Here is a 72,089-nt window from a genome sequence, read left to right on the forward strand (position 1 = left end):
TTTCCACCTAGATTGCAAGCTCTTGGACCCATATCATATCTTCATCTTTTTATCTCCCAGTAGGTCTTTCACCTTCATATAACCTGTGAGAGATGTTATTGTCTGATATTGACACAAGGATTTAAGAAAACCTTATTATCTACTCACTGGCTGAGATTTTCATGAGTCAAATGAGAATCAGAATTGAATTATTTTATATTGACTTATGACTGCAATGATCTAGGCATTTTAACATATTTTTATATGTGGAGAGTGAGATGTATCACCTCAGGACATCACATACAGAGGAGTCACACTGAGATACAATTTTGCTACTATTTGTCTCAGGTATTATATTTAAATAATATTGCTGCAGAATGTCTAATGTATATATAGAATATATATATATGTATATTCTTTACTGGTATCTTATTTTTTAGCACCCTGAAGTTTTGCATTTAAGGTATTTAAATGAATCACGTAAATAAAGGAAAACGCTAACACTAAGGAAATTATGAGAAATAAAATTTGCACATGTAAAGGTAATATGTAATATTTCTTAGTGTTGTTAGAATGGAATAAAATACATTTGACTTAATGATGCCAGAATATATTGCTGTAGGAGATATAAGGCATACTGACTTAAACTGTGTCAGCAATAAACATCCTGTTTGGAAATAACCATGGCCACCCATGCATGCCTTTACATATGTCAAATGGCAAAGACTAGGGTTGAAATATAGCAGGGATATTTATGGTTGCTTTAATTGCATTTTCCTATCTTATTTCAGGGCTGTCATGTGTGGAATTGTGAAACCACAATGGCTTTAAAAAGTAATGATATATTCTGTCTAGGTATAGGGTAAAATTTTTAAATGTTCTTTGCTGAAAATTGAAAGACACGATCTCTTTCTTAGTAATAATTTGGGAATTTTTATTTTTTTCACTTACTTTTTAGACTTTTAAGGAATTTTTTTAAACAAAATGATATTTAATACTCACATCAATTCAACCTCGCTGTTAGAAATAATTACACTTAATAGTTTGCAATGTGTTCTACCAACATTTTCAGTACATCTCAATAGACATATACATGCACACACACAAGTAATTTGGGAATGTATATTTTTTTACATAAATTGAGTTATAGTATATGTAATATATGTGATTTGAAATCTTGAGTTAAAATATATCATGAAGAAGTTTCTATTTTATTACTAATATTTTATTTAAACATGTAATTTTCTATATATATAAAGAAATATATTGTGATTTATGTTAAGTATCACCTATCAATGGACATGACGTTGACGACAAATTATTTAACTCATTTTAAACAATGTTTTACTATATATATTTATATTAATATTTATTCTTACAGATAGACTTACATTTGGTCAGAGAGATGCTCTGAATTGTAGTTATTAATTGAAGCATATGTGTATTTTACAATTCGATAGAAAACAGCAAGTTGCCCTTTATAGTGATCCTAATCAAATCTTATAGCCACCAAAAGAGTAAGAATAGTGTTCCCATACCTTTTCTACCCAACTTAGGCTGATGTAATATTGACAACATTGTTAATTTTGTTATTTTTGCAGGGAGATTGAAATCTCTAAATTACATTTTAATTTCCATTTTTCTTAAGCATTTTCATTTTTGTCTGAACAACTTTTTTTGTGGCTTGATTACTAATTTCTTTACTCGTTTTATAGTAGTTTTTTTTTTTTGCTTTTTGTTACTGAGACTATCATGGATATTAATCCTTAAGGGAATCTGTGGTTTGTCAAGTAAAGTTTTACATAGTTCCTTTCCATTAAAGAATACACTGTGGTTTATATTTCAGTACTTAATAGTAACATGATAAGTATAAAATCAGATATTCTAACTGAACATATATTTTAAAATAATTAGAATATTTTATTAATTCATTCATACAACAAATGCCTTTTTATGCAACAGACACATTTCTGTACACTGCAAATAAAGAATGAAAAAGGCATGGACATTAACTTCAAAGAGATGTCAGTTTTGTGAGGAACAACAGAATTAAGCCAAAAATTAACACACAGCTATTGGGTGGAGGCTTGATGGACTTTAATGAGACTGTAGAGAAGAGACACATAACACAGAAGGATGGAATGGGGAAAATATGAAGATTCAGAAAGACATTGTGAAGGAGATATTTTAGCAGAAATACACTGAACATACACAGTATGATATTTTACCAATTCTGAGACCAGTTTGATACCTTGTAATTCCTCTAATAAATAATGACTATATTTTACAATTATGTATAAAATAAATGTTTATTATCAAAGTGCTAAACTGTTTTTCAGAAAAATAAGAAGTTGTATGAAACGATTGCATTCAAATTATAACAAAATTTCTATAAGTGAGTTTTTCAATTCAACTATTTTTAAGTGACCCTCAAATTTCAGCAACATTACCTCAATTTAAAAGTCACACATTTGTTTTTATTTTTTTCTTAAATCATTGGGAAGTTTCTAAATGGTGAAGTAAAAGATGTGTACAACTAATTGGAAGAAGAAATTTATAGCATGCATAAGTGAGATAAAGGGAAATGTGTAATATTTGATAACTTTACCTCATTTCACATTTATTTTTTGATACTAATACTTTAAAGAGGTAATATTAGAACAAATAACTTTTACTTGAACAAAGAACTTTGCTAGAATAAAAAAGCCTTTTTATTCAGTCTTAACATCCAAGGTTATTTCACCAGGCTCTTGTTAGTATTAACAGTTATATATGTTATCTGTGGATTATTATCACTTGTAGTGGTTTAACACTTCTAGGGAATAGGAGATGGACACATCATATTATGTAAATTAACTGAATGTGTGCATTCTTTTGTTTGTGAATATATTTAAATGAATCTGCAACCTTTCAAATTTGTAACAGTTAATTATGTGAGGAGCAGAAAGTGATCTATGTTTACTATTTGATATAGAGCTATGATATTATTTGGTATTCTACTTATGCCAAGTTTTAATAGGAAATTGAATTCAGAAAGATGCTATTGTACATTTATAGTCTTGATGAAATGATTTTCTACCAAAGAAGAAAATAATTTTACCTTTAGTTTGTTTAAAAACTAAGCACCATCCAAATAATAAGTCCAGAAAATTATTTTATTCCCTAAGAAGTTAACATCCATAGCAACATGTGTAATACTAATAAAACAGAATTACAGGAATAGCTCATGAAATGGGGCAGGGACGTCAATCAAATCAGGAAATTCAGACACCATGTGCATTACCCTTGTTCCCATATTTCCTTATTCTTATTTATACTTTTTAGGCCAGTGATAAATTTTTATTTTTATTTTTTTCTTTCCAACTTTTGTTTTAGGTTCAAGTGGTACATGTGTAGGTTTATTACATCGGTAAATTGTATGTAGTGGGGGTTTGGTGTACAGAAAATTTTGTCACCCAAGTAACCAGCAAAATGCCCAATAGGCAGTTTTTCAGGCCTCATCTTCCTCCCACCTTCACCCACAAAGAGGCACAGTGTCTATTATTCCCATCTTTGTGTTCATGTGTACTTAATAATTAGCTTTCACTATTGAGAATATGTGGTATTTGGTTTTACGTTCCTGAATTAATTTGCCTAGAATTATGGTCCAGCTCCTTCCACGTTGCTGCAAAGGTCATGATCTCACTTATATCTGTGTAGTCTTTCACGGTGTGGATGTACCACATTTTCATTATCCAGTCCACCACTGATGGGCCTCTAGGTTGATTTCATGTCTTTGCTATTATGAATAGTGCTGCAATGAACATATGAATGCAAGAGCCTTTGTGGTAAACAATTTATATTCTTTTGAGGACATACTTAGTAATGGGATTGCTGGGTCTAATGGTAGCTCTATTTTAAATCTTTTGAGAAATCTCCAGATTGCTTTCCACAGTTGTTGAACTAATTTACATTCCCACCAGCAGTGTATAAGCATTCCCTTTTCTCTGCAACCTCGCCAGCATCTGTTATATTTTTTACTTTTTCATACTAGTCATTCTGGCTGGTGTGAGATGGTATCTCATTGTGGTCTTGATTTGTATTTCCCTAATGATTAGTGGTATTGAATGTTTTCTCACATGCTTGTTAGGTGTTTGCTTGTCTCCTTTTGAGAAGTGTCTATTTAAATCTTTTGCACATTTTTTTTAATGGATCTGTTTGTTTTTTCCTTGTTGATTTGTTTGGATTTCTTGATATTAGACCTAAAATGGCCATACTGCCCAAAGCAATTTACAGATTTAAGGCTATTCTTATCAAACTACCAATAACATTCTTCACAGAATTAGAAAAACAAAAATTCTAAAATTCATTTAGAACCACAAAAGAGCCTGAGTGGCCAAAACAATCCTAAACAAAGTGAACAAAGCTGGAGGCATCATGTTATCTGATTCACACTATACTACAATGCTACAATAACCAAAACATCATGGTACTGATATAAACCAGATACATAGACCAATGGAACACGTCCAAGAACTCAGAAATAAAGCTACACATCTACGACCATCTGATCTTTAACAAAGCTGAGAAAAACAAGCAATAAGGAAAAGGCTCCTTATTCAATCAATGATGCTGGGATAACTGGCTAGCCATATGCAGCAGATTGAAACTGGACCCCTACCTCTCACGATATACAAAAATCAACTTAAGATGTGTTAAAGACTTAAACGTAAAACCTTAAACTAAAATCCCTAGAAGAAAATCTAGGACATACTATTATGAACATCAGCTTGGGCAAAGACTTCATGACGAAAACACAAAAAGCAATTGCAACAAAAACAAAAATTGACAAGTGCGATCGAATTAAACTAAAGATCATCTGCACAGCAAAATAAACTGTCAGCAAACTAAACAGCCAACAGAATTGAATAAAATATTTATAAACTATGCATTCAACAGAGCTATAATATCCATCTTTCTTTTATTCTTTCTTTTTTTTTCACATTTTTTTTAGGGATGTGGTCTTACCGTGTTGCCCAGACTGGAATGCAGTGGTCTGATGAGAACTCACTGCAGCCTTGAACTCCTGGGCTCAAGTCATCCTCCAGTCTCACCCTCCAGAGTAGCTGGGACTACAGGAACAGGCTGCCACACCTGCCTAATTAAAAAAAAAAAAAAGAAAAAGAAAAAAAAAACCTAGAGATAAGGTCTTGTTATGTTGCCTAGGCTGGTCTTGAACTCCTGACCTCAAGTGATCATCTCACCTTAACGTATTTCTTTTTCTGAACAAATATGACCTGTTGGCAACGTAGATCAATCTGTTTGTTTCTTGTAGTCTTATATTAAATTGAACAATAAATGATTTAATAGTATATCTGTTTATTAGAATGTAAAAGATTAAATTAATTCAGGCAATTTATTAAGTAGGAGGTTATAATTTTCAAAGAAGGAATACATTTGAATTAGAGATAAACTCTGATAAACTCACTCCACCTCAAAAAGCAAACTTTTAGAAATAAGCATTTGAAATCTTTGAGGAATTGTAACTTACGTAACAATCAAAAAATTTTGACTTGTGTCACTCTTAAAATGTTTTTTTTTGAAGATAGAGACCTGAATTAATTAAGTAAAAGTAATAACATTTGAATCAGCTCCTATGTCTTTTTCAAAAGTTTGATTTCATAATTATTTTCCCTATGTTTGAAAGATGAATCATGTTTAATATTTCCTGGCAAATTAGTCATCACACTTCCGTTGGATTTGGGTTTTATTTTCATCTTTTAGGTGCATAAATCACACAGCTTATTAGTTGGAGAACCTTTCATGTCTTTAATCAACTCTGAGTTTGAAAACTCTGAAAATGAATCAGATTAGCAGATTTACTTTTAAAGATTTTAAAAATATTCTCCTGTAAGGAGGATAAGTGGAAAATATGGTCATTTAACAATGATGCAGTCAGAGAACTACGCCTTGTTGAAAAATGTGTGCCTTGGTACTTTGGAATGTGTGTGATAAACAGCCGGACTTCCTCAAAGTTGTACCTATGCCTGATGTTTTACCTGAATTAGAAAACAGAAGATTAGTGGCATTGCCAAGCATTTATCATCATTAGAGTATTAACATATTTCTTAGAGTGCCCTTAAATGACAAGTGAAATCTACCTAACTTGCATACGCACATAAAAAAACTGATGGCCACTCCTTGTGATCTTTAAATTATTCGGAAAAATATTTGTGTCAAACAAATTGAAATAAGTGTAAGAGATATAGTTTGCCTTAATTCATTTTAAATTTAAGATTAGAATATTATATGTCTTTCACATGTTCTCTAATCATTTATTTCGTTTTAACGTAGATTGAAATCATGGAAGTTTTAAATTTAGAAAATATCCATGGTAGTCTAGCAGGATTTCTGAACAAGCTCTGTAGATCCCTGCGGGTTAAGTCCTGTAGGGGGTAAAGTGTGGGTACGGTAAAGAAAACAAGATAGAATTCTGCCTGGGTTTAACCAAAGAAATGCCTCTTTCTAATTAAGGTATTATCATAGCAAATATCAAAAAAAAAAAAAAAAAGAAAAAAGAAAAGAAAAAACTGAAGAAACAAACAAAGCTTGAAAACTTGCATAGATCAGACTCAGTAGTTCTCGATCTGGCTGTGCATTGGAATCATCCAGGAAAGTCTCACTTATACGTGGGAGCTAAATGATAAGAACTTAACGAAGACAAAGAAGGATACGAGACACTGAGGTCTACTTGGTGGCGAGGGTGGTAGGAGTGAGAGGAGCAGAAAAGATAACTATTGGGTTCTGGGCTGAATACCCGGGTGATAAAATAATATGTATGACAAACCTCCGTGATACGTGTTTACTTATGCAACAAAGCTTTGCATGCACCCCTAAGCCTAAAATAAAAGTTAAAAACAAATAATAAGACTCTTATCCAGTTTCCCGCCCATAGACATTCAAATTTGACTGGCTTTGCTTGTGGCACAGACATTACTATATTTAAAAAAATTAAAATATATTTGTAATATGCAGCCAGGATTAAGAACTAATCTCGCCTAAGCTTTTTACTTTTTTAGTAAGACCAGAGAGATTTAAATAGGTAATAAAAATGGCACATATATAATACAAACAACACAAACTTTACATACACACAAACACATACATGTACGTACAAACATACTAATTGAAATAAAATTAGTTTAGAAAATTTTTTAAACTGTATTAAAAAATGTAAAGAGCGGGGCTGGGTGCGGTGGCTCAAGCCTGTAATCCCAGCACTTTGGGAGGCCGAGACGGGCGGATCACGAGGTCAGGAGATCGAGACCATCCTGGCTAACATGGTGAAACCCCGTCTCTACTAAAAAATACAAAAAAATGAGCCGGGCGTGGTGGCGGCGCCTGTAGTCCCAGCTACTCGGGAGGCTGAGGCAGGAGAATGGCGTGAAGCTGGGAGGCGGAGCTTGCAGTGAGCTGAGATCCGGCCACTGCACTCCAGCCTGGGCGACAGAGCGAGACTCCGTCTCAAAAAAAAAAAAAAAAAAAAAATGTAAAGAGCTATGCCAGTTAGAAGGTGGAAAAAATATACCAGCCAACCACTTGAGATAATTCCACAAATTGTAATTAAGGACAATCTCCTTTCTATTAAGTTTATTGTATTATCTCTTTATCATTTCCCCATCTTCACTCCTGGAACATAGGGCTTCTGGCAATGTTTTAATAATTATTTCAGCTCTATCTTTAGCATAAGGAAAGGTGGGGTGTGTTAGAATGAAGAGGCCAACCCGTTTTGCCCTCTCAGATTGAATGTCTTTCTCAAGAAAATAGGGAAAATTCTCGGGGGCCTCCCAGAAGTATTGTTGCTGTTCACATAATAGAACTAAATCCATTTACCATCCACTCTGTGAAAGGAACCCCAAAACTCACTAAGCAAAAAGGAAAAGTCAAGCTGGAAAATAGGGAACAGAAACCTGCCTCTTTTTCCCATAAATTTTTTTCATAAATACCTCCCTTACGTTTTGCTTCCAAGGAAATTCTTTGTGGGCTCCGAGATCTTTACACTAAAGTGCCTCTGTTGAATTTTACCACGACAATGTACATTAACAGCTTATCTTCACAGGTACGGGACAAAGGACGTAACTAAAAGTCATCGTCTGTCCAGCTGAGACACATGCATATCTGACTGCTTCTTATAATCTATGATTATTTTATCTTATGTAAAAATGCAGATTCACTGAGCGCCACTCGAATGCATAATTGATTATGCCTGTCAGCTCATTTCATGTGAAAAATGCGGATTCAGTGAAGCTAATCTAAAGACTCAAAAGAATGCAACCACTTGCATCTTTTATCTGCTCTTCTTTTTTTCCTTTTCCTCTTTCCCTTACTGTTCATTCTTTTCCCTTTAAATATTGAGGCCCCCAGGTCCTCTTTGGGAAAAGCATGGACCAGAAATGTTCCCTGTGTTCATGTGTCCTTTTTTCCAAGGTGTGTTCGTCACTCTGTCAAAATAAAGTTCTAAAAATGATTGAGACTTGCCTCAGTCATTTTTGTTGATTTACAACTTTTTCAGACACACAAATATTGAGCTTGTGTAATTGCTGTAGCTCTTCTGTGGAAAAAAAGCAGTGTAGACTGAGTTTCTATGACAGCGTGGGCTGTGGCTCATGGTTCCTGGAAGGTTAGCCTGATGTATGGGATACAGCAGGTCTTTTCAAACTTTAATGTAAATAATAATCACCCAAGAAGCTCATTACAATGCTAATACTGACTCAGTGGTGATGAAACAGAGGCTGAATTCTGTGTTTTGAACAGCATCCCAAGAGATGCCAGTGTTACTGGATTGCGGATCACACTTTGGGAGAAAAAAATATTCCAGTACAATCAGCCCAAAGACGTGTTGGAGTTACAAACCACATCCAGGTCTATGTTCCAGTAGTGACCCACATTCAGTGAAGTAGATATGCATACCTCCTGGAAAGAATCCTCAATCAAGAATCCTCACATTTTTATGTATAATAATTGCATAGTATCTCCAGTATCATAGTCTCATTATGATCAGGCTTTAGAACGTGATGCATTTTGCACAATCTGATACCCTGAAGTACACTGCCAATGGCTGCTGATGAAGAAGTGAAGCTGATTAGTCTCGTTCACAATGACAGACATGTTTTCAGGAGCCAGACACAAAGGACAGGTCAGTGACTCAGCATTCACTCTTAGAAGGGCCCTGAATCCCTATCTGATTGTTCTAGAGTGTCAGAATGGAGTTCATCTTCCAGGTTATGTATGAACCACTGAAGAATGTGACATATGGAAGAGCATCCCTAGCACAGGAACGGTAGGTGAGGCATGTGCCAGGCGCAGGTGGCATGAAACACATCACTCACGATGACTGTGTTGCAATTCTGCTCCAGTCCCTCATCAGTCAGCTGTTCCATCTTTTGGTGGAAATACTGAGTATTAGTTTGAAGGGAGCACTGAGGTCTCACCCTTACTCTGGATCTCCCCTGCTTTCGAGCCTAAATGAATTTGGGCATTGAAGGCAAGATGTGCCAGTAGAAATAGAATCTTTAGGTAGATGCACTTTTGAATTGTTTTGAGCTACAGTGTGGCCAGAGTCTCCAAAGATCAAGTTGAGGGCTGAAGAAATAAATGTAGATGTGCTACAGAAAACTAAATAGTTAGAGCTGGAGCTGAGTCATGGGCTGAGCCTGCAGGCTGGGGTCTAAACCTCCAGCTTGGGCATCAGAGGAGAAAAATGGGGGCAGATGGTTGAGCAATATCTAGAGATATCTGGGCCTTAAAGGTATTGGTGCTGGTAACGTTCAGTACAGAGGACAGAGTGTCTCTCTACAAGTCAATGTCACTCTCCTTATTGGGCTATGGTTTGGGTTGTTCTGGAGAATTGATCTCTCTCTCCTCATTGAGCTGACGTAAAGGACTGCAAGGAATAGAGGAGAAGCCTCAGGAAGAGGAAGGGAGGTGAGGACACACCTAGGTGGATGCCATCAGCACTTATTCACCAAAACCATTGTTCTTTCTCGGATCTGGGGCTTAGGTGGGATTTGGGTCTTTGAGGCTACCACAAAGGACCTGTTGAGTTGTGACAACCTCTTACTAGTATCCAGCTAAGACAGTTTTGGGCTTCACCTGTCTACTCAACACATCTTCAGCGCACTGGTTGTGGCAGTAATCAATATTGCCTGGTGATACTTTCAACATTACATCTTCACCTTAGACAACCTTTCCAAGGAAGCAGTGCTGGGAGAAGGAACTCCAAGATCGTCTTTTCATGGAGAGAGAGTTGAACCCTGCTGCTTATCTTTCTGAGTTATGATGCAGGTCTTTGAAAAATTTACAAACACATTTTTACAGAATAGAGCCACTTATTTAATTGCTTGGAAATCTATGTATCAAATATGAAAGAAACTGGTTATGTTTAGAAACACTATGTGTTTAGAAAAGGATCATGGAAAGCACAATGTCCTGTTTCCATATTTACTTTCTTGGTGCCCATCAGTGGATGAATAGATAAAGAAAATGTGTTATATATGTGCTATAGACTATAGAATATTATTTAGCGTAAAAGATGAAATCCTCCATTTGCAACAACATGGATGAAACTAGAGGTCATTATGTTAAGAGAAATAAGCCAGGCACAGAAAGACAAATATTGCATATTCTCACTCATATGTGAGAGTTTTAAATAGTTGATGTCATGATGACAGCAGAATGAATAGTTATCCAAGGCTAGAAAGGATGTGTGGGGGTGAGATGAAGATAGGTTGACTAATGGGTACATAGATAGAAGGAATAAGTTCTAATGTTTGATAGAAGAGTAGGGTGACAATGGCTAACTATGTACATTTCAAAATAGCTGGAAGAGAGGACTTGAAATATTCCCAACACATAGAAATAATCACTGCTGTAGGTGATGGATACCTTAAACACACTGACTTGGTCATCATGCCTTCTATGAATGTAACAAAATATCACTTATACCCCATAGATATGTACAAAAAAATGTATTAATACAAAATTAACAAGAGTGGTTATCTCAGAAAAAAAGAAACATTGTTTCCTCTAATATTCTTAAGTCTGTATTGATGTGACACCTTATACTTCATAATAATAGTACCTCTTATTTTTACCAGAATTGGAGAATACAATAGAAGCTATGATCTGTTGACTTTCTCTGGATTAAAAACTGGGATTTCACACATAAAATAAGTGACCAATAAGAGTCAGATTATAAATAGTATGGAAAGATGGTTTACTGTTAACTAGTGAAGAATATCTACATCCTTTATAAATCAGGGGTTTTAGATAAGTTCTTTCATATTTTATGCCTTGAGTTATAATTTTTCTTCTTCACTGTTCATGAGGGAAAAATCAGCTCCTATAGTAATATCAGCACATTTAGAAATGGGACCTAAGAGAAAGATTAATATACTTATGCAGTGTTGAATTTTATAATTTGATTATCTGACATTATTATAATATCTATTGCTACCTACAATAAAAATGTAGGTTGAACCATATACAATTGTCATTGTTGTGAGTCAAATAATGGTTGGCTATATTAGTAACTGTTATCCACTAATTCCAAAGGAAGACTGCAGGAAAACATAGATCAGTTATGTGGTTGGTAAGTGAAACTGTCATTTTGCAATCCGTTTGACTTTTAAAATATATGCTGATTCATTGTTATGCAAATTGACCAAAAAAAAAAAAAAGGCCTTAATGTAGCTCAGTTTCCACGGTTTCCTTGGTGGGACATTAGGAGAAAATGACCTTGCTTACTCAGCATCGCATTAAAATGTTAACAAAATACTTTGCATACTAACTGTCAATAAACAGAGCAGCATGTCTCTTTAATCAATGCCTTTTGTGCTCTTTTTTCAGCAGCTTCTTGAGAATTCATTATCACCCTTGAAGGACCCGTACTTAGGGGTCCTGGAGTCTGGGACCTTGCTGGAAAGACATGGACAGCCCTTGAAGAAGAAAAGAGGCACAATAGTGAAAGAACACTCAGCAAAATCCCTCTAGGATTTTCCCAGTGAACCTTGAGAGTTATCACCCAAGGTTTTCTGAACACTAACAGATAGTACAATCTTGGTTTTCTATAAATCTCGGTAAGTCCCCAAGATACCGCGCTGTTCCGGCCTCTGCATATTTTTTATTGTTCTTTTGAACCCAGTGGCTGTCATTCCAACTTTCTAAATAAAATATTCTCCTCGAAACCTTTAATGGGCTTTAAACTGTAATCCATGCATGATAATATTCCTCATTTATAAAAATTTTCATTTAAATATATTACTTTCATGCTCTTTGTCATTTATAGTTATTTTTCACAACCTTAATAATTCACTCTGGGAATTTTTTATGGTCTGATAATGATGAATCAGAGTTGTTAGGGCAGCTAACACTCATATTCTTAACAACTGCTAAGGTGTTTCCTTATTAGACTCTAATGTTCACACCGTTGTGTTTTATTACCTAAGTAGTGAAGTAAAAAATCAGTGCATAACGCAATTGGACAGCTTCATAGGTCTTAGGCAGTGAAGCTCTGAAGATGAACATTTCCAAGCTTAGGAAATTTTTATTCTATTTTCAGAAAGAAAAAGTTCTCATAGGGACAAAGACCAACTTAGTGGCTAAACGAGAAGAAAATGTTCTAAAAACAGAGAATGAATGAATTCCAGGGCTCCTTATCATATCCTAAGTCTGTGGCTTTTAGCTAGCATTGAAGGTGGAATAAAGGTGACAATTGGTAAAAAGAGAGGATAATTTTCAAAAATGGAGATTTAAAATTGGCCATTGCTTTCCCCCAATACATTAAAAATATGAATACATATTGGCAGCTCGCTAGGTTTACAGTGGGTCAGATTAGCACGAGGTCTGAGACGTAAAGAGTTATTTCCCATCCACAGGAAGTTAAGAGCAAAGTGGTTAGATTTGCTGAAGCAACCGCAGTAAAATGGAACCATCTCTGTGACCAACTGGCACATTACGGTACGGTCGCAAGGAAAGGATTACTGTGCCAGGTAAGATAAACACTGTGGAAAAGTAATTTAAGCCAAAATTGGAGAGCTGCACAGGCCTTTCCAGCAACATGAAGCATAAGAGTACTGTACATGTCTGTACAGTAGATGTACAGTGCTGGGTGGTGTGTGGTGAGAAGGGCAGGTGGTAGAAGATGAGGGGTTGGCACAGATACTTTGCTAAATATTTTATATTTAATATGCCCTTTAATTCTAACAGTGATTCTGTAAAATAGAACCACATTGCCTCCATTTGCAGCAAGGGAAACAGACTTAAATTCTTCACATTATCCCTTATACTAGAATAGTAGATTGAGTCCAAATTCCCAGATGCCAGAGTCTTAGTCCTTAAACACGAACTTGAATCATGAAAGCTCTCCCATGACGACTAAACAATTTTTTTTTCTTGCCACAGGGCTGCAAACCTCTAAGGTTTTATCGTTGCAGGTCAGCAGCTCTGTAAAGAGCTGACCAGTAAACATTTTAGGATTTGAAGCTACATATGGTCTTTCCATTTGTAAATTCAAGTTGTAAGTTCTCCTCCTCTTCCTTCTTCTCCTCCTTTTTCTTCTTTTAGTCTGTAAAAAACATTCTTAGTTCATGAGATATACAAACACAGGCCATAGGCCACTTTTGGCTTGGGGGTTGTACTTTGCCAACCAGAAGGATTGAAAGGACACAAAGATAGATATGTACCCGCCCCCCACCCGCTACACCCTTGTTCTGCTCTCTAATCTTTGCACATACCAGAGATTTCGTAAGTTCTGTGAGTACCTGGTTTTCTGCACGTACCAGAGATTTTGTTTTGCACATACCAGAGATTTTGTAAGTTCTGAGGCAAGGTCACAAGACGTGTTTAAGTAAGATAAACTCTTGCTGCCATAAACCTGCTCTCCCACCTCAAAGTTTGAACCAAAATATCAGAAATGGCAGGAACCAATCATAGTTTGCCAAATCGCTTTGTTCAAACTCCAGCCAATCATACCTCTAATTTGTATAATGATTCTATGCCTACTTTCCTTAGACTATATAACATTGTTCGGAGCTCAGTGGGGGAGCTCTCCTGCCCGTCTCGTTTCACGAGCAAGTGAGAGCTCCAGGTTCGAACCTGTAATAAAGATCCTTGCTGCTTAGCTTTGACTCTGGACTCTGGTGGTCTTCTTCGGGGAATAAACGGTCTGGGCATAACAGGATATCCTGGAAGAGCTTTGAGTAGGGGAGAGAAAGGATACAAATTCTATAATACTTCTATATAATATAATACTTTTATATAATAACCAATCATGCTTTAAATATGAAATTCTTAATAAAATACGTCTATGCTAATTACATATTTTTGAGACCAATTGCTTTTAATTTCCAAATCTGGTTACTTGGATTTCTTTTTCCATATTTTGGGGTTTGACACATAACGACTAATTTTCTGGATCCATGTAATGAGAATTGAGACCTTGTCCACTTCCAGGCTCTATTCTCGTCTGGTGAGTCGGAGTGAGAGTTGAAGCAATAAATAGAATGGACAAGAGCTCTGTTGTCATGGACGCCACATGCTGGAGCCACTTTGTTCAGTAGCCACATGTAGATATTTACATTTAAGTTAATTAAAACCAAGTCAAGTTACGCATTCAATTCCTCAGTCATACCACATTTCAAGTGCTCAATAGCCACGCGTAGCCAGTGGTCATATACTAGAGAGTGCAGAGGGATTAATCCTTTTGTTCATTATAGAAGGTTCTACAGTGTAATGTTCTAGAGTATCCAATGAAAATGTGTTTTTGAAATTGTTATTTCATTGCAAATTGTGTACCATAAGTGAATTTTTCATAATAAAAGCTGCTCATTTCATGAATCAAAATATTTCCTAGGCAAAGACGTTTATGAAATTTTGGTAAGGATAGATTAGTCAAAGCGACAATGATTCACTTTAAATTGACTGTTGTTTTCAATTATTTAGCTTAGAGACAAAAACACATTTGCAGCTTTGGACAACTCACCCTTTCCATGCTTAAGTTTTTCTAGAGTTATAACAAAGATGAAATAGGTTATTACATAAAGAGTAAAACAATAGTAAATAAGTTTGAGTTATTACTGCTATTTTTTTCTGTTGTGATCTTACATTCACTCCTCATTTTATCAAATAGCTCTCAAATTGGTTTACTTTATTTTTTCTCCTATACAGTCTCTGCTTCAAAGTTTTAAGTGTTCTCTAAATCTAAGGTCTGTGGATATAATGAACAAAAATGTCACTCTAGAAATTAAAATTGACATAAACATGAATTGTTATCATTTTTTAAAATTAATAAAAGCTTTTAATTTGAATTTTATTTGGTGATATTTGTAGATGCTCAGGTAGTTGTAAGGAATAATATAGGGAGATGCCTTATGCCCTTTATCCTATTTCACTCAGTAGCAGCATCTTGTCAAACTAGGGTACAATATCACAACTAGGATATAGACATCAATACAGTCAGGATACAGCAGACTTTCATCATCACAAGGAGCCCTCAAACTTCCCTTCTATGGCCACTTGTCTTCCCTTCCACCTCACACTATTACTAATCACTTGTAGCCACTTATCTCTTCTACGTTTCTATAATTTTATTACATCAAGAATGTTAAATAAGTGCAATCACAGTGTATATAACATTTTTGAATTATCTTTTTAAGTCAGCACAACTCTGTAGAATGTATCCAACTTGTTGTGTGTAAAAATAGCCCACTGGTTTTCACTGCTGAGAAGTATTTCATAAAATGGATATACCAGAGTTTGTTTAACCATTCTCCTAATGACGGACATCTCAGCTTTTCTGATGGTTAGTTACTATGACAAAAACTGCTATAAGCATTCCTTCTCGGAGTTTGATGAACATAAACCTTCATTTCTCTGGGATAAATGCTCAGAGATCTAATTAATGGGTTGTATAATGGTGACATGCTTAGTTATTTAAGAAACGGACAAATTGCTTTCCAGAGTGACTATACAATTTAATATTACCACCAATAGTATATGAATGATCTAGTTTTTCTTATCATTGCCAGACTTTGCTGTTGCCACAATTTTGTATTTTAGCCATTCTAGTAAGTATGCAGAGCCATCCAAATTTACTTTTAATTTGCATTATCCTGATGAGTAATGACTTAATGATGTAGAACATCACTTTATGTGGTTTTTTGGCATGGGTTTAAACAAATGGGTGAAATGTCTGTTCATGTCGTTTTTCCATTTTTAATCAGAAGTTTTAAAATTTTTACTGTTGACTTTAGAAAGCTATTTATATATTCTAGATATTAGTTCTCTGTTGGATACGTGACTTGCAAATATTTTATTCCCTATATACATTATATTTGTATTAACTGGGGCTTTTGCAGACCCTGGACTGACTATGTTAAAGTGAGTCAGACTGCACCCAGGACACAAGATGAAAAGATTTATTTCCCATCCACAGTAAGTTAAGAGCAAAAAACTTAAATTTCTTATATAGAATTCAATATTTTCAATTCCTACACTTATGGCTCATGCTTTTGTATAATTGCAGTCTATTAGTCTATAATTTAATCTTTTGGAGCAAAGTAGAGAAACCTTAATTTCCTTCACATCTCTTTACCATCCCCTGCTAACAATACAATTTTATTAAATATTTTAGCTACATGTATTTAGAACTGTGTCAGACAGTGTTATAATTTTGCTTCAATCATCGAGTATAATTTAGAAAACTAAAAAAAAAACTATAACATTTACTTATATTTCTGCTTAATATGTGATTTTTTCTTCCTGATATTCCAAGATTCCTCTGATCTTTCTTTCCTGTTTAGACAATTTTCTTTAGCCATTATTAAAGTGCATTTCTGGGTGAAAAACTGCCTTAGTTTCCCTTCATCTGAGAGAGTCTTTATTTCTCTTTTCTTTACTGAAGAATATGTTTGCTAGGTATAGGAGTCAAGATTCAAATCCTTGTTTCAGCATTGGAAAACACTGTGCCCTTCCTCCCGGCCTCCATCGTTTCTAATAACAAATTTTCTGCCATTTCTTTTTTTCTTTTCTTTATATGTATGATTTTTCTCTGCTTGCTTTCAACAGTGTTTATTTTTGTACCTTTTTTTTCAGAAGTTTAATTACGATGTGTTTTGTTGTGTATTTCTTTAGTTTTACTCTGTTTGAGGGTTACGCAATTCCTTGAGTTGATATTTTATGTCTTTAAAATGTGTGAGGTTTTCAGCCATTATTTATTAGAGTATTTCTTCAGTTTTTCCCTCTTCTTAGACTCCAGTGAAAAGAATGTTAGATCCTTTCTTAGTCTTACTAATCTCATCAGTTCGTTCGTTTCCTTCCTTGCTTTTCCTCCTCTCCTCTCCTGTCTTTTTCTTTCTCTCTCTTTCTCTCTGTCTCTCTCTTCCCCCCTTCCCTTCCCTCCTCTCCCCTTCCCCTTCCCCTTCCCCTCACCTCCCCACCTCTTCCCTTCTCTTCCCTTCCCCTTCCTTCCCTTTCCCCTTCCCCTCCCCTCCCCTCCCTTCCCCTGCCCTCCCCTCCCTTCCCCTTCCCCTCCCCTCTCTTCCTCTTCTCCTCTTTCCTTCCCTTCCCCTTCCCTCCCCTCTCTTCCCTTCCCCTCCCCTCTCTTCCTCTTCTCCTCTTCCCTTCCCTTCCCCTCCCCTCTCTTCCCCTCTCCTCCCTTTCCCCTCTCCTCCCCTACCCTCTGTTTCCCTTCCCCTACTCTACCCTCTGTTTCCCCTCCCCTCCCTTTCTCCTCCTCTTCTTTTCTCCTCCCCTCCCCTGCCTTTCCCCTCCCCTCCCCTCCCCTGCTCTCCCTTCCCCGTTACCTCCCCTCTGCTCCCTTCCCATCCCTTTTTCCTTCCCTCCCTTTTCCCCTACCCTCCCTTTCCCCTCTGTTCCCCTCCCCTTCCTGTCCCTTTGCCCTCCTCTCCCCTTTCCCCTCCCCTCTCCTCCCCTCCCTTCCCCTCCCCTCTCCTTCCCTTCCCTTCCCTTCCTTTCCCTCCCTCCTCCCCATTTCTGTTTGTGCCTATTGGCATTTGTGGGTGGGTTGCTGACTCCTCTAGCTTTGGGAGATATGAGACAGCATGATTACCACCTGCCCCCACCAGGTCTGAAGGTCTCTAGCCAGTCTTTCTTATTCTCTTTAACTTTCACAGTTTTCTGAGGCTCATTTAGTTTTCAGTTTGCCCAGTAATTTATATAGCAATGTGTTGTGTGATGATGGAGAAGTAAATGATCCTCTGAAATGCATATTCTCTTTTATTTTTAATTATATTTACTTTCTTTATAATATTAATACATAGATTCAGATTAATATATAGATTCAGGGCACATGTGCAGGGCTGTTACATGGATATATTGCATAATGGTGAGGTTTGGGTTCTGTTGTACTCATCATCTGAATAGTCAGCATTTTTCCCAATGGGTAAATTTTCAACCCTCATTACCTTCATCTGTATGTCTATTTGTACCAATTGTTTAACTCCCACTTATAGGTGAGAACATGCAGTATTTGATTTTCTGTTTCTGAGTTATTTCACTTAGAATATTGACCTTCAGCTCCATCCAGGTTGCAGCAAAGGACATGATCTCCTTTTGTGTGACTGTGGAGTACTCCATGATGTATATATTTCACATTTGATTTATCCAGTTATCCATTGATGGACACTTACATTGAATCCATGACTTCACTGTTGTGTATAGTGACACTACAAGTATATGAGAATAGGTCATATGTGTCTTTTTTATATAATGATTTATTTTCCTTTGAGTAGGTATTCAGAAGTGGGATTGCTGGGTCAAATTATCTATCAATTTTTTAAACTTAATATTATCTTAAAGACATTACATTATGAAATTCTATATTAAATATGAGATATATCTAAGAATAATAAGATACAACTGAAATTAATTGAGTAATCTATTTTACTATGATTTTGTTTTATTTTAGGTGCTGCATGTTAGACAACTTTTTTGATGGTATAGTTCACAATAATTTTATAGGAAGTAAAGCATGGTTTTCCTTGTATATACCATAACTCCTTATTCTTAAAATGATATCTTTAAAAAGTACCTTGATATTCTGATCTATGTAAACTATATATTTTTCTCATGGTTAAACTTCAATCACACTACCTGCAACCTTGAAAACTGACCTAAATGTATTTTGTAGCAAATACACTCAATACATTTTTACTAAATGAATACGTGTTGTTTTATTTAATTGATTTTTCCAATTACTAAGGCAAAGGTAGGTGCACCAACATTTACCTTTACTGAGCCCACTACCCGTGAGCTAATATAAATCATCTCACTTAATAGTTTTTGTAACTGAATTTCATAATGGAGATGAAGTATGAGGTCTTGCAGCCAAGTTGCTATAAAATCTACATCAGTATGGTACATCAGTCAATTTCATATATCCTTACAAATGACTTCTGATCCCCTTCTTTGTGTCTGTTTTTATCTGTTCCTTAAAAGTATCACTTGAAACAATTAGTCATCTGATGTCCTTAGGTTTCCAAACATTCACATTAAGCTCTTGTAAACCTTTACAGAGTACAAAATCAATGTTGAGACTTTGTCGGGATTATTTTGTCTGCTTCTTTTAAGTGTGCTGTTGAATGCACCTCAAATAATTTCAATGCAAGTGTGAAGAGAACAGACTAAATCACAGACTGAGTCTAGAGAGATGAGGTGATTATTAGTCAACCCTAAACAGGAAGCTGAGATAAAAGCCTAACTAATTTGAAAAGCAGACAAGAATGAATATCTAAGACAAACATTCTGAGAATGTAAACAACTTGTTTAGGAAAAGAAAAAGGAAAAGAAAAGAAAGAAAAGGCATATGTAAAAATAAATAAATAAATAAAAACCCAGAAGTGTAGACAGATTAATTGGCTTCACAGAGAAAAAGAAATCACACAGCTGTCATATTCACTCAAGACATAAAAAATGATGTGTAGATCTATGGTAGAAAAAAAAGGATAAAAGCAATGGAAAGTGTCTGTGTATGTCAGTACCATTCTTTCAAATCGCATGGCTTAGACATAATCATACCAATTTAAAACAAGTGCCAGTTACAGCTCTGGAAAGTGACTATTTGGAGATCTCCATCACCCTTAGGTGACATATTCACAGCTTCTAGATAGGACGTTATGTTGAGGGACTTATCATAAATAAGAAGAGCACTCTAACATGAGTCAAATAATTCAATAGTAAATGCCTACACATAAGGGAGGAATCGTTCCTATGCAAGCAAGTATACCAAGTAATGAAGGCAAAGAGAATGAAAGCCACAGAGCAGTCATCTTATGAAATGAAAATGCAAAGTGAAGCATGCTGCAACTTGTAAAAACAATGAAATCACAGGAGCAAATCAGATTAGCAGCACCAAAAAATGGTTTAACCTGCTGAATCAAGTGCTTTGTTAAGCTGGAACATAAGCTTGAATAAGACAACCCCAGAACTACAAAACAACTTCTCTCTTTTTCTTGCTCTATCTTCAGCATATCAAGTTCCTTTGATCTTTTTTTTTTTCCTGAGCCCTTAAAACTTGTTAATTACTTTGTGATATTAGTAACGTTTTTCACATTCTGAGAAATATTGTGAAACATTTAATTCAATGGCGTGCAGAAAGTTATCTAGCTCCACCCATATAGTCTATCCACGTTTCATCTACCCATGTGATTCTGAATTTCTGTTCATCAACCCCCAAATCATTTTCTCCTCTTCCCATGCACATCCTTATTCTACAAATTATGAAAAACTACCATGATGGTTAAAAATCTATTCATACACCTGCATCCACTTGAAAATAGTACTTTCACTGTAGTCTCCATAATCAAGAGTTGCTCGTCAGGTATTTATGTGCTAGTCAGAATACTGGCCTCTCCAAAGCGTCACATTTTGTTAGTCAGAACTTGTGAGTACATCATAGAACCTGGGGAAAAGAGAAACTTTGCAGTTAGATTTAATGTTAGGGGTCTTCAATTAGAGATTACCTTACATTATCTCAGTGGGCCCAATCACATGAGCTCTTACAAGCAAACAAAACAAAACAAAACAAAAACTCTTTTTCCAGCTGGAGTTAGATGCAGCAGAGAGGGAAGAAACCAAGAGGTTTGAAGCATGTATTTATGTCACGTACTGTTTATAGAGGGAGCTAACGGAAAGCATAAGAAGAAATGTGAGCAGTTTCTAGGAGGAAAGACCGACCCACTGACAACCAGCATAAAAGTGGAGACCTCAAGTCTATGAGGACCTCAAGTCTACAACCACAGAGACACAAATTTGGTCAGCATCCTGAATCAGCATGTTCGTCCCCAAAGCCTCCAGGAGCACAGCCCTGGCAAAACCTTGGTTTCAGCAATGTGAGAATCACCACAGACGACCCTGTTGTTCTATGCTGTACCCAGATTTCTGAGTCAGAAAACTTTGACTCAGAATAAGAAACCGTTGAGATTTTCAAACTCCATGTTGGTGGCAATTTGTTATGGAAGAAATGGAAACTGAAGGTACCCTGTTTACCTATGAATCTAGAATGGGAGTGGATATGCTCATATTATATTGATGTTTTTTGCTTGTTTTGTTTTTGCTTTTGTTTTTGCTTTGTTTTGTTTTGTTTTGAGACGGAGTCTCGCTCTGTGGCCCAGGCTGGAGTGCAGTGGCCGGATCTCAGCTCACTGCAAGCTCCTCCTCCCGGGTTCCCGTCATTCTCCTGCCTCAGCCTCCCGAGTAGCTGGGACTACAGGCGCCCGCCACCTCGCCTGGCTAATTTTTTCGTATTTTTAGTAGAGACGGGGTTTCACCGTGTTAGTCAGGATGCTCTCGATCTCCTGACCTTGTAATCCTCCCGCCTCTACCTCCCAAAGTGCTGGGATTACAGGTGTGAGCCACCGCGCCTGGCCCTATATTGATATTTTAAGATCATTCCAGGAAGATCGAGGAATGCCAAACTTACTTTTTGTCTTGCTGTCCTTTTCTCACTTCTCTACAATTACTCTTTGTTAGGTATGAGAAATCTCCACACTGTTAAATTTTTAAAGCTAGTTTTATCTTAAAGATATTCCTATTGTGAAATTCTTTAATATGAGATACATCTAAGAATAACAAGCTACAACTGAAACAAATTGCTCATCGCAACCTCTGCTCCAGGACTCAAGCAATTCTCCCACCTCAGCCTCCCCAGTAGCTGGGACTAGAGGTGTGTGCCACTACACCCAGCTAATTTTTGTATATTTAGTAGAGACAGAGTTTTGCCATGTGGCCCAGGCTGGTCTCAAACTCCTGACCTGAAGTGATCTGCCTGCCTCGCCTCCCAAGGTGCTGGGATTACAGGCATGAGCCATCCTGCCCAGCCTGCAAAACACAGGTCAAGTCAGCTATACACATTCAACCTGCCTACATGGAACGTGGTGTCAACATGGATAAATGCCCTCTGTTATGGACTACAGAGTTTGCATCCTCCCAAAATTCATATTTAGAAACCTCAATCCTCAATGGGATGGAATTAGCAGTTGGGGCCAGGTTTAGATGAGGTTATGAAGGTTGAGCTCCTGTTAGTGTCTTTATAAGAAACAGACTAGAGCATTTTTTTTCTCAGCCGCATGAAGATACAAGGAGAAGATGGCAGTGTGCATTCCCGAAAAACTGGCCTCCCCAGCCACCAGATCTTGGACAAACACGTGTTTGGAAAAATGGACATTTGTTGTTTAAGCCACCCAGACTGTGGTATTTTTGTTATAATTGATGGAACTGACTAAGGCTGCCTGCAATTTGAATTCAGTTCTAAATACTACCCTCGACATTTGTGAAGTGAATTTTCCTCCTTTTCTATCACTTAGTATTTAAGATTAATGAATGAAGGTATATTTTATCAATAAATTTTGAAACTCATGCCCAAAAGCAACAACTCTCATATTGGCAAAGATGTTTTGCCCACTAAAGGCATATCAAATACTTTTCATATAAAATTTCCACTGACTCTTATTATGATAGAACATTTATCAAGTGAGCTCCTCCTATAATTATGTATATTTCACACCGTGATAGTTATTGGTGCAGGATATATGCTTTTGTTAATCTGTTAATTCTTCAGATAGGGCCCATACCTTTTACCTTCACATGCTACCTTTTAGCATTTAGATACATTACATTATAACTTCTTTCCCCAAACATTTTTTAAAGGAAGTAGTTCATATGTTATTAAATTCAATTAAACATATATTGTTTGATTATACATTCATGTATTAGGCATAATACTACTGCTATATACAAATTTACACAACAGTGAATTATCACAATTCTTAGATAGTAGTAGATAATTTTTTGTAGAATCTATTAATCTACAAGAGATTAATAGATTGTATACAAAATAGCCATAATATAATGGGAAATGTAGTGTGCCAGTGGTATAAACAACATTCTTTAGGATGACAAGAGTAACATATATTTCTTCTGGGTTCTTGAAGGGCTGGAGAAGAGTCAGTGTGACTAGAGATTCTAATGTGATTAAAATGCTGCACAGCAATGACACTTGAGATGAACATTAGAGGTCAGTTTTTGGAAACAGGCAGTTTATGAAGAGCCTAGTAAGTTAAGAAAGTGCATTTCACCATACATAGATAAATATATAGGAAGAAAGTGCATTTCGCCATGCATAGATAAATATATGGGAAGAAAGTGCATTTCACTATGCATAGATAAATATATGGGAAAAAAGTGCATTTCACCATGCATAGATAAATATATGGGAAGAAAGTGCATTTCACCATACATAGATAAATATATGGGAAGAAAGTGCATTTCACCATACATAGATAAATATATGGGAAGAAAGTGCATTTCATCATACATAGATAAATATATAGGAAGAGCAAGAAGTCTGTCCAATGACTACATTGCACAATTGGTATGAATAGCAGCAAATGAACCTGAAACCTCATACTCCAATATAGGAGGGGTCAAATTATGATGGACTTAGGTAACTTCCTGAAGTTTAGAAACTGGATTGTTTAAAATGGGGGAAATTACAAAGCATGTTAGTAGAGAAAAATGACGTTCTTCCCAGAAATATGAAAAATTGAAAGATGAGTAGACTCTAGTATATATAAATAATTAAAAGATAAATTTTGAAATAGTTAATGTGAATTTTTTAAAAGGTTAGCCATTTGTAAAAATGTATATAGTACATAGTTTGTTAATTTACAACTTGAAATTTATTCTAGAGGCATAAAAAAATTATATAAAATTTTAATTAGCTTCATAAATGCAAATTTTTATTCAAATAATCACTGTACAGAGTATGGAGTTCTATACATAAAAGGAATTAACAAACTAGTATAAAAGAATAAGTAGTAAACAAAGGATGATATATTCATATCAATTTAATTCTCATTAATAGCACTAAAATGCACAGGTAGAACATAAATTCAGTAGTGTTTGTAAATAAATCAAAAACCAAATTATTGTTTACGAGATTATAACAAATTTTGCTGAAAATGGAAATGAGCCATATTGTGTATTGCATATAAAGTCAGATTGACTTCCCAGGAAGGCAAGTTGTAAAGACAGTATAAGAACTTCAAATAAGACTATGTCTTCGTTTATTCTCAAATGTTTATTCTAAGAAAATAATGGAAAATACATGCAAAGATTTATGGACACATATATTCAATGTGTGATTAAGTAAAATAGAGAGTAATTAGAAAAAGACCTAAGTTGCCAGCAATAGAATAATACCCAAGAGTTGTAGGACATGAAGAAATAGGAAGAAATTTAAAAATTACATTCTTAAAGACTCTTTAAATACACGTATACTTGGCTTTATAACATGTATTAATAACATCACATTCTGAAGCAATGTTACAGGAAACTAATTCATCATAGAATGCTCCCAAGTGCCTCTTTATTTTCCTTTTTTTTTTTTTTTTTTTTTTTTTTTTGTAATAAGCAAATACCACATTTTATGATGAGGAAAAAACAGGTAAAAATTTTAAAAAAGAAGATGCTGGCATCATATACTACAATGAGATTTAGTTGAATAAAGGACAAACAATCTTATCTCCTAATTCTTGAAGAAAAAGGAAATAATTAGGTAACAAGTCTTTTTGACTACTGGAAACATGCTCCAAAAATCCAACATTAAGTTTACTCTCCTAGAATCATCAAACTTCCCACTTTGTCTTGTACGCCGTTTCTTTATACCTCTTCTTAACTTTCAAGCCATTAACTACTTCTGTTCTCCTCTATTTGTTAATTTTCTCACTTTCTACTCTTTATTAACACTCCACATTGAAATACAGTCATATTCATCCCACACGTCCCCAAACCTGTTGTTTAACAGTGATTCCCTCTGCAAATGCTGCTCTTTCTAATCTTCTGTACATTAAAATTCTTTACAGTATTTGTGCACATTGTCATTACTTACTCACTTTCCTCCTGAACTCATCTCAATGCAATCTGACTTTGGCCCAACCTCTAAAACAATTCCTCCATCACAAGAGTTATCACCTTTATGGTGCTAATAGAGATAGTTGGTTTTCAGGCAACCATTGCAAACTGATGACTTATGTATACAGGGATTTTATTAAATGTTAAAAATAGCTGAACTATTTATTGGATCCCTGAAATTAATCATGAAACCTTTACAGACTGGAATTTTAGATAAATAACTATTGAACCAAATAAGTTTACAGGATTAGAACATTTAAAGACTACTGCAAACGTTATATATAGACATTTATTGATTTAAGGCATTTACTGTGAACTAGCATGTTTTCTATTATAATTTTATCTCACTCCTAAAAACAATCTTAGGAGTTGGAGTTGATTATTATTGTTCATTTTGCCAACGACGGGGCAGAGACAGAGAGGTTAGTTAATTTGCACATGGTCGCCAGATAGTAAAAGCTGAGCAAACCCCAGTAGTCTGACCCTACAGTCCACAGACACGACCACTATGCTGTGCTGCTTCTGTAGAAATGACAATAGGATATAAAAAGAATGAGGTTGAACATCATCATTTATTTAATATTTGAAATGCAAATATTTTAAAACATGATGCTTAGCATCATTGTTCCATAAATAATACATAAAGAACATTAAATTTGAAATCATTTTGGCTGTTGACACATTACATTTTAGAAGATATTACAAGGACAGAAAGAAAAACAAACACAACAAGGTACCACAACATGTGGTAGAAAGGGTAACACAAAAATCTGGGGTGAAGACATCATTGATTTGAAGCTTTTTATTGAAAAACTAACGTAAATTTACTTTGACCAAAGTGCTGACATTTAGAAGAAAAATGATAAATGATTTCAAATATATGTTAATTTGTATAAAAGAATAAGCCACTTTACCTATGTTTTCTATTATTTTACTGTCTATGTAGCAATAGCAATTTTTTGTTGCACTTATGAATATTTTGTTGTACTTATGAATTTGCATGGGAGTTACTAAACTACAATTGTTCAATGTATGTAATAAATTACCATAAATGGCAGTATCCGAGCAAGAAGACTTTATGTTAATGATGGCCATATTTAATATCTTCACTAATGATCAACCAGAGGAAGTCAAGGACACGGTAATGACAAGAGCAGTTAATGATACAACTGAAGGCAGAAAAGAACATGAAGCCCCATATCGGAGAAGTCTTTTTTTAGTAAGATTTATTATATCGTCACATAATTTTTCAAAGAAAGGTGGAAGTTCAAAACATGTCCTATTTATCATTGAATACTGATGTTTACTGGAAAGTACAATGAAAAAAGATACAGAAAAGGAAGACTCATACTTCTTATCCTGATGCTTTTTAAGGTAAGCGTATTCCCTGTGCAGTGGTAGCCTGAGGTAGTTTGCTGCCCGCGTCCTTTCTCTGCTATCCCTCCATTCCCTCATTCTTCCTCTTGCCAAAATCAGCAAGTGCTCTCCAGTACTCATGCCAAGATCAAGCATTAGAAAGTTACTTTTCTGAGGTCATATTCTTGTCAACGCATCCTTTCTGCTATACCTCCCAATAGTTTTTTATCCTTCCTGAATCTCAGTCTTCCTCCCTCTCCTTTCTCTCTCTCTCTCTCTCTCCTCTCTCTCCTCTTCCTCCACCTTTTCCTCCTTCATAAACTCACACCTTTTCCTATATAGGCACTTATTTCCTGAATACGAATGTTTTGATCATCAACTACATGCCTGACGATCTTCTAAGAAAAGTACCAATCTAAATTTTTTCATGGAGAAAATTACTATCTGTACTGGGGTATAAATGGTCCAAATGGAACACCAAGAGATTATCCCTGCTAGTGTATGCATTTTAACAGTTTGATCCCGTTAAACTAGTATAGATACACTTTTTAACACTGTAATTTGAGAATGTGACAATATGGCCCCTCCCTATTTCCATCCACCTTCATCATCCAGAAATTGTATGTGATCCAGGCAAGATCTCCACCTCTGCTCTCCATCCACAAACACTGAAAGCCTTGTCACCGCCACCTGCTTTAGGACCATTATAACTCATCAACTTAATGCCTCTAGTAAAAATACAAAAATTGGCTGCGTGTGGTAAGGCGCCCCAGTGGTCAGACTCAGCTATTCAGGAGGCTGAGGCAGGAGAATCACTTGAACCCGGGAGGCAGAGCTTGCAGTGAGCCGAGATCACGCCACTGCACTCCAGCCTAGGCAAAAAGAGTGAAACTCTGCCTCAAAACAAACAAACAAACAAAAAAACAAAAAAAACAAAAAAAAACCCAAAACCTTAATGCTTTTTATCTCTGGTTACTTCAACACCATAATTACCATAAATAATTCATCTCTGTCAGAATATTTGTGTCCCATTAAAAATCTTATGTTGAGATCTCTTCATTAATGTGATGATATGAAAATCAGCCTTTAGCGGGGTGATTTGGTCATGAAGGCAGAGCCCTCATGAATGGAACTACTGCTCTTATAAAAAGACAAAGCACTTTGCAGGAACATGGATGAAGCTGGAAACCATCATTCTGAGCAAACTAACACAGCAACAGAAAACCAAACACCACATATTCTCACTCATAAGTGGGAGTTGAACAATGAGAACATATGGGCACAGGGAGGGGAACATCACACAACCGGGGTCTGTCAGGGGATGTGGGGCTAGGGGAGGGGTAGCATTAGGAGAAATACCTAATGTAGATGATGGGTTGATGGGTGCAGCAAACCACGATGGCACATGTATACCTATGTAACAAACCTGCACGTTCTGCACATGTATCCCAAAACTTAAGTATAATAAAAAATAATATGCATATATCAAGAAATGAAATAGAAACAGTAAGTTTTGTGCAGAATTTGTACTCTCCTGATAAGAACAAAATACATTGCATGTATGAGCTACTAAATACAGTTCTATGTTTCCAGTAATTCTTTATCTGAGTTAAATGCTCTTATGTTTGCAAAAAAAAAAAAAAAAAAAAAAAAGACAAAGGACAGATACTGATATCAATATAGATACATATATATAGATTAGAGAGAGAGAGAGCCCATTCTTATTAGACTTTGCAGTTGTGTTATATAAAGTAGACACTGAAACTGAATTAGTGGGTTAGTGAGAAATTAATGAATACTGACTTGGTGAATAAGGAGCCGTTGCTCCTAGAATAACTATGGTAGTAACTTTCCTCTAGACTTTTCTCACAATATTTTTTCTCAACGAATTAGTACATAGCCTTGTTTTATGTGGTTTCTGTTTAAAGATAATTTATATAATACATATTGTTGATCCATGAACATCAAACTCATGGCCTAAAGCACTGTAACTCATGCTTGAATGAAGCTTGTCTAACATGCATTTCTTCTATAAGGCACATCACAGCCTTCTCACAGCTAGGAACACTAGACGACACACAAGCACTGCATTTGGGGCCGTTTTACACACAAAGTCACTAACAGAAAGCACAAAAATGTTCAAACTATGATGCTAAGTAGACTACAAACAGGACATGTCCTTACTGCATGAGAACTGGAACAAGAAGGCAGTTCTCTATGGGAGGCCAAGGCAGGCAGATCATTTGAGGTCAGGAGTTCGAGACTAGCCTGGGCAACATGGTGAATCCACATCTGTACTAAAAATACAAAAAATAGCTGGGCGTGGTGGTGGGTGCCTGTAATCCCAGCTACTTGGGAGGCTGAGGCGGAAAAATCGCTTGGGAGGAACCTGGGAGGCAGAGGTTGCAGTGAGTGGAGATTGCACTCCAGCCTGGGCGACAGAGTAGGACTCTGTCTCAAAAAAAAAAAAAAAAAGAAAAGAAAAGAAACTCAGGATGGAATACGTGCACTGGGAGGTGTAAATTCCTTGCTGTTCTGTATGCATGCCCAAATGAACACAGAAGCACAGCTAGTATTGATTTGGGGGGATACAAATCACTTTTAATAGGTAGGCAGATTCACAAATATAAAATCTGTGAACAGTGAGGATTGACTCTATCTTATTCCTTTTTGTAGCTTGCATTTACATGTACTTACTGTGCTATTCAGGGAGCAGGAATTCTTAATATAATTCACTTCAGCATTGGTTTTCATCATGGTTAGTGCATTTGTGCACAGTTTTAGAAATCTTTGCCAAGATCAAATTATTTTAAAGAATTGACTATGTATTCTCCTGTATGTTTGTTTTATATTTTAAATTAGATTGACAGTTCATATGGATTTATTGTGTTTACAGTGTAGTATGGGTCTGATGTTTTTCTATTATTTTATTTTATTGGAAATAAATTTATATACAATATTTTATTGAAAAGACTACATTTTGCCCACTCTTCGATGAACTCCTGTCTCTAGTAAAGTTAGACAACTGAATGCGGATCTATTTTTGGATTCTGTTTGCTGCATCAGTCTATCCGTCGATATTTACTATGAGTCTTACTACCTGGTAGTGTGAGTAATCCGGGGTTTTTGCTCTTTCAAGATTGCTGTGACTATAATTGTTTCTTTGCATTTCCATATAAACTTTGGAATCAGCTGTCAATTTCTTTGGGATTGTATTGAAACTGTTAATCTACTAAAAGAGAATTGACAAAGTTACATTATTGCATCTTCTAGTACATGCACATAGAACATCTCTATTCATGTAGTTCTCCTTGCTTTCTTTCACGCAATAATGTGCTGTAATTCTTCAGTGTAGACTTCTCGAACATCTTTCATCAGATTTATTTCTATATTTGATGTTTGTTAATACTATTATAAATTTGAGTTTTTAAATGTAATTTTTTATTAATTCATTGCTAGCAATACACATTGATCGCTTCTCCAGCTGCATCCTATCTTATAACCTTTGGTGTTTTTATTACATTCAGTTGTACATCTTTTTCTTTCCTGGGTTTTACAGTAGCCTCCTAATCTGCTTCTACTCTTCTCCTCCTTTGGTATTTTCAAAAAGGGAATGAGATCATATTACTCCTCATTTCAAACCGTGGGACAGTTCCTTAGTTCACTCAGTGCAAATTCCTATCCTTACATTGACCTATAAGATCCATCATGATCTGTCTACACTCTAGCTACTTCCCTTACCTCTTCCATTTCTCTCTTGTTACTACATTTGGTTATAATGGCAGCTTTTTTCTTCCTTAAAATAGTATTCAGCTGCTGTGCTTAGGAATTTTGCTCCAATTTTTTAAGTTTTTCCTCCTTTCTAGAAGGCATTTCCTCTGGTTTAATCACGTTCTCTTTGCCTTAATATACATGTGCAAATCTCACTTTCCCAATGATGACTATTTTGACTATCATACTTAATACTAAAAATTTTCCATATTCTTCACTCTGGTACTTCAGATCCCTCATGTCTTTTCTACATTTTCTATTTTTCTTGTTTTTTAATATTCCCCTAACGTGCATATCATTCTAATATTGTATTCGGTTTATTGTTTTGTATATTGCTTTTTGACTGATTCTTCCAGTTAGAATATAATACCAAAAAGGTAAGGTTTTAGCCTGCATTTGTCACTAATACCATCCAAAGAGTTATATTATCTTATATTTGTCATGTATATTTATATTTATCATATATGTATATATTTTAATTTAATAAATGAATGAATAAATGAATGACAGTCTTTGATTCCTGGATAGTGGGAAAGAGGTCAATAAACTGATTATAAAGAAAGTAAACCAAGTCACCGAGTGGGTAAGAAGAGAAATATATTTACCTTAAAAATTATGTCAAAATCTTACATGTTTCAAAGAAAATATTAGAAAACATAATTACAAGCTATAAATATATATCTTGTTTTTTTCTCTCTTACACATATTGCTACTTCTTTGTTCCCACTCCTCCAAATATGTCAAACACTCAGGAACTCTTATGGATTGTATGTTTCATTCTTAGGTTGGCATTTTTTATGAATGCAGAAAGACTGACTAGACCTCACATTCAACTCTTTAATATTGACATTATGGTGCTAGATAAACTCATTTTTAATGTTAAACTTCAAATGATTTTTTAAGATAATAAACAAGAAACCTCTAGAATTGAGGACAGAATTTGAGAATGAGGAACACATAATTGAAGATCTAAGAAATGCATTATAATGAGAAAGAATAAATAAGACAGATGAAAATCACATGACCAAAAATCGAATATCTTGAAATAAGTGAATACAAGAGAAAATGACAAATATCACAACTGTCAACTGATCTTATATATAAAATATTTTAAATTTTGAAAGTAAACATTTTATGTTTCATTTCTGAATAAAATTAAAGATAGAATAAATTCAAATATGTAATTCACACAAAAATTCCTGGAATGCAGAAACAACCGAATTTGAAATAATATGTGCATTTCATATTCCATGAAAATTTGATATAAAACAGCAGATACATTGAAATATATTTAAAGTTATTTACCTTCATAGAGTTAAAAAGCAAAAAGAAGCCAATCTTCAAGAATTCAAAAAGCAAAAACAAGTCATCCACAAAAGAGAGAAATTCATCTACCCTCAAATTATTTGCAGGAATCAGACTAGCCACAGTAATCCCAATGTAAATTGAGAGAGGAGAATATTAAAGTTCTAAAGGGAGAGAATATGACCCAATAATGTTAAAGTCAGCCAGTTTTCCCTCGAATGTAAAAGCAAGGAGTTGTTACTGCCACTTGCCTGAACACTTTGAAATATAGTAAAATGATATTTTCTTTTAAAAAATGCTTTACTGATAATAAGTTTTACTCATCAACAAAAAAATAATAATCGAATATAAAGAAGTGTTATAGATAAAATATAATGAGCATTGAATCTATTCTTGGGGAAATAAGAATAAGTAATTAAGGGAATTATTGTGACAGATTATAAATATTATAAAGCTTGATGAGGTATGAATAATGCTAACTCAACCTGCAGGTAAGTAGATGGGGAATGTTGAGTAGGAGTGCATATTTATCATCACTTATGGCTAGAGATCTACTTGTAGTACTTTTAAAATCGATGTAGGCATTTATAATATCCATAGTACTCTAACTTCCTAATATTTTTGCTTACTCTTTCCTTTAATCAGAAGAAAAATTTAGAAACAAAAATTTCTTGAACCATAAAAGAGTTATCTGGAAGTTCAGAAATTCCTTTAGGTTTTAAGAAATACTTTAATTTATTTTAAATAAAAATATAAATTGAATATCATACTTTAAACTTTATATACAAACATATATATGTTTTGTATATATAAATACAATAGTTTAATTTTGACATTATAATTCAATCAGTTAATCTTCTATAAGATTAAGATGTATTTTAAAAATATACATTTATTATTATTAAACATTGATTTTGATGTTTTGATTTATTTACTTTTAGCTTTTTAGTTTTTATTGCTTGAGTTTTATGTAATATACCGTATTTCTAGAAACAATGCATTCTTTTTTTAAAATTGTGATGATATATCCACAATTATATCTATGTTTGAGTATTAAGATTATATACTCTAATTTGTGGTGATGTAATTTTATAGCAGCACCAGGAAGCAGGAACTGGGGTAAGAGGAACAGGGAAATATCTCTTAGAAATTGCAAAGCTGCAAAAAATTGAGTTACTAAGGAGTAAAAGTGAGTAAAGTGACACATCAAAAAATAATGTCTAAAAGCCATCGTATATTAAACCAAGGCACAAATACATTTCCCTTTCATTTAATCAGTATAATCAATGTTGTATTTCTTAAATTATCCTCATACATTTCACAGTCGCTATATTTCTTATAGGTATTAAAATAATTTTCCTTTGTAAAAAGGTGGCTAAATTTCTACATGACTCTGGATACTGATTTTCACTTTGTATCAGGCAGCATTGGTAAATGTTGTTTGAGAAGCCTGCCAGTGGGAGGTACATCAAGTGAGAGGTATCAGTGACAAAGCACCAGCAGCATCAGCAAAGATTAATGCTGAAGCTGTGGAATCAAAGAGAGATGAAGCCAGAACGCTGGAGACGCAGTGGGCAGGAAGCAGCATGTTGGACAGTAAAGTGAACAAAATAGCAGAGCAGGAAGAATAAACGCCTAAGTGTCAGGAAATAGCTACAAAGCAAGATCAGTCATCAAAGTTAAAGCCAAAGCAAACATTCTGATTTAAAGTATATCTCTATATTTCTAGGCAGGTAGAAAAAAACTGAGTTGTAGAGAAAAACACGTATGATTTTAATATTTGAATGAGTCAATTAGTTTTCTATTAGTGCTATAATAAAGTATCACAAAGTTGCTGGTTTCAAAAAGCAAATCTCTGGTCTTGTCATTTTGTCAAAAGTCTGAACTGGGTCTCCTAGGGCTAGAAAGGAAGGAGACAGCCAAACTATGTTTATTCCCTGAGGCTCTAGAAGAGAATCTGTTTTTCTTGCCTTTTCTAGCTCTTAGAGGCCACCTACATTCTTTGGTTGATGCCCTCTGATTACAACTTCAAAGTCAGAAGTTTAGTGTCTTCAAACTTCTGTCTGTCTCTGACCTTTTTTCCTGCCTATTTCTTCCACTTTAAATGACCTTTGAGATTACACTTGGACTCACCCAGATAATCCAGAAAAATTTCCTTGTTTTAAGGTCAGCGGATTTGCATCCTAATTCCATCTGCAACCATAATTCCTCTTTACCATGTAATGTGGTGTATTTGCAGGTTCTAGGGATTAGAACATGGGCATCTTTAGGGGGCCATTATTCTGCTTACCACAGTGGGTTTGAGACTGAAAATTACAATTGTTATCCATACTTAGTTCATCTCAAATTTTATGGTTATGATTTGTACGAGAATTTCTGATGATTCTCTCCCCAGTTCTACTAATTAAGTTTTTGGACCTAAATTTTATAACTTAACTATGATGAGACTAATAATACCCATTTATTAATTATTTAATAAATATAAGTATGTATTCAATTTGTATGTATATGTGTGCATATGTATGTCAGTGGGTATATGTTGTTATGTGTGTATATACATATAAATAATACACACACACACACACATATATATATATATATATCTGGACTTTCAGAGGTACCAATTATGTCAGAAAAAACCCAAATGTTATAATTGTGCAAATGAAAATATAATTATAGTATTCATAAATTTCTAAATAATATTCTGATATAAACTTTTTGAGTGTTGAGAGCTGATATTAGGTTGGACCAAGGTTATAGCAGTTCATGTGGAAAGAAGAGATCAGATTCTTTATATAGTTATAGCCAATAGAATTTTATGGAAGTAACATGTGTGTAGATTAGGAAATAAAAGTGTAAGCCAATAATAACTCTAAGGATTTTAGACTGAAGAAACGGAAAGATGTGCTGGGAAAGGTTCCATTGAGTTTTGAACACTTTGAGTTTTTAACGTCCATTACCCTTTTTAAGGTAGAGAGGATGCATGTGCAGTTGGGTATGCCAGTCTGGAGTTTAAAAGGTAGAGTGGATATTTATAGGTATGAATCACGCACATGTCGGTGTGAAGCCATGAGGTTGAATGAGAACATCGAATAACTGGATAAAGGCCCCAATGAGAAAAGGACCAAGGATTGAATTCTGGCACAGGCTGGCAATAAAGAGGTCATGTACAAAGTGATACATCAGCAAATGAGACTAAAAACAAAGAAGAGGTACCAGAGTGGAGAGAGAATTTAGAATTCTAGACACCAAGAGAAGAAAGTATGCCAATGAAGAGGGAGACATCAGTAATGATAAATTCTGCTGATAGGCCTAGTGAAATAGGGCCTGATCAATGAATGCTGAATTAGCCATTGATCATTTAATCATCAATGAAATTGGCTCTGGGGACTTGTGAAAATGCTTCTTTTATTGGACAGAACCCAATAGTAAGTTGCTTTAAGAAGTCATTTTTCCTACTACTGGCCCAACCTTTTGTAGTTTAAACAGGTGGGTCCACTGGAGGCTATAATTAGTTACCATATTCTCCATTGATATTAGTCAGATAAGACATTTAATAATAACTTAATTCATTTTTGTTGGACTAACTAGTACTCAGTGTGAAAAGAAGAGGATCTGATGACTGACTAGTGACTGGTAGCCTCTAGCATCCCTATCCTGAATCATCCAATCCCTATGTAGCAGGTGTGAGGCTGGCACACAGGTTTGGTCTCCGACATCCTTTCAGGATTGACTCACTCTTCATCCTAGGCCTACGAACAAGATTCTCAATGCTGATCTACCATCCCATACTTTTCTACTGAATATGCAATATGCAATATGCTATTCATCTGGCATTTCAGTACTACTTGACCCAGATTTTTTCACCATTGTGTTCATCCTCTATGTCGGGTACTTGATGACAGGTAAATCTCATTTCAGTTGACTGACCTAAATGAAGATTGTTGTATCTTTTTAAAACTGTACCTGGACGATGATCCAGAGCCAGCCAACTCTTACAGCCCTTGTAAGTCAGAAAATGCTATCTCCTGCAAGTTCCTAACTATATGCTCCTATTCTTCACATTTTCTCAAATTGACTAATTTCTGGAACCACAAAACACTTGAATGGATCATTTAAAAAATGTCCATGTATATAAATACAACCATATTTATAAAATATTTTTTTTTAATTCTTCACAAATATTTGCTTATGTGTCTCCTTGTAAGACACTGGAAAGAAGAAAAGAATGTTTCCTAATTTCCTGCTTGTCTTCTGTAATAGGAGAAACTGTGAGTGTATTACCCAGATGTGTTTTTTCTCACTTCAACTCATTGGTGTATCCAGCAAGATATTTCATCACGCTGACTTCCTTCGCTTTCAAATAACTGTTTGATTGTAGGTAACAGCAACCAGAGATAAACTGATTCTGAAAAAACCCTAGCTGACATGTGAGCAGCACTAAAATGAATAAGGAAGACCACCTGAGACAACTGCCTCACTTGCAAAGACGTGACTGAGCCCCACAGTGGTGTTTTTTCTGTTAAGATTCTGATCATTCTATACTAAAATATAGAGAGGAGGCAATGTAGATTGTGTTTTGCAGTGTTATCACTTTAGGGAGTATAGGCTACCTACAAAGCTCGGGGAAGTTTGATACTAGACAGATGCTTAAGGACTGCATGCAATCTAGAGAATGAAGCATAAAATCTGCCACCAGGCTGCACCCTTTGTGGCATTTATGATATTTGTTGATGACTCTGGTTTTTAAAATAAATTACAGATGCATGAATATGTGTATCAGCAACATCTTACATTGAATTCTTCTCTCTCTGTTGATTCACAATACAATGCTGGCACCTAGCAAAAATTAGCAAACAATAAGTAAATGACAAATGACTAGATGTATGAAATCCACAACACAATATAGATCTACTTTTTAATAATATTCTCAATTTCAGTTGATATTTATAAACGCTGATTTGAATATAAAAGTCAAAACTAATACATATAAATAATGATTAATAATTTTGACAATTATGTTTTTATCAGTAGTTTTAAGTAATTCACAAGCTTTATACTGATAACGCAACAAGGAGTCTAATTGCATTTCCAAACAGTTACTCTTGAATGTTCATGTGTGGTAATGACATGTCAGTCAGTGTAATGTTTATCTACTGCCTTATAACAAGACCCCTCCCCCCACACATCAACTCGGTTAATGGAAAAATAGACAAGTCACATAATAGTACAAAAATAATTATTGGTTTACATCTCCTCTGTATTCACTTGGTTCCAGGCTTTACCTTCAGGTATTTGTCAAACATGAGGATGCACTCAGCATATCTTCAGACTATGGGAAATAATGAGACTACCTTGATTGATTAGCCAACTGACATTAAACACTAGTGCTTATTCATTTGCATAGAAAAAGTCTGTTAATAGTCTGCTTGGAATTAAGTACCTATAAATGAAGCAAAAAAAAAGTGTCAAAAAGAAAATATGTATTTTCAGAGGTAACCACGTTCCACAGAATAAAGTTGATAGTAGAGAACAAGGCAAAAAGAGCCCTACAATTAGAAGTCGCTTGACCTCCACTGGGAGCAGCAATTTAAACCCTCGAACTGCAACTGCAGCTCCCTCATCAGTAAAGCATGGTTTTTGTTTTTTGTTTTTCACTAAAACAACAAGATCTTACACTTGCATTTAGATTATTTGAGAATGGTAAGTAATGGTAGCTTTGAAAGAATGATTTGATTCTCCCATGTACTCTATTTTAGCTGCTACCATTTCATCAGTTTCATTATCAGTTTCTGTCATCATTGTGTTCTTTTACTTATTCTCTAATACAAAATGCAGCATGGTAACTCACGCCTGTAATCACAGCACTTTGAGAGGCCGAGGCAGATGGATCACCTGAGGTGATGAGTTTGAGACCATCCCGGCCAACATAGTGAAACCCTGTCTCTACTAAAAACATAAAAATTAGCCAGGCATGGTGGCAGGTGCCTGTAATTCCAGCTACTCGGGAGGCTGAGGCGGGAGAATCGCTTGAATGAGGGAGGCAAAGGTTGCAGTGAGCCAAGATCACACCACTGTGCTCCAGCCTGGGCAACAAGAGTGAAACTTCATCTCAAAAAAAAAAAGAAGAAGAAGAAGAAGAAGGTTACCCCTCTAGAATTTTCATTGACTTATTCAACGTACTACTTGATTGGCTTGAGAAGTTATTTAACTAATTCTTAATTTCTGCATATGAAAAATGTACAGATTTACAACATCTTTCCCAGAGGACTTATGGAATAATGAAGTTTAATCATTCAGGTTAAGCAGTATGAAGTCAGCACTCTTTAAATAGAACTGTATTCTATATTCTTATTTTAAAATGTTTATTCTTAGTTTAATCTTACGTGTATCTTTTTTTTTTTTTTTGGTGGCTGCACATGAAAGGATATGAACTCAGCACTCTGCTGGATGTGGGAGATGAAACAGAGAGAAAAAACCTGGCTCCTACCTTCCAAGCACTCATGTGGAAGCAATATCTCATTATATCATTAAACAAAATACTTTTATAACTATTTTAAAATTTTAATATAGAGAGAAAAATTGAAAGCATAGTAAAATGAACATCTGCTTATCCACTACCTTGATTCTATAATTGTGAACACTTTACTAATTTTGCTTCCTACTTTATATGTATATATTTGTTCAATCACTAAACTATATACGTTTAAAAGATTCCAAATATTATATCATCTTTTAACAATAACAAAGCTAATAAAATTGTATTGTATTGGGAACTTTTGCTAAATAAGTAGATTTTAGCTGCTCTTGTCACACACACACAAAGTAGTCTTTTGAGATAATAGATATGTTAATCTGCTTCACTATAGTAACGATTTTATTATATATACGTATTTCATAAAATCATGTTGTAAACCTCAAATATACACAATACAATTTATTTTAAAACATGAGAAACATGATAAAAGTATATTTGAGATCATATTTCTGAAATACAAATAAATTTCCTAAGACAAAATGATAAAAAATATAGTTAACAGTTTATGACTCCCTGTAAGCATCTTAAAACGGCAAAATTAAGAATAAAACATTTGGGAGGCCAAGGCGGGCGGATCACGAGGTCAGGAGATCGAGACCATCCTGGCTAACACGGTGAAACCCCATCTCTACTAAAAATACAAAAAATTGGGTGCCTGTAGTCCCAGCTACTCAGGAGGCTGAGGTAGGAGAATGGCGGGAACCCGGGAGGCGGAGCTTGCAGTGAGCCGAGATCCGGCCACCGCACTCCAGCCTGGGCGACAAAGCGAGACTCTGTCTCAAAAAATAAAAATAAAAAATAAATAAGAATAAAACATTACCGCTATAACAGACACTAAGCTCTCATTACTTTTAAATGAGTACTTTTTAGAATACTAAAATGTTTCATAGGTATTTATTTAAAAACTAAAGGTACAAAAATAAGTTTGGCCACTTATTCTAGAAATACTGGGGATTTCTTGATATCTTGAGAATGCGTTCATAATATTGTCTATCTTTTTTGGGTGAGGTTGCTATATGAAAAGATATTTACCTAATTAATCATTGTTTCCATATGAGACTCTTATTTATTCTTTTATTTTTTAATCAGAAGGCAATTGACTCATAATACATTTTCCAAATAATCATAATTTTGTTTTATTACATACATGTTTAGAGAATCTTTGAAGCAGCAAATCTATTGATGTAGCACCTAGAAATTGAGCTCATAGTAACAACACAGATGAGTGCAAAGATCAACAAAAAGGAATCAACAGTGCTTTATATTCTAGATACTATTCATTCAATTAGATTCTTGTTCTTCTGGGGTACCCCAAAGACTGGGAGAGTGAGAAACTCGTGCTTCAACTGATCAGTTTTTGGAAGCAAGTTCAAAATTGTTACTCTCTATGGACCCTAATTATGGCTATATTAAGTATTACTTTGAGAATTTTGTTGTTACTTAATCATTCCTTCAGTTTTTAATCCTTAAAGTGGGAATCATTATATTACATACCTCCTAAGTGTATGCTGATTGAATGCATTTAAGGCAGTTAGAGCTGTGCTTGGGAGATAATAAGTCATCAATATTGTCATTTATCGCTATCGTTATTTGTATCCCTGTCTACCATATTTTATTAATTATATAAATAACAATGGTATATTGTTTGTCAACCCACTTAAATAAATATATAAGCAAGAGGATTATTGTAGTCTTTGTTCACTGCTTTATTGCCTGTGTATCACATCCTGCTTCTGGGTCTGTCTTGCTGTCTGTAGCCCCTATTTCCACTCTCATCATTCACAGAATAACAGCGAAACAGAAGCCATCAGTTGGATCCTGAGAAGGGGAACATCAGTTTACGCCACATTCAAAATTACAGGATTCATCTAATTCATCATTGAATGATTTATAAAAATATACAGTGTGCATATGTTTTTGCATAAAACGTATCACAGAGTAACAGCTAGGATTTCCACATCTGCCACTTCTCTAGTAGTTGTTATTCATGTTCCCTGAGGATCTATATACTACTAAGAAAAAATGTGTATACACAGATGATGAATAGGCACCAGAAAAGAACATTTGGAACAGCAAATAGTGTCCTTTTTTATTTTCTTTTTTTGAGATGGAGTCTCACTCTCTTGCCAGGTTGGAGTGCAGTGGCACTATCTCGGCTCACTGCAACCCCCATTTCCCGGGTTCAAGAGATTCTCCTGCCTCGGCCTCCTGAGTAGCTGGGATTATAGGCATGCACCACCATGCCTGGCTAATTTTTGTATTTTTAGTAGAGACGGGGTTTCACCATGTTGGTCAGGCTGGTCACGAACTTCTGACCTTGTGATCTGCCCGCCTCGGCCTCCCAAAGCGTTGGGAGTACAGGGGTGAGCCACCGCACCTGGCCACCGAAAATAGTGACTTAATCCCCTTCTAAAAGTAACTACTCTACCACCAGGGTGGGAGAAGAAGAGAAAACTTCTTAAGAACATGCAAAATTAAGGAGATAATCACCACTATGGATTTTGCCCCTGTATTTCCTTATGCATGCAGATTTGTTTTAGCTCTGATTGCGCCATGCAATAACTGGCCAAAAATGATCCCTGATTATCAAGTTCTCTGTTCCTATCTTGTTCCTCCTTATACATGATAACCTATGCTAGTGTGGCAGCCATAGAAGTGCCCCACTCAGATCTGTCTACATGAGCACCTCGGCAAAGAGCACAGTCAGATGAGAGCCTGCATTCACTGGGCCTTGGCACTTGCTATGGTATTTACTCCAAAGCCACATTCTACCTGGACCTCTCCCAGCTATTGGCTAAGCATGGCAGTCCTATTAGATTGAAGAATTCCTCTAACGTGAACTTTGCTTGAGATCCTCATCCGTCTGGCTGAGTTCCTCAGACAAAACTTCGTGTTCTCTCCCTCCTTGTACACTTCTCAGGTCGGCATTGCAGAATGAAAACTCTTCCTGTTTCTCCTGCTGCGGCCCACCTTTCTAACTTCACAAGTCTTTCCTCTAATACATCTTTTACATGTCTAATTTTATTTTACTTTTATTCTTTTATTTTTTTTTTTTTTTAATTTTTCATTTTTTGAGGTGGAGTCTCACTCTTGTTCCCCAGGCTGGAGTGCAATGGTGCAGTCTCGGCTCACTGCAACCTCTGCCTCCCGGGTTCAAGCAATTCTCCTGCCTCAGCTTCCCGAGTAGCTAGGATTACAGACACCCACCACCAAGCCTGGCTAATTTTTGTATTTTTAGTAGAGACAGGGTTTCACCATGTTGGCCAGGCTGGTTTCAAACTCCTGACCTCAGGTGATCCGCCCACCTTGACCTCCCAAGGTGTTGGGATTACAGGTGTGAGCCACCGTGCCCAGCCCATGTCTAATTTTAATGACCTGAATTGACACAAATGATGAATCAATATACAAAATAGAGATAATAATAGAGTAGTGTATTGCCTTGGCTAATTCACATGCCTGTATAATAATGAGAGACAATGGCCAAAAGACCATTCAAATCTACCATGCAATGCAAAAACACCCCACGATGTTTCATCAGATATTTACATGGGAAGGTCCATCCCAATGCCGCCTGGCAGGTGACGGCAGAAAGAAATATCAAACCGGTTCAACTCACACAACATTCAGTTCACCTGTCAGTGAAGACAACCGGAAAATACCAGCCACAGTTCAAGGTTAGCAAACCACATAGAATATTCTGTTCTTCTTCCCGACTCGTCATTCTAAGTGTAGAGAGGCTGAGTAATCATTCATCAAATTTCTGTAGGAGTAATTTTGGCACCCGAGATTTGAGTATGGATTATGTGACCTTTACTGTGACTTCCAAATCTTGGAACATCTTTCACTGACTCTATTTTTAAATTGTAAGTACTGTAATGTTTGCTTTGCAATATATCATGGGACTTTCAAAAATGTTTGTGTTAAGTTTATGTAATGTAACTTCGTTTCCATTCAAGTGAAGGAAACAGTCTTATTGAGGAAGTGTGTGTGTGTGTCAGGCTCTGTACTTTACATGTCTGATTGATTTTGAACCTTACAACTATCTAACAGAATAGGTAAAATTATCTTAAGAGTAATCCTATAAATTTTAATAACAGTTTCATGTAGAAAAGACAGTGATATCCAGAGTAAGAGATAATATATAATATCTTATTTTTAATTTCTTAAATGACAGAAATATGAATACATAAATTTTATTTTAACATATTTAGTAAAATTGAGAATTGGGACAAAACTTTAAGCATTACAAGCTGATTGTCTTATCTTCTCATAAGACATTTGAGCTTCTTTAGTCTGTTGTTATTAAATTGGGATAAACAATTCTTTTAATAGTTATGTAGTAAAATTTAAACCATTCTCCCTAACTAAAAAAGTCAACTAAATACGTTTCTACAAACACATTTAGCTAATGCTGAATATATATGTGTGTGTGTGTGTGTGTGTGTGTGTGTGTGTGTGTGTATATATATGTATTTAAAAAAAAAAAACAGAGTGTCACTCTGTTGGCCAGGCTGGAGTGTAGTGGCATGATCTTGGCTCACTGCAACCTGCACCTCCTGTGCTCAAGCAATTCTCCTGCCTCAGCTTCCTAAGTAGCTGGGATTACAGGCCTGTGCCACCATGCCCAGCTAATTTTTGTATTTTTAGTTGAGATGTGGTTTTACCATGTTGGCCAGGCTGGTCTTGTACTCCTGACCTCAGGTAATCTGCCCGCCTCGGCCTCCCCAAGTGCTGGGATTACAGACGTGAGCCATCACGCCTAGATACTTTGAAACTGTATTAATTCAAAACATCATACGTTACAAAATAAATAATTTAAAATAAGGTGAAAATGATATTCTGTTTCTGAAGCTACCCAAAAAATACAGAGTACAGGGTTTGGAAGTGCATGGATTTGCCATGGGATAGCAAGCATTAAGAAAACAGTGGTTATTTTGGAATGAATTTAAATTGGGCAGGATAAATCTGACCCTAAACTTTTCTTTGGGTGCAAAGCAAAAGGCAAACATTTGGAAAATCTCAGTTGCCAAGGGTAAAAATAAATATAGGTTACTTATTAAAACATTTTAAAGTTAGAGGACATTATAATGAAGTACATTTTTAATAGAACTGGTAAATAGTCAATGTAAAAACCAGTGCATTCTATTTTAGGGATTTAAAATAAATTTAGTTTCCACACTATTGGAAATTATAAGACAAGGAAGACAACAGGATAGAATTTTCAGGCTAACAAACATAACATGTCAGGGCATAGAGGAGCGGGCACTGGCTTTATCCTCTTGGATTTGAAGCTTACCCACTCACTAGTCAACCTTTATGACCTCCTTGTGCTGCAGACTAATTGGGAGTCTAAGCACATGTGGCAGGCTTCAGGTAACAGGACAATCAAAGCAATGAGAGGGATTTAAAAAAAAAATTCAGTGTTATAAAAATATGTGTTCCTAATGGGACATCAAATGTAATTAGTGCTTCCTATACTTATTTTATGGGTTAGTTATTTTAAATATTTTTAGGGATGAAGTCTTGCTGTGTTGCACAGGCTGATCTCAAATTCCTGCCTTAAAGTAATCCTTCTGCCTCAGCCTATCAAATAGCTGGGATTACAGGCAGGAGCCACCACGACTGGCTTCTTTTTAATATTTTGATTCCACGTGGTATGTGGAAGTGTACACAGTAATTCTTCCACTGCTTCGAGATTCTAAACATCTTAATTATTTTCTGTGATCTTCAGTGACCTCATTTTTAAAATTGAGAAAATATTTCCTTCCTTGCATATTTGAAATAATAACTAGGTAACCTATTTAATTTGCAGTGTTTGGCCTACATTATGTACATAACAATTTATACTTTCCCAAATCTCTTGGACTACAAAAGATTATGTAGAATATTTAATAAGAGTTCATAGACATTGACTATTCAATACATCGAAGGTCTGGTTCAAATCATAGTTTCAGAGAGTGTTGTTTTAGGGTTTAATAACAACTTCCATCCTTCTCTCTGAAGTTCAGACTTCATTGGGCAACAGCAGGCAATTAGCCTTATGGGTATTAATTTTTAATTTATGACTACAAAAATCTGTTTGCAGGACATGGCTTAGTTGCACAGCAACTTTGGGTACTGCAGTATACTGCCACGAAATTGAAATGACCTGTCAAACTGCATTTTTCCTAGGACTAGGACCTTCTTCTGGGAGCTCATCAACGGGAAAGTAGAGAAAATTTTCCCAATGGACATAGATCAGATGAGACAGCGAGGGGGAGAGAGACAGACAGAGAGAGAGAGATAAAGAGAGAAAGAGAGAGAGAGAGAGAGAGAGAAAGAGAGAGAGTTACTAAATTAGAAGAAACCCTTTAGGTGAAAAGAAATCATCACCAGTTCTGTTTTCTGTTGGATTTCACAATGGCCTTAAAAATGTGCTTGTTTTGGGAAGCAAATATTGCATAATTGTACGAATCCATGCTTGGAGAATTGGGAATACGATATGACTTCTAATAATTTCCTTATGTAATTTTTGCCAATGGTTAACGTTACTTATGTTATTTTTATGCCAATTTCAGTCACTATAATTCAACTCAATACAACGTGAAATGGAAACAAGGGATAACACTCAAAAGTAATAATCCTTTCCCCTTGAGTGAATCACAGTACTTTGTGACATTTGGATTGCGTACAGAATTCGTCAGTTTTAATCTTTTCAAATTTATTCTAGAAAATTGTTCAGGAATTTTAATCTCAAAGACAGGACTTCGAGATTTTCTTCTTTAGAAGAGGAAATGCGCTTTATTATAAAAGACTTATTTCAGCTTATAACTGTGGCAAGGTATCTTGTTTGAATTTAATTTAAAGTCAAACAATGTCTTGGCATTATTTTTACACTGAAGAGCATCATTTATTACTTGTTAAACCTGAAAGGAAGATTTCAAATTCTCTGAAATCCAACCAGCCTTTTATCTTACAAATGACTAAACAATTGAGAAACGTTGACTTGCAAATGATCAAATAACTGCAGCTGTATGGCAAGAGATCTGACTCCTGACTCAGTGCAGCGCCATTTTTCCCATTGTCTTCCTTTCTCCTCCCTTTCTGTTATACAGAGACAGTTATGTGTATGTGCAACGCTGTGCATTTGGTTCATTTCGTATATCAGATGTTCATGGAATAGAAGGACACAGTTCCTTTTCCCTGCATTCAAACTTCAAAAGGAAAATGAATTGCTAAATAATAAGCAGAATTTTCTGGGAGCATAGACTTAATGGGAGCTATCAAATAAATCTATTGTGGAAATTATTCTGTTTTCTTATCATTAGCTTCTGTCTTCAACTTGTCACGCTCACAGTCATTAAAGTGGTCAGCCTGGAACATAGTAGTGAGCTCTCGTAAGATAATTAAAGAAGTTATTTCACTCTTTGTGTGTAAGTCCGAGCTCACTACAAGTTAAGCTTCATGTCTATGTGGTCTAATTGACCTTCTACATGAACTGATTTGCAGTTTGGGAACAAATGCTCATGTGATGGCAATATATTATTTAGATAATAATGTTTACTAAGACTTTAATTTCTCTATATAAAAGAGGAGGGAGACATAACTTTGGGGACTTTAATTTCTCTATACATCAAGGAGTTAAATATGCATTGGTGCTCATTTGCTAAGATTTATAGTGCAGTAGATTATGGCCATTTGAAAGGAACCATGTCATTTAGGCTATGCTCTCACAAATTGCACATTCAATAAAAACAATTGATGAAGTAACTCAGCTCCATTTGATTAGAAAAAGGACAAAAACGATGTGGCTATTTATTTTCCTGGTGTACTCTTTGAAGAATAATTTTAAATAAACTTAAGTTTTGTCTAGATAGAAATCAAGAGCTTCATAGGCCAAGATCAGCATGATATTAAGAAAGATATTAAGGGTGGGACACAGTGGCTCATATGACATTAAGAAAGATATTAAGAGTGGGGTGCGATGGCTCACACCTGTAATCCCAGTACTTTGGGAGGCCGAGGTGGATGGATAACCTGAGGTCAGAAGTTCGAGACCAACCTGGCCAACATGGTGAAATCCCGTCTTTACCCCAAGTACAAATATTAGCCTGGTGTGGTCGGGTGCGCCTGTAGTCCCAGCACTCAGGAGGCTGAGGCAAGAGAATCACTGGAACCCAGGAGGCAGAGACTTCAGTGAGCTGAAATCATGCCACTGCACTCCAGCCTGGGTGACAGAGAGAGCCTCCATCTCGGAAGGCAGACAGACAGACAGACAGGCAGGCAGGAAAGGAGGGAGGGAGGGAGGGAATACATCTCTTATGCTTCTCCTTAGAGACATCAGTATCTCTACTCTGTAAAAAATTGGCTTTTAAACTCACAGAATTAAGAGACAACAAAAAATCAAAACAAAAAGTGGCGAATTTATCAAATTGCCCTCCACTTTGTACACCCCCAAATGTCACTCTCAAGTAGGAAGACTTTTTGTACAACTGGGCGATAGTCAGGACATTAAGAAGGCCGCCTGTGTTAAGAAGGGAACCTTTGCACAAGTGGTGCATATATTTAGAAAAACAATCTTTTGAGTCTCTCTCTTTCATGAATACAGTATAAGAGTATGTTTGGAAAATTTGCTTAGTTGTCGAGTGATGCACATTTCGAGTGTTTTGTTTTAAATAAATTCAGGAGTTAAGGCTAGGATAAAAGCCTAGCCAATTACTTTAGTGAAGAACAAAGAGTCCCTTATTTTCCCAGGTAGTGTGACTCTGATCACCAGAAATAAAGTTTATACTGAAATTAAGGAGCAATAAACCAACAAGTGAGGAGAGATTACTTTACATAGACATCTCCTGAGTATAGATAGTCTACTTGCAATTTCTGGGGATTCGTGGGTGACTAAGACACATAGTATGTATTGATGTATCAACCCCAAACACTAAACCTTTCTCACCTTTTGAAACTCAACTCATAATTTCAATTAAGAACAAATCACAAGCATTCTTATACACCAGTAACAGACAGAGAGCCAAATCATGAATGAACTTCCATTCACAATTGCTTCAAAGAGAATAAAATACCTAGGAATCCAACTTACAAGGGATGTAAAGGACCTCTTCAAGGAGAACTACAAACCACTGCTCAGTGAAATAAAAGAGGACACAAACAAATGGAAGAACATACCATGCTCATGGATAGGAAGAATCAATATCGTGAAAATGGCCATACTGCCCAAGGTAATTTATAGATTCAATGCCATCCCCATCAAGCTACCAATGAGTTTCTTCACAGAATTGGAAAAAACTGCTTTAAAGTTCATATGGAACCAAAAAAGAGCCCGCATTGCCAAGACAATCCTAAGTCAAAAGAACAAAGCTGGAGGCATCATGCTACCTGACTTCAAACTATACTACAAGGCTACAGTAACCAAAAGAGCATGGTACTGCTACCAAAATAGAGATATAGACCAATGAAACAGAACAGAGTGCTCAGAAATAATGCCACACATCTACAGCCATCTGATCTTTGACAAACCTCAGAAAAACAAGAAATGGGGAAAGGATTCCCTATTTAATAAATGGTGCTGGGACAATTGGTTAGCCATAAGTAGAAAGCTGAAACTGGATCCTTTCCTTACACCTTATACGAAAATTAATTCAAGATGGATTAGAGACTTAAATGTTAGACCTAATACCATAAAAACCCTAGAAGAAAACCTAGGTAATACCATTCAGGACATAGGCATGGGCAAGGACTTCATGTCTAAAACACCAAAAGCAACGGCAACAAAAGCCAAAATTGACAAATGAGATCTAATTAAACTAAAGAGCTTCTGCACAGCAAAAGAAACTACCATCAGAGTGAACAGGCAACTTACAGAATGGGAGAACATTTTTGCAATCTACTCATCTGACAAAGGGCTAATATCCAGAACCTACAAAGAACTCAAACAAATTTACAAGAAAAAAACAAACAACCCCATCAAAAAGTGGGCAAAGGGATATGAACAGACAGTTCTCAAAAGAAGACATTCTAACAGCTAACAGACACATGAAAAAATGCTCATCATCACTGGCCATCAGAGAAATGCAAATCAAAACCACAATGAGATACCATCTCACACCAGTTAGAATGGCAATCATTCAAAAGTCAGGAAAAAACAGGTGCTGGAGAGGATGTGGAGAAATAGGAACACTTTTACACTGTTGGTGAGATTGTAAACTAGTTCAACCATTATGGAAAACAGTATGGCGATTCCTCAAGGATCTAGAACTAGAAGTACCATATGACCCAGCCATCCCATTACTGGGTATATACCCAAAGGATTATAAATCATGCTGCTATAAAGACACATGCACACGTATGTTTATTGCGGCACTATTCACAATAGCAAAGACTTGGAATCAACCCAAATGTCCAACAGTGACAGACTGGATTAAGAAAATATGGCACATATACACCATGGAATACTATGCAGCCATAAAAAAGGATGAGTTTGTGTCCTTTGTAGGGACATGGATGCAGCTGGAAACCATCATTCGCAGCAAACTATCGCAAGAACAGAAAACCAAACACCACATGTTCTCACTCATAGGTGGGAACTGAACAATGAGATCACGTGGACTCGGGAAGGGGAACATCACACACCGGGGCCTATCATCGGGAGGGGGGAGAGGGGAGGGATTGCATTGGGAGTTATACCTGATGTAAATGACGAGTTGATGGGTGCTGACGAGTTGATGGGTGCAGCATGCCAACATGGCACAAGTATACATATGTAACAAACCTGCACGTTATGCACATGTACCCTAGAACTTAAAGTATAATAATAATAATAATAAAAGAACACTTAAGATTTGTGAGACTTAATCTGGCAAGGCAGTTCTTCAGTTGGTGGCACTCAGAGATCTGTAGGCAATCCCTGGAGAGTCTTTTGGGGGCAAACAGATCTGTCAAAATAAAATGTAAATTTATTTTCTGTGCATTTTCCTAGGACAAAATTAAGGCTGCATTAGAGCATCAATAGAGTTTGTGATTCCCCACCTTGAAACAAGAACATTTATCTACAAATAGCAAACATAAACAGAATCCATTGTCAAATAGAATCCGCAAATGTGTTTAGTGAGTGATAACCTCTTGAATCACTCCCAGGCTGTTAATGCTTAATGCTTGCAGTCTTCAGGCCTTCCATTCCACAAATCATCCCACAATGAGCCAAATGCTTTAAGGTAATGTACACTTTGGGGAGTGTAGTGAGGAATCAGAATCACCATTGTCAATCAATCCACAGATTAGTAACAGTGGCAGTAGTTGCAGCAGTTTGTGTACTTAATAACTTAAAAAACTGTTTAATATGTAAAATCTCAAGGTCACTTAAATATACTTATGGCATATATTGAAATAATATACACTCAGAGGTTGTATCATTAAACCATATAATAGCTGCAACTAGTAGTGTGACCTCTGAAACTTGGTTTCCTCATCTTTAAGGTAGAGAAAATAATACATTTCCAAAGGATTCATGGTAACGAAATTAGAAAATCAAGATAATTTGTCTGTAATGTTTTTGGCACAAAGCTTTAACAGAAATAAAACATTATAATGTTAATCTTAATATTTTGGAATATAATTTGTTCTATTATTGAAAGTAATCATCCTATTATGCACAGTTTTTGAATGATTTAATTTTAATAAATGCATAGGCTGAGTTTATCATATTTCCATATTAAGATTGCACCCAAAATGTATTATGAAATTTGAAATATGAATTTCTAAGACAGAAATTACATCAAGTCTTACTATAAATTACTTGGTTTAAGGGAAGCCCCAGTTATTTTTCTCTTTGGTAATGTTCTTTATTGGTTGACAATAAAAGTGAGTACAGATACAGAGATCCAAGCAGGTGAGGAAGCTATAAGAATGGTCTGCATTCAAGAATTAATTTACTTGAAAATAAGAAAAAAAGATAATTAGAAAGATTTAGAATTCTATTAATACTTTCATTACTGGTAAAATGTCAAGTATTTGTGGTAAGCTTCTCATACATAAATTTCAATGCAAATACATCACAAGACATACATTATGAGAGAGCTATTATTTTGTGACAAAAGATACAGTTCTCTTCGTCTCTAAGAACATAATCACTAATACCACCTGAATTTAAAAAGTAAAGTATCTTCTGACTCTTAGTCAAAAAACTGAATCTTCTTCAACATAAAGATATACACATGTGCACCTCCAGACACTCTTTTCTTGCACTATAATTTTCACTAAAGATGTATCATAAAACATACATGTTTTCAAGAATATACTTCAATAATGTGCTATATAATGTATCTGTTAGCTCAATTTAGTCATTCCACATTATAAACATATTTCAAAACATCACATTGTACACAATAAATGTATATGTGTCAGGGGAACCTGCCCCCAATATTTCAATGTAGGTTCTTTCTATTTTCCCTAAGTGTCAACTGGCTGAGAAATAAAGAGAAAGAGTACCAAGAGAAGAATTTTACAGCTAGGCCTCCGGGGATGACATCACATATTGGTAGGACCGTGATGCCCACCTGAGCTGCAAAACCATCAGGTTTTTATTAAAGACCTCAAAAGGAGGGGGGATGTACGAACAGGGAGTAGGTCACAAAGATCACATGCTTCTGAAGCCAATAAAGATCACAAGGCAAAGGGCAAAGCAAAAACTCCTGATAAGGGTCTATGTTCAGCTGTGCATGTATTGTCTTGATAAACATCTTAAACAACAGAACACAGGGTTTGAGAGCAGAGAACCAATCTGACCTCAAATTTACCAGGGTGGGGTTTCCTCCCCACCCTAAGAAGCCGGAGGGTACTGCAGGAGACCAGGGCATATTTCAGTCCTTATCTCAACCGCATAAGACAGACACTCCCAGTCCAGGCGCGGTGGCTCACACCTGTAATCCCAGCACTTTGAGAGGCCGAGGCGAGTGAATCATGAGGTCAGGAGATCCAGACCATCCTGGCTAACGTGGTGAAACCCATCTCTACTAAAAATACAAAAAATTAGCCAGGCATGGTGGTGGGAGACTGTAGTCCCAGCTACTTGGGAAGCTGAGGCAGGAGAATGGCGTGAACCCAGGAGGCGGAGCTTGCAGTGAGCCGAGATCATGCCACTGCACTCCAGCCTGGGAGCAGCGAGACTCCACCTCAAAAAAAAAAAAAAAAAGACAGACACTCCCAGAGCTGCTGTTTATAAACCTCCCCCAGGAATGCATTCCTTTCCCAAGGTCTTAATTATTAATATTCTTTGCTAGGAAAAGAATTCAGCAGTATCTTCCCTACTTGCACGTCTATTTATAGGCTCTCTGCAAGAAAAAAATATGGTTCTGTTCTGCCCAATCCTGCAGGCAGTCAGACCCTATGGTCGTCTTCCCTTGTTCACTGAAAATCACTGTTATTCTGTTATTTTTCAAAGTGAACTGATTTCATATTGTTCAAACACACATGTTTTGCAATCAATTTGTACAATAGTGGTCCTGAGGTGACGTATATTCTCAGCTTAAGAAGATAACAGGATTAAGAGATTAAAGAAAAGACAGGCATAAGGGAACTGATAAATGTCCGTGAAATCTTCACAATTTATTTTCAGAGACTGCAGTAAAGACAGATGTAAGAAATTATAAACGTATTAGTTTTGGGAACTGATAAACATCCATGAAATCTTCACAATTTATGTTTCTCTGCCATGGCTCCACTGGTCCCTCCATTCGGGGTCCCTGACTTCCCACAAGACATATGATTTTTATTTGTCAATTAAAAATATTTTTTAAGAAAGAGAGAGGAGGCTGGGCATGGTGGCTCATGCCTGCCATCCCAGAACTTTGGGAGGCTGAGGTGGGTGGATTACCTGAGATCAGAAGTTCAAGACCAGCGCCTAGCCAACATGGTGAAACCCAGTCTCTACTAAAAATACAAAAAAAAAAAAAAAAGCCGGCGGTGGTGGTGAGTGCCTATAATCCCAGCTCCTCAGTTGAGGAGAATCACTTGAACCTGGGAGACAGAGGTTGCAGTGAGTCTAGATCATGACACTGCACTCCAGCCTGGGTGACAGAGCGAGACTCTGTCTCAAAATAAAATAAAATAAAATAAAATAAAAATCAAGTTACCTTCTCCATTGAAAATTTATCAGAGCTTCCAGAAACAACAGAATGTGAGAGAAAAGGAACACTGGACATAAGTGCAGCAAAATCTGTATAATCTGTGGATCTCCAGAATAGCTCCAATAAGAGAATCCTAGTTTCCACCTTCAGAAACAGTAAAGGAAATATAGTAGTTTAGGTGGAATATATCTGAAAGAGATTTCCTACACATTCATAAGTTTCTATGTAAACTGCAACATTAGCTAGTAATCACAATGAAGTAACCTATAGAATTTATTGAAATTGTATCCAACATAAACTTGATAGAAGCAAAGACACTACGTTGATTCTGACAAGGCTGAGAGGGTGTGTCCTGGAAGTGTGTACAGTAGTAAAAAATATGGAGCAGACAAACAGTGTAGACACCACACACACACACACACACACACACACACATACAGAGATGCCTCTCAACTTTCGGTGGATTTATATGCTGATAAACCTACCCTCATAAGCTGAAAATATCCTAAGTTCAAAATGCGTTTAATAAACCTAACCTACTTATCATAGCTTAGTGTAGCCTATCTTAAACTTGCTCAGAACACTGATATTAGCCCACTGTTGGGCCAAAGCCTACTCTGTAATAACATATTAAAAATCTCATGTAACTTATGGACTACTGTACTGACAGTAAAAAAAGAGTGGTTGAATGAGTATTTGAAGTACAGTTTGTATTGAATGTGAATCGCTTTTGTACTATGTGAATCGCTTTTGTACTGAAACTGAATTATCCCAAGTTGAGACTGTGTGTATATGTGTGTAAATACACATTTTGCTTAACAGAAATACACTTTATGTGTGTGTGGAGAGATTTAAATAAGTTGAGTTATGTTAGTTCATCATGATCCAAAATGAGAGTGAAATGGATAAATGAATACCCTGTACCTCAGAAGATTTCATTTTCTTTCCTTTCTGTTTCTGATAATATGAGTGTTGCATGCTGTCTGTATATATTGTGCAAAATACAGGTACAATATATCATTTAAACCTAAATTGACTGCATCATGTGGTGGCTACTAAGGAAATAATAACTGATTCTGATGAAAAACCTAGTGGTACAATATTTGGAATTATTGATAGCTGATGTATTCTATGCTGTGTAGTTTGGGCAATGTAATAAGCTTCCGAGAGTAATTTTGTCTAAAAGATATTTTGGTTGTATATATTAACTTTAAAACATACTAATAATACCACCCACTCCACATTAAGAGTCAAACACATCCGTAAAATAAAATGGTAAGGCAGGGTGCAGTGGCTCACGCCTGCCTGTAATCCCAGCACTTTGGGAGGCCAAGAAGGGTGGATCACCTGAGGTCAGGAGTTCAAGAGCAGCCTGACCAACATGGTGAAACCCCATCTCTACTAAAAATACAGTAAATTAGCTGAGTATGGTGGTGGGTGCCTGTAATCCCAGCTACTCAGGAGGCTGGGTCAGGAGAATCTCTTGAACCCAGGAGGCGGAGGTTGCAGTGAGCTGAGGTCACGCCATTGCACTCCAGCCTGGGCAACAAGAGCTAGACTCCATCTCGAAAAAAAAAAAAAAAGAAGAAGAAAGTTGTAAAGGGTTTAAAGGCACACATGGATGTCAGGGGCAGAAACAAGACAGAAAAAGAGAGGTATTTTTCCCACGTCAAAGAGCAGAGGTCTATGGGTCACAAATCCAGATGTTTCCTCAAGTACTGTCAAGGTTTCCAAATTCAGTCTCTATTTAGGACAAGAGAGAGAAGCCAGAAAAAAGGGAAATAATAGGTAAAACAGCTGCAGAATCATTTCATGAGTGGGGAACCTTTAGTCCTACTTAATTCTCCTTACAGAAGGCAGATACTTTATTTCTTGACTACTTGACTTTTTGGATAAGTTGCAAAGAGAAAGAAAAACAAGGCCGGACTTGGTGGCTCACACCTGTAATCCCAGCACTTTGGGAGGCCGAGCCGGGTGGATCACTTGAGGTCTGGAGTTTGAGACCAGCCTGGCCAACATGGTGAAACTCCGTCTCTACTAAAAAAAACAAAAATTAGCCGGGCATGGCGGAGCAATTAGCTGAGTGTGGTGGTGGGTGCCTGTAATCCCAGCTACTCGGGAGGCTGAGGCAAGAGAATCGCTTGAACCTGGGAAGGTGAGGTTGCAGTTAGCCAAGATTGTGTCATTGCCCTCCAGCCTGGGTGACAAGAGCAAGATTCCAACTCAGAAAAAAAAAAAAAAGAAAGAAAAAGAAAAAATAATAAAGGGAATAATGTTTTCCCCATATTCTGACCACCTAGAACATGTGAAACGTCATATCCTCAAAATATAACAACCCTAACTAAAGAAAGTTTTCCTGATCTTAAACAAATAACAAAAGGAATTTAAGCAGCCAGGGGCTACTCTTATTAAAGCAATTTATAAGTATGTTAATTGGGAAATACTTAAGACTGATTTATAATAATTTGAAATGACTTATTCTATCACTTGTATTGGTTACTTGGACTTTGAAATACATAATTCTATTTAAATAGAAACCTTAGTTCATTACCATGCATAAGCAGTAATACTGGAAAACTGGGCCCCTTGACTGAGCAGAAAATAGAGTCAAACTGAGTATTTTTTATTTTTATTTATTTATTTTTTTTGAGATGGAGTCTCGCTCTGTGGCCCAGGCTGGAGTGCAGTGGCGTGATCTCGGCTCACTGCAAGCTCCTCCCAGGTTCATGCCATTCTCCCGCCTCAGCCTCCCAAGTAGCTGGGACTACAGGCGCCGCCACCACGCCCGGCTAGTTTTTTGTATTTTTAGTAGAGATGGGGTTTCACCGTGTTAGCCAGGATGGTCTCCATCTCTTGACCTCGTGATGTACCCACCTCGGCCTCTCAAAGTGCTGGGATTACAGGCATGAGCTGTCCCGCCCGGTCAAACTGAGTATTTTTTGAAAGTGCATCCTCGATTCGTTAAGTATGCAAAAGGACCCAACTTAAATGGTAAATTGTTTAGTTGTCAGATAACTCTAATGACTTATATATTTTTATATCTTCTTTCCAAAACTAAACAAGTTTACATCTAAAAATAGAGTGCTGAAGTTGTACTTTGAATATTTATAGTAATTGGTAAGAAAAACAAAATTCCTAAAACAATCACTTACACAATCCTTTAAAAAAATTGACACGATCTAGGCTGTAAAGGGTTGTCCAGCAAAGGAAATGCTTAGAACCCAGCAATTACACTTGTTCTGTGTTCTCAAAATATGTGGGCACGAATAGTTAACTAACATTCCTAAAGCATCCTTGCATGATATTGAGACAATTGGCCATGGTGCTAATACGATCAAGAGATTTTTTTTTTAGAGTAATCTTTAACTATAGAATATGTAATGTGAGAATACACTATCATACTTTAAAATGTTGGTCCATGTAGTATAAAATAAGAAAAGTAAGGACATACTAAATCTGAATCTTATATTAAAATAATAAAATGATTCAAATGATTTTAAAGGCATAAAACAATAATTTCAGATTTTAATAAAATATATTTGTGATGACCTTCTAAAGAATTTGAGTATTAAAGAAATAAAACTATAAACAATGTAGATAAATATTTTGGTGGAAAGATATAATAATACTTACATAGTATTTTAGTTTTCTTATGAGTGCTAGTTTTAATTTACATCTATTTGTTAGTTTTAAGATGACATTTCACTATATAAAAGCAATTTCAAATGAATATATTACAATTTTTTCAAGTAAAATAAGTAGTTTTAAATTCAAATATTCTTCAAATATTAAGCTAATTCAAGCATTATTTTCATGCAACACACCAGCTTAGTGGAAGCAATTTTTAAAATGCCCTAAAGAGTAATACCTACTTTCCAATGAAATTAAATTAGTCCTATTTTTTAAAACAAGTCAGAAGCATTTCAGATTTTAATATTTAGTTAATTTTCTTAATTGCTATAAGCTTACTTTAGGTATCTGCACTCATTCTCACTTCAGACAGTCTTAAAGAGCAAAAGTCAAGTATTCGGAGTATATATTTCCAACCTGTTCTCAGTAGAGGGCCATCTTTTCTCAGATTATGTATAGCCTTCTGAGTTTTCACTTTTAATCCTTAAATAGATATGAGGCATCTTTTTTGTCTCTTATTTTAGTTTAGAAGGATGAGTGAAAACTTTCTAATTTTGATCATGTTGGGCAGGCCTTGACCTTCCGCTGGTCCAAGAGGTTGATTTTTATTGAAAGAAAATAAGAAATATAAGGCACTTTTTTTAAAGGAGGTACTATTTCTCCCTCTTGTCTTTAATTAAATAGAAAGTCTAGTAGTTATTGATTCTGTGGTTTCCAGCCTTAAACAACTGCTCTCAGGGTGGCCAAAGACAGCCATTGCTGCAGTTTCTACTAATATACTGGAATAGCATCACAAAAACAATTAGAGATATGTTGAGCAGTTTGCAGTTCACTTTATGTCTGTATTCTGAGATGTTTGGAAGCTAATAAGCAAGAAAAATAGTATCAGGTCTTTGTTTTGCTACTACTCTCACTAAGCTCATTTGTCAGACAAGATCTGAGAACATGTCAGCAATATGTCTTATTAGTAAAACAAACTGAAAACCTGCCTGGCTTAGGTCATGCTGCAATACAAATGATACCACTTATGACAAGAAATACGAGGAAATAAATTACTTTTCAGTTAAGGACCATAACAGGGAAAATAGTGACCCCATGTTAGCATGATAAAACTGCTACCACTGAACTAAACTAGATGTCAGGGTTAATGACCATTCAACTGATTATATCAATGTAACTCTTTGCTATAGAACATTTTAGTGCTTGAATCTTATTGTAAAACTGTATTAAATATGGAGGTTTAATATTTTATTAGCCATCATTAAAAAGAACACTTCTGAAAAGAGGAATTTGATATTATTTAGTGTTTTGAAAGAAGATTGAATAAATACATACCTATACTTTTTTTTCTTTTCTTTTCTTTTCTTTTTTTTTTTTTTTTTTTGAGACCATGTCTTACTCTGTTGCCCAGGCTGAAGTGCAGTGGCACAATATCAGTTCTCTGCAGCCTCCATCTCCTTGGTTCAAGCAGTTCTCATGCCTTAGACTTCTGAGTAGCTGGGACTACAGGCGTGTGCCACCATGTCCACTAATTTTTTTTTCTTTGTATTATTTTTAGTAGAATTGGGGTTTCACCATATTGGCCAGGCTGATCTTGAACTCCTGTGCGTAGGTGATCCGCCGCCTCGGCCTCCCAAAGTGCTGGAATTATAGATGTGAGCCACTGCACCTGGCCCATACTTATAAATTATTCATGTAACCTCAATCTAAACATTCATATTTGCTCTAGAATTAAGAGAAATTATAGATTGGTCTATACATTGATGAATGAAAAAGATCTACCAGTCTATTGTAGCTTGTTATAGTAGCCTGAATGAATGAAAACTTTCTCCCATTGGAAAATATATACTTGAATCTCTTGATTAATCCTATCTCCCTAAGCTTCTAACCGTTTCACCAGTGTGTTTAGAAAAAGAGGACTAAAATACAATCTTTAATACCAAATGATATATTTTACCTAATTTGCACTTCCGTCACAAATTTACTGTAAATTAAAATTTTTACAGGATTTAAAAATACTAAATAACTTTGTGGAAATAGAGAATCATGCTAAATTTAGTTCTCATATACTGATGCATAAAAATTAGTAGATAAATACACATATACTTTGATCCTATATATGCATTTAAAACTACTAAGCAATACCACATACATTTAACACTTACATAGCATAAATATAGCTAATATTCATCAGACGATATGTGTCTCGTGTGTTTCTTTGGGGTTAAACATATATTAAGCCATTTAACTTAAGCAGTAGTCTTTATCTCCATTTTCAGATGGTACAATTGTGAATGAAAAAGTAATTTTCCCTAAATTGCATAGAGCCTGGCTCTTGGGTTGACGTTCTTTATGTTTCATTGTGTTTCTTTGGGGTTAAACATCTATTAAGCCATTTAACCTGAGGCTGTTTTTATCTTCCTTTTCAGATGTTAAAATCTTCTCCAAATCACACAGAGTTCTTGGGTTGACGTTCTTTAGGCTGAAATATCCAGTCTTAATCATGAATACAACGGAGACCAGGACAGAAGATATTCTGTATCAACCAACAAATGGTAATTGTGGGGCGGTGAAGGGTAGGAGGTTGTGTGATTTCAGGAGAGTGATTCACCCAAGGATAGATAAAGTTTAAAACTGTATAAAAATATCATCTGAATAACCCCTTTTTCCACCATAATAGAGCATGGTTCAATTGGCAAATGTACACATATTTTTATAAATATACACACTCTTCTTGCACAGTATTTTGGCTAATCTAGTTAGAATAACACCATAAATCTGTACAACAGATTCCAGAAAGCTTCTGTGTTATTCTTTGTTACGTGATGTTATTGAGGGTAGAATCTTTAAAAACGGAAGGTTTCTTTAAAGATACAGTTTCCTACAGTGTTTCTCAAATACATGTCTGAGAAATTCAGGAACAAAAAGAGGCTGTATGTGAGGTAGGAAGGAGAAAAAATAATTTTGTCTGCTGAGCTCCAGAACTGGCTTAGATGAAAACAGATCCACTTTATATATATATATAATATATATTTTTATAGATAGAGTACAAGTGCCGTTTTGCTACCTGGATACATTGTGTAGTGTTGAAGCCTGAGCTTTTAGTGTAAGCATCACCTGAATAGTGTACATTGTGCTCACTAAGTAATTCTCATCCCTCACCCCCACCCCACCGTCTCACTCATCTGAGTTTCTGATGTCTGTATTTCCACTCTTTAAGTCCGTGTGTGCACATTAGACAGCTCCCAACTACACTTAAGATCATGCAGTATTTGACTTTCTGTTTCTGAGTTATTTCACTTAAGATAATGGCCTCTAGTCCTATCCATGTTGCTGCAAAAGACAAGATTTCATTCTTCATATGGCTGAGTAGTATTCCATTGTACATATATCACAATGGATACGGATCCACTTTTATATGGTCTGTTAGTTTCCTAAGGCTGCCATGAATAGAACCACAAATCAGGTGTTTTAGGATAAGCTAAATTGAATCTCTCACAGTTTTGAAGGCTGGGAGTCTGAAATCAAGATGCTGGCAGGGATAATTTCCTTCAGAAGGCTGTGAGAGAGAATGTGTTCCTGTCTTCTCTTCGCTCCTGGCTGCTGGTTTCCCAACAACCTCTGGGGTTCCTTGCAGATGCATGGCTCAATCCCTCCATCCTCACACGGTGGGGTCAAGTCATTAATTAGACCCAGATACTCTCCCTATTTTTAAAGTCAGTCGACTTTGGACTTCATGTTTTCTAAATCCCTTCACATCAGCGTATAGATTCATGTTACACAGCATGGCCAGTGGGAAGTGTGTGTACACAAGAAGCCATAAACCTGCAGTGTTCTTTTCGTTTTCTGGACCCGTAGTAACAATGTGCCACAAACGTACTGACTTTGAACAACACAAAGATATTGTCTCACAGTTCTGGAGGCTCGAAGTCCTAAATCAAGGTGTTGATTTTGGCTGTCGGTGGGCCATGCTCTCTCGGAAACCTATAGGGGAATCTCTTCCAGTTTTGGTGTGATGCCAGCGTTTCCGGTGTTCCTTTCCTTCATCTCCATATGGCATTCTCCTGTGTCGCTTTACATCATCTTCCCTCTGGGAATGTTTATCTCTATGTCCAGATTTCCCTTTTTTTTTGAGGACACCAGTCATATGATATTAGGCTTCATTCTAATGACCTACTTTTAACTTGATTACCTCTCTAAAGATCCTATTTCCAAATAAACCCATATTCTGTGTTACTGGAGGTTAGGATTTAACATATCCTTTCCAAAGTGGCAGAATTCAACCAACAACACTATTTTATGTGTTGGACTTCTGACTGTATTTATTTGGTTTGAAACAAGAAATTAATGGCTACAAACAACATTATGGACAAAATTTTAGAACTTCCTATAACCAAGAGATAGGAAGTCTAATAAAAATTCATGTGCCTTAGAAGTAAATTTGGAATATACATTAAAGTAGAAAATGCACTTATCCTTGTAATCAACAATTCTACTTCTATATATTTACTCAAGAAAACCCCCACAAAACTCTTACATCTGTTCCTAAGCAAATATTCACAACAGTATCAACTATAACATTTCTATAAAATAGGAATCAAGTCAAAAAACATTAACAAGACTATCTATAGTGGTGTAATAGTTGTGAAAGGAAATTCTATAATTATCTAAAATAAGGAAACAGAGGTATATGTATCAACTTGAAAAAAATCATAAACTATCTTGTGGAAATACAGTTATGCCTGGTTAATAAATATGGATACCTTCTTAGAAATGTTTTGTTAGGTGATTTCATCACTGCATGAACATATAAGAGTGTACTTACACAAACCTAGGCTACAAACCTGCACAGCAAGTTACTTTGCTGAGTAATGTAAGCAATTGTAACATGACGGTGTTCGTGCATCTACATATAAGGAACATTGAAAACAACGAGTAAAACTGCAGCATAAAAGATTAAAGGAAGGATACACCCGTCTAGACCACTCCTGAGTGGAGCTTTCAGGACTGGAAGTTGCTCTAGGTGATGCAGTGTATAAGTCGTGAAGAATGTGAAGGTCTAGGACATCACTTTACACATACAGGCTTTAGAAACAGTGTATACTAAGGTTACACCAAATTTATTTAAATGTTTTTCTTTCTTCCATAATACCTTAACTTTAGCTTACTGTAACTTATTTACTTTATAAACTTTTTAATTTTTTAAACTTTTGACTCTTTTGTAATAACACATTAACACATTGTGTAGCTACATAAAAATATTTTCTTTCTGAGCGTCTTTATTCTACATACTTTTCCTCTTTCTAATTTGTTTTTGTGTTTTTACTTTTTTAACATTTTTTTTTAAACTAGGACACAAATGTACTCACTGGCCTAGGCCTACACAGGGTGAGGATCATCGAGAGGTCACTAGGGCACAGGACTTTAAGGGACCATCAACAATTAGTCATTGACTGCAACATTATGTGGCTCATGACTGTAAATGCATATTGCAGAACCTCACAGACAGTCAAGCACTATGATACAATCCACATGATTAATTAAATGCTGAAATATATTAGCAATATTATAAAAGTCGCACATGAGAACTAAGTACTCAGTTTAGAATGGTGATTTCCTTCATAATATTACCTCTGGGATGGGAGGAAGGCCTGGTTTTAGAAGAAATAATTGAATTTCTTCTGTAATATTAATGTGAAAACTGAAAAAACACAGCAACTGTTATGATTTGATAAATTGTGATTTGGCATTTTGTTATGATTTCCCTCGATAAATCTAAGTACTGGTGATGAATTATTATCTACATTTTGGGTTTTTTTTAAACTTACAAACATTTCATGAAAAAAATCTAAAATAACTGAAAGGAAGCATCATAGTTCTAAGACTGGGTACTCTAGATTCTAATTCTGAAATCAAATGTATTACTACAAGCAAGGGATGTAAACTCCCCTGGGTACCTTTTTATCTCAAACAATATTTACTTCTGAGAGAACATTATAAGGGGACAAAATGTAGGGGAAAGTGTTTTGAAATTCTGAAAGCCCTATTTAAAACTGAAGTACTAAAAAAGCATTGAAACAATTGAGCCAGTTTTTGCTTGTTTGTTAGTTTGTTTTCTGTAAATTAAAATAGTGTAGACTGGTGATCTAAAATATGGAGTATTATGATGAGATTAAGGTAATGTTTTGGAGAGATTTACTTTTCAATTGTTCTTATTTATTTATTGGCTAAAGTCGAGATAAATTACGAATTAGACAAAAAGCTATTTTTGTAAAACATCAAAGATATTTATAAGTGATTTTACTTGTTTCAATATGTGATTAAATTAATAATATGTTCTTCCAAAGATGACTGCTGTTCACAGATTCTTATTAATCCACTGCAAATGCTAGGTATCCGAAACGGTGGACTGATTAACGGTGGAAGCTCGCCATCTGGTGGATATGCTAAGAACTGTGACACGTTCTTAAACTGATTAGAAAAACCAGAAAATCTGGATTTCCTGGTGCCTTTCTGGGTTTCTGGGTGCATTTGCTTTCCACATGTTTATTTACATTTTATGGTTGAGTAATACAAATTACTGTTTAAATACACGCATATACCCATACACACTTTCACACACATGCACACTGAGCAGCCCTAATGGACTTCATTTTCAGACAACAGATAATATGAAGTGCTGTAAGACTCATTGAGAATAATTTTTGCACAACACGGTGCTGTTTACCTTGGGAACTACTATCTTAATAAATCTGTTTATACTGCCTTTGAAATAATTTAAACAACCTTAATTCATAGTGATTTGCAAAAAAAAAAAAAAAAAAAAAAAAAATGTGTCATGTACATCTTATATTCCTTTTGGTGCACCCTTCCCCTTTTTTTACTCTGAACAATTCAACTAAATGTGTCATTGACATTCCCAGCTTCCATCCCCGGAAAACTTACACATACACATCACCTAGAAAAATAAGATAGAATGCACTCTGTTTTTCCCTCTAAGCAAAAGTGTTTCAATCGGGTTTCTGTTCAACCCTTAGGGTTCCACATTCTCTAAGGGTTTCTGGAAGAAATTATGATTTTTAAAAATGCTCTTTGTTTTTACTTTGCTTGTTTCATGATGCTCAGGGTGATACACTGTTAGCTATTTTGTTACAGGTCTCTCACTACTCCATGGCAGTGTGCATTTCAAACATGTTTGCTTGCTTAAATTCAACCTTAGTTTTTTTGGAAAGAAAGAGAGTTGCCCGTTGATTGGTAGTGAGTGGTGCTTTGTTCAGAGGAAAGATTAAGAGGCAGATTAATAGGCTGACAATATTGGTCTCTTCCTGAATTATTCTCCCAAGCTCCCTTGACACACCTTTGGTTTACAAGGCAAAGCCTTCCAGTGTAAAACAAAATAGGAGGGGAATTTACAAACCAAGAAAGGCCCTTTTCTGTGCTGTAATTCAGCTGCCTCTCCATGGCTGATTTGTTGTTACTGTGCCACTTGCAGACGTGGATCATACAGGTCAGAGATGAATCACATTGCCAACGTTTAACATTTTCTTAACGTTTTCTCATTTACTTGTTATATTTCTCCTCATATTTTCTTAGGAGCTGTGTTGTGCAAATGTGTGTTATTGGGGCAAGATGCGACACACAAGAGGAGGATTACAGGCCTCAGCCAATGGACAACTCTACTGGGGTTATTGACTCAGAATTTCAATCCATCTGCTGCACTTCCTTTCATGAGTAGAACCACGAAAGCCAGGTTTACAAAAAGGGCCACTTACCAGTGGGGTTTATATGGGACAGAAACTCACATTGCCCTGTCCCAGTGTGAGCCACCTGTGAAAAAGCGTACAAAGGCACCCTGGGCTCCTGCAAAACCAAGAAATCCTCATTCATAACCCAAGTCTACTAACAATCAAGGCACTGATTATTTTGAGTGACTGTTGGGATCTTAAAGATTTTGTTAAACCAAAAAAGTTACCTCCTACGAAAACAGTTAGGGAGCAAGTAATTTATTTATTAGCAGAGGAACAAAACAAAATGCAACTGATAAAGAAATTCACATATAAATTAGACTGGATAAAATATTAGGACAAAATGCAGTGTGAGAACATGAGAAGTTCCCAATCTCAAACAGTACCATAAATGTATTCAGCACATGGACAATGCTGAGGGAGTTCAGTGTGACCAACTAAAAAAAAGAGTAATTAATATACTTAACTTAAAAATCCAAATGATTTTATCAATAAATATCACATTGTAGTGTTTGTAAAATTTGCCAACAATGGTGAAATTCAACATATTTTTTCCATTGTAATGAACTGCCCCAAACAATGAGAGGGGTAGGTATGATTTATGTTTTATTTTTATATCTACACACAAAAGATGTATCTTGGAAAAATTGCATTGGCATCTGCATTCATGGTGCCCATCAATGTTTGTTTCTGTAACAAGTTTCATCTCTCCGGATGCAAAAGTAAAATGAGAGTCCTGATTTTTTGAAACAGAATGTTTTCTTTGCAGAAAGATGCTCTTGTCAAAAATTCTTGGGTATGAAATTTTAAAAAATAGTTTGGGATGATGTTATGAAACAGTCAAGGGCTGTTCAATTGAGTCTGTCAAACAATTATGTGGAAATCATAACACAGAATGCATAATTCTTCTGCTTCATTGAATAAATGAGAGGCTTAGCAGAGGAAGATTTCTCACCAGGATATTTGAAGGGAAAGGTGAATTGCTGGAACACGTCCAGGAAAAGAGTAAAACACGTATTTTGTTTGCTTTGAAGATTGAAGGCAGCTTTTGAATGTAGCCCACTTAGCAAAAATGGCTCATCAAATCAACCAGATGGGTAGTCTCTAAATGACACAAGAGAAAATGTTTTAACTTCACATGGATGTAGAAGGAAATCCAATCTTTGGAAGGACCACGTTTCAACAGGAAATTTTGAAATGCTTTCATTCTCATATGGGCTTCAGAGTGAAGAGGGTATCAGGAAATTTCAAATCTTGCTGAAAACGAAACCACTTAAAAGAACTTCAGGACTAAACTGAAAAACATATTCCCGCTTTTCAACACAAGTGTGAAACCAGATGACAGACCTGTTCAGGGAAACTTCTGCTTGGCCTCAGAAACTGACACTGTGAGAAGACAAAAAATGTTGTGAGGTAAAATCTCATTATGAATGGACTCCAGATGAGGAAGATTGATCTGCCACTAGACAAGTTTTGGATTTCAGTGAAAACAGTGTACATTTTGCTGCAGTTTTCAATTCCTTACATGGAAGCAGGTTTCTTTTTGTTTCACGAGCTCTGTGAGCCAGGCAGGATGGAAATGGGCTTATTTCACTTGAAAATAAAATATATGTGAGCTTCACCTTCTAAAATATATGTGAGCTTCTTCTCTTCTTCTTCTAAGAATTGTATATTTGTTCAGCTAAAAGCAATAACAAGTTTCACATTAAAATAAAAATTAAATTGTTTGTTTAGGCCTAAGGAAGAAATGGATGATTCACTTGTTTCTTTTTTCAAAAGGTGCTGTTTCTAAGATGATCATGTCGGGAGACAAAGTGTGATGTCTAATCTCTGGATTAGAAAAGGATGGTGGTGAATCCCCATAAGCCTGAAGGAAAAATGATTAAAGACCTACAAGGAGACAGTCCACTAGAACAGAGCTTCTCCGACTATCTGGAGTAGAGAATCCAGTTCAGCTTATTCACTGCTGGTGGGAGTGTAAATTACTTCAGCCATTGTGGAAAGCAGCAGGATGATTCCTCAAAGAACTTAAAAGAGAACTACCATTTGACCCCACCATCTCATTACTGGGTATATACCCAAAGGAATATAAATCATTCTATCATAAAGACACATGCATGCATATGTTCACTGCAGCACTATTCACAATAGCAAAGATATGGAGTCAACCTAAATGCTCATCTATGGTAGGCTGGATAAAGAAAATGCAATACATAAACACCACGGAAGACTCTGCAGCTATCAAATGAGATAATGTCTTTTGCAGGAATATGTGTGCACCCAGAGGCCATTATCCTTAGCAAACTAATGCAGGAACAGAAAACCAAATACTGCATGTTCTCATAAGTGGGAGCTAAATGATAAGAACACTTGGACACAGAGAAGAACAACAGACACCAGAGTCTACCTGAGGGTGAAGGTGGGAGGAGGGAGTGGATCAGAAAAAATAACTATTGGGTTATTTAGTGGCTTGGTGGTGAAACTGTCTGTACAACAAACCCCCGTGACATGAGTTTACCTGTATAACAAACCTGCACATGTACCCTTAAGCTTAAAATAGTTTTGAGTTTTTATAAAGATCCATCTCACCATAGTTTCTTTTTAATATTTCCTCTATTTTTGGCAGCTTCTTCTCAGTCTCCAACATTTTAAAATTGAGATGGATGACTCAGGCTTATTTTTTCTTTCCTATATTGACTCCTTTGGTGATTGCATTCAGTGTAATATGTTTGTATAACATGCCTATGCCAGTGACTCCAAAATTTATATCTATATTTACAAACTTTCCTCTGATTTACTAACTCCTATAAGCAACTGCCTACTTGACTTATTCACCGAGATACTGACTAGGCATCACATCTTTACATGTTAAAAATTTAGATCCTGTCTGAACTACTTGAGAACTGTGCTTTCTCTCCATCAACTATACTGGCAATATCATTGTTTCAGTTCATTGGGGCTAAAAGTTAAAATTATCTTCATGTTCCTGTTTTTCTCAAACTGCACTTCTCTCAATCAGAAAATTCTATACGCTCTACCCTCAAAGTGTATCCTATCTCTATTCACTTTTAATGAGAAAATGTTTATGTCCTGGGCCGAGACACCATCATCTCTTCGCTGAAAAATTAAGTCCTTGTCCTTGCTTGTGCCCTCTTTCAGTCTGTATTCAACATATCCCCTCTGCCCTGTCACATATAGTCAGTCATTTCCCCTCCTAACAACACTCAGTGGCTCCTATCTCACTCAAATTCAAAGCCAATGATCTATGATAACTAAAAAGACCTTGTAATTCATTCCCAGTATTTTTTTTCCTAATAATCCCTTCTTGCTTACTTCCCTCACTTGCACTGGTCTCCCAGTAACCTAAATTCCAAGGACACACTGCAGTTTGAGGGTGTGTGCATTGCTATTACCTCTGACTGGATTGTTCTCTCCTCTGATAGCCTCAAGTCTCACTCTCTCACATTCTTCAGATCTCTGCTCACACGTTACTTTCACATCTTTCCTAACACACTCACTTAAAATTATAGCTGCTTGCAATGCATATTCTCCTTCTATGCCTTCTAACTCCCAACGTATTTTCTACCATCATTTATGTTTTGCTTTATTATTTTATTTCTTGGCTCTTTCTATAAGTCACAACATTAAATTCCATGAATTCTTAGGTTCTTGGCTGCTTAGTTAACTGATACATCTATAATATCCAGAACAGATCCTAGCAAACAGTAGGTGGTTAATAAATGTTTGTTAATTTAAAAAAAATGCATTGCTCATTCAGCATTTCAATGTTTTTCAAGGAGCGATGATCCATCTTATGCATTCTTGTTTGATTTATTCATAACAAAATGGAATATTATGAATTTTTGTTCACTTCTTTAGTTAATTATTTTTGATCTGTAATGCCCTGGAGAGGAAAAGGGCCAAGAAATGTTCAGAACAACTTTCTTGACATCTCCTCTCTTTTGATGTTAGTCCTGCAAACTCTCCCTGCCTTGTTGGCTCTTAGATACCTTCAAATTGATATTTTATTTTAAGTATATTTTATTTGTTCTCAAAATGAAAGTTTTTGAAAATACCTGGATGTTTATTTCTGGAAGTGGAATTTTTAATATTAAAGTCTAGATATCTACCTAGCTTTAGTTACTTGTTTTGAAAAATCCTGCGTTTCCTGACCATGAAAGTTTTCTGCTGAGTTGCAGAGGGGTACATTTTTACTTTTATAAAAGGAGCATTGCAAATGACACATTTCTTAACTTTTTATAAGGAAATGTGATGCATGTGTGTGTGTACACATATTATATATATATAAAATAGATATGTATACATATATGTATAAATACATATGTGTATATATTATATATGTATACATATATAAAATATATGTGCGTGTGTATATATATACTAACCTACCTACATATTTACAGACATTATTTTTCTATACACATTATATATAATATATGCATACCTAAAATATATATGTATAAATATGTGTGTATATATTATATATGTATACATATATAATATATATGTGTTTGTATATATACATATACCTACATACATATTTATAGACATTTTTCTGCTGAGTTGCAGAGGGGTACATTTTTAGTTTTATAAAAGGAGCATCGCAAGCAACACATTTCTTAACTTTTTATAAGGATATGTGATGCATGTGTGTGTGTGTACACACATTATATATATAAAATATATATGTATACATATATAATATATAGTATAATATATATGTGTATATATTATATATGTGTGTATATACATATACCTACATACCTATTTACAGACGTTATTTTTTTAGAGAAGTTTTAGGTTCACAGCAAAATTGAGAGGAAGGTACAGAGATTTCCCATACACCTTCTTTCTGAACACATGCATAGCTTCCCCCATTACCAACACTTCGCACCAGAGTGATACATTTGTTACAATTAATGAACTGGCACATCACCATCGCCCAAATAGTACAGTTTACATACAGGCTCACTCTTTGCATTTAAAAATATTTGCATATATATGTCCTAAAACATATAATTACACTGGATTCACAATCATAGTTTTAAATTTTCCTTACGAGTTTCTTAATTATTCTTAGCAAGCTATTTGTGGTCTTACTCCCCAATGACTTTCGATGACCAGTTTCTTGAACTTTATGTAACCATATAATATGAATGTAGTAAAGAAAATAGATACTCTGCTTCATTGTACCAGTTCCAGAATGATTCCAGAAATGTTCCAGAAAAAAAAAAAGTATTTTTAACTACTTTTATTATTATTGCAATAAGATATACACATATATGTATATACATGTGACAAAACAATTCTGGCTACAAGTAACTATATATGAAGGCATTAAGAAATCTAGGGAAGGACACTTTATAAATCTATTTATACTCCAGTAAGTCACATCTGATTCCTTTCTAGAACAAGCACATTTTTTTTTTTTTTCTGAGACGGAGTCTCGCTCTGTCGCCCAGGCTGGAGTGCAGTGGCGGGATCTCGGCTCACTGCAAGCTCCGCCTCCCGGGTTCCCACCATTCTCCTGCCTCAGCCTCTGGAGTAGCTGGGACTACAGGCGCGCGCCACCACCTCCGGCTAGTTTTCTGTATTTTTAGTAGAGACGGGGTTTCACCGTGTTAGCCAGGATGGTCTCGATCTCCTGACCTCGTGATCCACCCGCCTTGGCCTCCCAAAGTGCTGGGATTACAGACGTGAGCCACCGTGCCCAGCCCCAAAATTTTTTTTCAATCTTTTTCTAAAAAATTGTATTCTTTACTCACAAGTGTTTCAAGGAAGGATGGCCCACTGAAAACAAAGTGCTCGACTCTTGGCTAAGAAAAAGTCACCCCAATAACCAATTTCTTGTGTTGGCAAGATTGCCAAGACTCAGCAAAGAATTTGCTTACAGCTTGCTGTTTTGGGAATAATGGCATTAAAATAAATAATAAGCTTGCCAGTGCATTTACAAATTATAAAAGGAATTAATGTACCACCATGCGAATTAAATTTCCAACAGTTGCTGCAGCCATAACAAAAATATTGGCAAACTGTTATTTTATCAATTTAAAAGTTCTGAGAATAAACTCTTTCCAAAGTTTACAAAAATATCAAATAAGGAGCATGCTAAGTATAATCTTATTTTTTCTTAGCATCTAAAGAGCCAGGCATTGCATATTTGACATTTTTTAAATTCTTTCTAATTTTTCAAAATTAAAGGAGAGTTTCCTAACTACTACAGTTCAGGCAGGATCTTGTCACAAGAAATACAGAAAACCATCAATTGTCTTTCTGCTCATTATCACATTAATTCTGTCTGAATCAATATACTTTAGAACACATACAATCTTCAAGCATTTCATAAAAAAATTATATGCAGTATTGGAGGTAACGATAACATAGAAAACTCATGAGACCAACTTCTTTGGACTTCAGACATTATGGGAAATGGTCATCAGTGTTAGATGAGTTGTCCTATTATTATATCATATGTGAAAATCAAGGGATCAAATGGTTTCTTATGGTGGTTTCTCCTCTCGATATACTTTTGTAATTGATTTATCACTATCTTGTCGAAAGGATAAACCTAAATTTAAATGGCTTAAACCTTATAACACAAAGTGGTGACCATGGGACAAACACAGACTGTGGAGCTGCCCCGCCAAGGACATGCTAAATATAAAGCCATACTTGATGCTAGCAGGGGTGAGACCACCCACAACTGCAATTCTGGAGTTGAAGGAAGCGGTAATTCTCAACTCTGTGTTTTTCTTAGAAATCATTATCAGTTTTACTGATGAATAATTCCCAAGAACATAGAAAACTGCATGACAAGCAAAGAGTAGATTTCATATGTGTATTTGTTGCATTGTTGAACTTCTCTTTAAGCCACAGGATTGGGCAGTCAGTAGAGAGATTGGTTCCAGAGTTTTACTGTAAAACACACATGTGCACACATAGTATTTTAAAAATAAGCATACCTGGTTTAATTGGCTTGTTAAGATACTGTAGAGATTGAATATATATTAATCTTTTGCTCTTGTTACTTCACCAAATACTAAAAATAAAATCATAATTGTTCAGGATAGTGAATCCCTGCGAAGCCCATAGAGAAGACTACAGGCTTTCTCTAACATCTATCAGCTAGATGCAGCTTGGAATATCTCATGAGTCTATTTAGTGGCTCGAGGTCTTTGGTTCATGAAGGAGACATATCTAAGGCCCAAATCTGAGATTCAAGAACCAGCACTTGCCTGAATCATCTATGTAAAATACTCATCACTTTTAAAAGTCAGCTGCTGAGTATTTGTGACTTAGTTGGAGAAAAACAAATGTTAAACATTATCATAATCACTGTCACAGCAAAAATAATAAAAGTCTCATCATGGGACACTGGGTTCATCTGAAATGCAAGCTAATTATCTAAATTATTAGATAATTTTCAACTCAGCAAATGAGAGCTGCATTGGGAAATACAATAGCCAGGATCAGTATGAATACAATATTGTTGGCTATCATTCCCCTCTGTGCTTTCCCCACCTATCTGGCAGGCAAGCTAAAGTGAAGCCTATACATCAGCTATGGCACAGATCTAATCCTAATGCTCTCTGTGAAATTAAGGACCTTTAGAACCTTTCCTCTTTCCCCTCAATAGAGTTTAATAAATTTGTGAAAGTCTACAATAAAGTTTGGTGTGTTAATAATTTTTACTGATTTACTAAGTTGTAACACTATTACATAAAGCTGAAACTACCTTTTAAAACTTGAATATACACACACAATTTATTTGTGTTTGAATACACGTACGTTTATATTCTGTTTATAACTCACAAAACATTCTATCAATAAAATTTGATACTTGCTTTTGTATATTTTGACTTCCTCTTGTGTTCAGAATAGCCCCTGGAATGGTCAACAAATATTAGTATGAATCCCAGATTCCTCAGTAATAATTAGAAAAGCCTAGGAGGTTTTAACAACCTCTAAATTTCTTTGTCTGTCGAAAATGGTTAATAATACCTATTTTGCAGGTTTGTTTTAAGTCTAAATGAGATAATGCATGAGAAGGTCTAAGTCTAGACCTTCTATTTCTTAATATTTCTCTCCCTCCCTTGCCCTCTCTCTTTTATATCTATGAATTTGTGTGTGCATACACACACACACATACATATATACATATTA

This window comes from Macaca nemestrina, chromosome 19 (genome assembly GCF_043159975.1).
Source record: "Macaca nemestrina isolate mMacNem1 chromosome 19, mMacNem.hap1, whole genome shotgun sequence".
NCBI lineage: Eukaryota > Metazoa > Chordata > Mammalia > Primates > Cercopithecidae > Macaca > Macaca nemestrina.